Here is a 71,088-nt window from a genome sequence, read left to right on the forward strand (position 1 = left end):
GGTGGTGTTAGGCTATCTTTGACGGCAGCTGTGAATCTTTCCTTTGTAGAAGGGTTTTGTAGTTTGGAGATTTGAAGGCGCTCTCTTAGATACTTTGGCTTGCGTTGGTATTTTGGGCGCATTGAGATTTTCATTCTCGAGATTACCAGCCTATGATCAGTCCAGCACTCCAAATGGTTTAGTGACCAACACCTCTTTCAGATCTTTTCTTCTCACGATCACATAGTCGAGGGTATGCTAATGCCCTGAGCGCAGTTGGCGCCAGGTCTTGACATCTGCTCACTCTGGCGTTGAAGTCTCCAAGGAGAATAATTCGTTCCCGTTTTGGGATTTTACCTAATGTAGCAACGAGTGTTTCGTAGAAAGTGTCCTTCAAGTTGTCAGAGGAGTTCAAAGTGGGTGCGTATACTACAATGATGTTCACAAACGTGTTATTCGCTGCAGGTAAGCGTTGAGTCATTAAACGTTCTGAGATTCTGAGATACCAACTGGATTTTCGGTAAGTTTGGCGGCCAGGTCTTTTCTACTGGCAAAGCCAACGCCATGTTGTCTGATTTCGCCTTCCGGCAAGCCTTTCCAGAAAAAAGTATACGCTTGTTCTACCAAGCTACCTTCGTCCGAAAAGCGTGTCTCGCTTAAGGCAACTATTGCAATGGGTGTTCGTTGCAGTTCCTTATCGATTAGGGCAGTACGCCTCTCTGGTCGGTCAGCCTTGTGGTTGTCTAGCAAGGTTCTGACGTTCCATGCTGCAAAAGCTATGTCTTTTCATTGGTGTTTGTTCGATGATTCACTCGCTCAGGCACCCTCCCCCGGAGATCCGAATGGGAGGGTATTTTACCTCCGGATACTGTCCTGTTCGACTGATCCATCTTTTTGTAGGAGCTGAGTTAGAAGGTGTTTAAAAGCTGCACTGGTAACGCTGTCAGTGCAACTTTGGTTGCGGCTACGACTAGATTATCTTGTGGCACAGGTATCCTGAGACGACAAGGTCTGAGACGTAACTTGAGCAATGCATAGAGCCATTTCCTGCTCAAGCCAATGTTTAGGCTAGGTTATTGTGGGAAACAGAGTTATACCGCTCATGTTCGGTCGCCAGAGCCTCGTTCGTAAGAACAGGGTGCACCGAAACTTGCCATGAAAACACCACTTCATTTTCAAATACTTAATTAAGAATATTTCGAGAACTAATGCATAAAATGAAAAAACAATTACTGTGCTGAAATCAGTATAAAAATACCTTTCAAATGAGGTATCACTCACCCCATCTCCCCTATTCAAAAATTGGGGGTGAGGGTTGTAGTAGCAGGGGTTGAAGCGCTATGCGTCCGTAACCTACATCTTAAGTTTTCCCCCTCAAAACAGAAATCGACCTGTCCGAGCATTTTTATCGAAAAAATTTATTTCGTCTGTAATCTCGTCTGTTTCGTTTTCAAATGGCCACCCTGTATAGTATATTGCAATATCAGGATTTTGGCTATAATCGTTAAGTTTGACGGGGTATACAAAAACAGGATTTGATACAGACTTGAATATAAGTATTACAAATAATCGTGAAATGATTCATAAAATATTCTAAAATAATTCTGTTCTAGAGATAGTTTACATTGCATTTTCATCACTTCCTGAAAAACTTGAAAACAACGAAAAACAATTACAACATTTTCAACAATCACAAAACTGAATCGCATCAAGTGTTATATTATGTTATATTATGTATCTCCGAGTGTATCTCTTGAGTTGTTTCGGTCCTCCAAGATAATTGAACACTCTCGGAATATTTCTAATTATTTCAAACGCATTGTCGGTATTTCATGAAATACCGAGATGTAAGTCAGGATTGAAAAAGAAGCAATTCCGTGAACCTTCTACTACTTCGTTTATATTTGAGGTATCAAATCAAATCAAATCATTTATTTCGCAAGGTATCACAACAACAAATGGTAATAGCCTAATAGTCAATGTATAAGAAATAAAATTTGCAAAATATAACATATACACATAAACATATATACACACACCTAGCACACTAATGAAACGCATACAGGCAAATGCAAAATACAAGAAATTGAGGAATCATTCAATTCAGAAATTCACCGAAACCATAAATCGACTTTTCCACTAAAAATTCATAGAGAGAACTCTTAAAATTCCTGGCACTCTTAACATGGTCTGGTAGACGATTGTAAAATTTAATTCCCCAGTAGTTGAAACCCTTCCTGGTTAGATCCAATCTCTGGTACGGCACATCCAATTTATCTCGATTTCGTGTAGAATACGATTTCAAATGACAATTACCCCGAGTACGATATTCACATTTATTCTCGTGCACATACGTACAACAGGTGTAAACATACTCCGAATAAAATGTGAGTATTTTGAATCTCTTGAAATATTCTCTGCAGGAGTTTCGATTCCCAATACCTGCCATAATCCTTATTGCCCTTTTTTGTTTGAGGAAGATCTCGCCACAATGCGGACTGTCGCCCCAGATTATAATCCCGTAGGACATTCTACTGCGAAACAATGCGTGATACGCAGAAACCATAATTCTCTCATTTACGATCTTTTTCAAGCTATTTAAAACGAATAATACTGATGATAATTTTTTTACCACTACTTCAACATGTGAATTGAATCTGAAACTATCCTGTATCATTATTCCTAGGAATTTTGCTTCGTCTACATTTTCTGAATTTTTTCTTGTTGATTCTATCTTCAAGGTCTTCGTCTTTGATCTGTTGAGGTACAATCCGTTGTCAGAAAGCCAAACATCAATGCTGTTAAGGGCGTTTTCAGTTTTTGTTCTCAATGACTCTCCACCTATTCTCAAAAATGACGTATCATCAGCATAATTCCAAATATCATCACATGAAATGTTTCCGGGTAGATCGTTAAGGTATACTATAAACATAATAGGTCCTAGAAAAGAACCCTGCGGAACTCCTTTTTTGACACATCGCAGTTTAGACCGCCTTCCTCCTGAGTCCACTTACTGTTTTCTATCTTGTGGATAAGATGCTAACAATTTCAGTGGATGCCCTCTTATTCCATAGTGTTCAAATTTTTTCAATAGAATCGAATGTACCACACTATCAAATGCCCTCGACAAGTCACACAATGTAAGCTCGACCTTTTTTCCCTCATTTAATGCGTCGGATATTTTCTCAACAACGTCTATTAGAGCGGTAACAGTTGATCTGCTGCTTCTGTATCCATGCTGTTTCTCGGTTAAAATCTCATTTTTTTCCAGATATTTAATAATTCTTTTTTTAATGAGGCTCTCAAATATTTTCGACAAAACTGGTAGTACCGAAATAGGCCTATAATTGTTTGAATCTCGTCTGTCACCCTTGTTCTTAAAAATGGGAATTACCCGGGCTATCTTCTGGGATAACGGAAAAACACCTTCCTCGAAACACCTGTTGACAGCCATCGATAAGGGGTCCGCGATAACATGACTAATTTTCTTGATTATCTTAACAGATAAACCATATGCATCGACGGCTGACTTGTTCTTCATCGACTTAACTACTGCAATCAATTCATGCGATGTTGTCGGTTGTAAGAAAAATGACCCACTTTTCCTTATATTGACCTTTTTTAATCCTTCCTCGAAACCGCCCCCACTTTCTGGTACGTCACTACAATTTTTTTGTAGAAAATCACTGTAGGCCTCTGCGTCTATTCGTACCACATCCTCATCGTTCTTTTTCCTGAATGCATTTATAATTCTCCAAGCTCCCTTCTGCATATCTTCCGACAACTCAATCTTGTTTGAGTAGTAGGTTCTTCTACCTTTATCTATTTCTTCCTTGTACAGTTTCTTATATTTCTTATAAAGCCTCACATCATCTTCACTTCTTCTTTTTTCCAATCTTATTTGTATGGCGTCTAAAATATTCTTCAATTTTTCCATATCTTCGGTATACCATGGTTTATTTCTTTTTTTTTGATGTCTTTAATACTCTTCTTTCAAATGGCCAGAATTTGTTAATAACTTGCACTAACTGTGTGTGGAAAGCTTCGAAAAATTCTTCCGCTGACCTATCAGCCAGTTCCGTAATCCAGTTTTTTTGCGATAAATAGTCCACAAGCTGATCTGTATTAGACTGTGTTATGTTTCTGAAATATTTGACCTTTTCATTTTTACCTTTGCCATCTGAATAGGACTGAAATTGGATCTTCCTTGCAAGATGATCTGATACATGAGGATTAAATGTAACCTTGTATGCAACCTGATCAGGGTTGTTTGTCAGTATGTTGTCTATACAGGTTGCGCTTGATGAAGTTATTCGTGATGGTGAATTGAAAAGATACCTGAAACCGTACTCTTTAATTTCATTCAACCAATGCTTGGACATCTTTGTCTCTTCCAAGATATCTATATTGAAATCTCCAGCTATGATGATCATATAATGTGAATAAAATTGCTGTAATATTTCCAGACAGTAAGCAAATTTCTCAGAGAATTTTTCATAATTTTATTTAGGAGGCCTGTAAATGCCGACTATTATTGTTCTTGAGCTTCTGATTTTAATTGCGGTCATTTCGAAAATGCCTTCCACTGTCAACTCGTTCAGTATGGTCAACTCGTCTACTTCATAATTTTTTCTTACAACAATAGCCACCCCTCCATAACCGTTTTCTCTAGCGTAGCCTGATGCAACCTTCAGATCGCTAAAAGGTAAATGTTTGTAAAATAAGAAATGGATCGCGCCTTCACAGTAAGGCAGGTAAATAATAAACGAATTAATTCAGATGCATAACATCCGCAGATAATTAAATCAACGAATGTTACGATCTAAATCGAACTAACAAACTACCATCGCTCGAAGTATTACCAGAATTTTCATTTCGTCGACAAAGAGTAGATGCTGACCATGTTGACGAGGTCAAATAAGACCGAAACCATGGTCAGCATCTACTCTTTGTCGACGAAATGAAAATTCTGGTAATACTTCGAGCGATGGTAGTTTGTTAGTTCGATTTAGATCGTAACATTCGTTGATTTAATTATCTGCGGATGTTATGCATCTGAATTAATTCGTTTGTAAATGTTTGTATAAATCGCTTGTAATCCATGTCTCAGTAATCACTCCATAATCTATGTTGTGTCGATTAAATGTTTGCTCTATTTCCTCCGCTTTCCCTCTTATCGAAGCGCAGTTAAGGTTCAACATACATCTGGACGTTTTTTTTGCCGTTCTGAGGAACGAAAAAATTTGAACCTTCTTATTGTTATTCCTGTCGGCCAGAGTTCGAGTTTAGTGAGCTCTTCCAGTAGGGAGAAATTCGCACCAAGCTTGAAAGAAACACTGTTCGCACCTTCTCTTGCTTGAATCTCTGTTATTTCGAATGTTTCACTTGGAAATTTAGATCTGAGATATTTCTCTATTTCAGACGATGAAACACCCCTTTGGACTCTACCTATATGTAGCCAAGCTCTCCTCACTGCTCCTGCAAAACTAAGCTTTTCTGAATTTTCCACTTGTGTTGTACCAACGATTGTAGCTGTTTTCTGTTTGTTTTTTCCGTTAATTATTCCTTTGCTGAATCCATGCAGATCTGCCCGATTTGTGACGACTTCAGACTCCAGTTTTCCTTTTCTTAGTGAATTGCGCGGGATATCGGCAACGTCGTTTCTTACATTCGAAGAATGTCGGTCATTATTGGCAACACTGTCCTTTGTTTTCATCGATATATTTCTACTGTCATTTTTCAGTAATTCAATTATTGTATTCTGAGCTTGAATATGCCTCTCCTTCTCAGCAAGAATTTGACTAGACGCTTCTAATTTAGCGCTCATGACGGCCAGGTTAGATTTCAAAGATGGAATGTTGTTCTCACCTTTTAGGTTAGTACTCGTCCAACACTCGCCAGTATCCAATAGGCCATCAACATTGTCACTTTCAATATGCCTTCTCAAGTTCTCACTCACAGTTATAGAATTAGGCACTCTCTTCAATAAAATAAATAATAAATAAAATAAATAAATAAAAAATAAATAATTTCGACCAAATAGTCCTTTTTGAATTTATTCAGTTCAGCAACCAGTTCGCTCGTTTCCGCCATGTTGCCAAAAGTGTAGTCAATGTAGTCAAAAGTATCGAAAAAGAAATATCAATGCAGATCCTTTCTTTTCTTAAACATATTTGCTTACTGTAGAATTGAATGTCCTAATATCTGGGCGATCCATGGTATGAAATGAAAACACTATTCCAGAAATAAATACTGGTGCGATTTTAATTTTTACTCTAAATGTTTCGAGCTGATTCAGCTCATCTTCAGGAGTATAAATCACATAAGTGAAGCTGAAAATAACAAAAAATCTATGAAGAGAACGTAAAAACGTTCTACAATGAAAGATAAAGTACAAAATCAAGTGAAAACATTCAAAACAATATAAGTGATAAGATAGGAGGAAAAACCAACTAATGAAAGTTCAAAAAAGTTGATTACTGTTCGAAGACGATATAGGTCAATTCCAAATTCATTTACGGCTAACTCTACACGAAAAAAAGTGTTAGATTAATTGCTATATTCTAGAACTGCTTATAAGGAAATGAACAGTTTCAGTTGCCCCCGGAAAATCGTCCACACAATTTTGAACGTTTCATTGCGTTACACAGACTATCAGAATTAATAATTCAATAAAAATGGAACTCACCTCTCCTGGATCTTCTCGACTGACTTCTGCCATAAAATCAGCATTCATTTGGAAAATTTCCTCATTGAAGGCAACTAATTCATTTCAATTCAACACCTCATTCTTTGATTCAGTAGATTCCTCTGCCTGTTTATAATTATTTACAATTCGTTCTTTTTGGTAAGACGTGTTAACAATTATATCTCTAAAAGATTTTGTGTGAGATTTGGCCTTTTCAGCAAATTTCACAGCATCTTCATCAAATTTCACGACATCTCCATAAAATTTCACAGCATTTTTATCAACGTGTTGTTCCTCATTTGATTCAATCCCAGATTCACTTGATGGTGGGGAGATTGATGTGATTCGATTGCTTGTGGTGAGAAATCCTGAGGATCCATTCGATGTGATAGTTTCACTGCTGATGAAATGAAACCCTGGATGAGGGCCTGAGCAGGAATAAATTCCCGATTTCACCAGACTTTTTTTTACGATCTTCTTCTTTGGAATATCCACAAATCCATGTTTTTCTGCAACTTTTCTGGAATGTTCATGCCAGAAACTTATTTTTTCTTTCACAGTTCCCCCCTTGAGTGCATCATACTCCATGTATTTATTTCGCTCTTTCCTATAATCATATGGTTTCTCCTTTTCATGCGTAGTAAACGTAGATGAAGCCATAGTCCTTACGTAAGAGTCGAAAGTTTGTTGTAGTCTCCTGTTATCATTGTTATAACTGTCTTCTATCTCTTCACAACGAATTTAATGAAATATTCTGAAAAAATTTCATAAACATAGATATAGTTAGAAAAAGAAATGATTCGGGGACAAATTTCAACAATACTCCTCGGTAATAAGAAAAAATTTAGAACTTGTGATAGATAATCCTCATCATTGGCATCACACACACGAAAACAATCATGGCATTCCTTCAACTCATGCATTCAATTCATTATTCCCCATATTTCGAGATCTGGTATATGAAATATTGTACCCTCACCTGTTGTTCAATGATAATAACGGCTATGCTAGAGTTAAATAATAAAACTAGTAAATTAATATTGAAACATCGTAAAGAGGGTGCTTCCTTGATCGCTTACCGCAGATGTTAAATTACGAAATTTTAATAACATTTTTTCGATACACTTCTTTGATATGTTATTCATCAAAATCGAGCATCAGCTGAGAGACTATTCCCCAAGGAATTGAAAAAATTGAGGTGTCTTCTTTTTCATCAGCCCTACTATGGAGTTGCCAGATTAGACTCTTTTCACACCATCGGAGTTTTACACGATGTTTCTAGTTACATAAGTAGAGTTCCAGAATTACATCTCGGAGGAAAGAGAGCGAGCAGACTTTGCTCTGATTCGTAGATAGACGTAGATCTACGCTCTGATTGGACGGTATTGACGTAACAGATGGAAAAGATGGAAAATATGCGATTCTGGAACGAGGCAATTGATAACATAACATGGGATCTGTCATACATATTCCGGTTCCGTCCGGCACATAACTCAACTGTTTTCTTTTCCAATTAATATAACACCTAAGATAATAGCGAAGCAGATTCGGGTCATAAATGATTCAACTATAGATGGCTTTTTAGAAAATCTACCTGCAGTGGATTGGAATGACCTGTCAATCTACCAAAACACAGAAGATGTTGATTTTATGTGGGACATATTTTTCAACAAGTTGTAACGGGTTTTCCTCGGTGCACTCGAGCGCCAGCTATTCTTTAAGGGAGAATAGCAAACCTACCCTGGTAGCTACTAGCCGAAGACAAGGTTCCTTGGTGTCTGGGGTGTTAGCGACAACCAGTGAAATTCAAAATCAACGCACACAAATTATATTTGTCGACTCTTACAAGGAAACACAAATGGCACTATTACAAAATTCGTACAGTGACTCGAAATCAGTGAATTTACAGGGCAAAACGGACGGAATGAAACGGGATCCGATCTCAAAAGTTATACGGGGGTTTACGGACTTGTTCGCCAGCCAGAACCTAAGACGCACACTTAACGGACAGATATCGGACTTCAGCCACAGAGTCCCGACGGCTCACCCTTAGGCTCGTTCGGCACTCCTTGGGTATCCACACCAGCAGAATGCCTCCCTAACCGTAGGGGTGAACACAGGAACGAGGTAAAAGACGGGAACTGAGGAAAGGGTGCGCCACCCCAAAGTGTCCTCGGTACCCTCCGGGTATCCACACCAGCAGCGTACTTTAAGGACAGTAGGGGTGGAACTAAGAAAGACGGGAAATTTAAGGGAAGGGTGAGCCACCCCAAAGTGCCTTCGGCACCCCCCGGGTATCCACACCAGCAGGGTACGTTAATGACAGTAGGGGTGGAACTCAGACTCGGGTATAAGGGGGATAATAATATAATAATAATAATAAGAGAGTTTATTTGTAAACCTTATAAACTCTAAAACAAACTGTAGAGTTATCCTATGATAACTGTGTCCAGCCTATTCAACTCAAATAATATTTTTAAATACCCATATACTGAATATAAACAAAAAAAAATTATTCAAATATCCCCATTGTGTCTCCTTCAGTATTCTTTGTCTCTGTCGGTGCTTCATCGTCCTCATCGGTATTATAATGTCCCAATCGGTAATACATCCAAGTTATGTAGTCTTCGTTGTCCAAGATCTGTCGTGATCCCACTCAATGGAGTAGGTATTCATTCACACACTGAAATTTATTTAATTCGAGTTTATCATTTTATGGATCCTAGCTCGGTCTCCCTCAGCCAGCCATAATTTTATTCCTTTTTTGAATTTTGTTTCATTTCGGGTCTCCCTCAAAGTCTTCGGCACAATGGAGTAAATTCTTGGAGCAATATATGAACTACATCTCTGACCAATTCTCTTCGTAGCTCTTATTGTTTCATAATTTATTTGTTTTGCTCTAGTAGTGTATTTGTGTTCCTTTAGTCTCACTGGTATTTTATTCTGGTGAACCTTCAAAATTATTTGTTGGGCATATATCTGTCTAATGTCTAGTGCTTTAGAAATCTCGTAGATAGTGGAACTTGGAAATGTAATTTTTTTTCCATACATTATTTTTAGAATACACTTCTGAATAATGTCAACACTTTTCTTGTGCACATCAAAAACACCACCCCATCCTATTATCCCATATGACAGCTGTGATTGGACCAACGCAGAGTAAAGAATACGCATGTATTTCTCAGAACTTATTGATTTTCTTATATATCTAAATCTATATAGAATTCCTCTTAGTTTTTTTGTAAGGCAAGACATATGTTTATCCCATTTTAGATGCTGATCGATGAAAATGCCCAGATATTTTGTGGATTGCGTGGCTGGAATGTGTAATTTTATTTATCTGTAGAACTCCCAAATTTGGCTGCCCTGTTTCGTTTGAGGAGAATGTTAGGTACTTGGCCGAGTGGCCGAGTTGGTAAATCGGGAGGACCCGGAGCCAGCTCCCACGGAGATGCGGGTTCGAATCCCGCCGCGCCCATGGATGTTTGTGAATGTTTGGTATGAATGTGAAATATGAAATACGTCAAATAATGTGTACCTGACCACATAGCCAAGTAGCTGAGGTCATTAAAGAGAAAGAGAGAGAGAGATATTAAAGTAATCGGTCTATAGTTGTTCATCCGAGTTTTATCACCTCCCTTGAACACAGGTTTCACCAGTCCCATTTTAAGTATATCCGGGAAACGTCCCTTGTCGAAACAGTTGTTTATTATGTAAGCAAGGGGGATTTATATTTCTTCTTTTATGCTTTTCAATGTTTCCGCTCGTATTCCATCATAACCAGCCGATTTTCGAGATTTGAGACTGTTTATGGTCTTCTCTATTTCAACTGGGTCAGTTGGAAACAGAAAAAAGGTGTTATCTCTTCGAATATTTACTTCTTTGAAATCTTTCGGCTCGGTCAGTTTACTAGCATAGGTTTCGCCCACTTTAATGAAGTATTCATTGAAAAGTTCGCACTTTTCCTGATCATCGTCAATCATCAAATCATCACTGTTACGAATGTATCTTATATTTGTTTCGATTTTTGTATTATTAGTTAGGTTTCCGACACAATCCCATAAAGCTGTCGATTCACTTTGATTTTTTTTATACACTTCTGAAAATATCTCTGTTTAGCCTCATATATAAGTTTTCTTATGTGTTTTTTATATTCCGTGTATTCAGTTTTCAGTTTTATGTTTCCGGGCTCCTTTTTTAATTTACTGTAAATTTTTTGTTTTTTATCTATTTCATTCAATAATGAAGGAGTCATCCACTCTTTCCTAATACGTTCCTTCTTTTTTATATTAATTGTGGTTGTGTTATGCTCTATATACCCCTTCAAAGTTTGAATGAATTTCCCGGTTATTTCATTTATGTCTTGACATACATAGATATCTTGCCAAGTTTCATGCTTCAGCGAATTTTTCAATTTATTATATTCGATGTATCTCTTTGTATGATTTTTCTCATTGATTGCTTCACTCATTTGCAGAGTGGTATATAAGAATGTTGGATAGTGATCCGTTATCAATTTCTGCAGAATAATTCTATTTACAGTTGAACTTTCTGGAAGCATCCCTTTAACAAAAAAATGATCTAGGCATGTTCGGCTATCTGGACGGGTGTATTTATTAATTAGAGATGTGAAACCAAAGGAGCAGAGAATATTTTTATATTCTTCGGTATTGTAGTCATTTTCCAATAAATTGATATTCATATCACCTGTGATAATATGTTTTACACATTTCTTTTCCCTCTCCAGATAATTTAGCAATTCGTCGTTGAAGTCCGCGATGTTACAATGCGGCGATCTATACAGGGTGTGGCGTAATGAGTGGATAATATTGAGCCTGGGGATAGAGGACTCTATGGCGGTTCCGAAAAATATATTTTACGTTTAGTAAAAGTGCCTTGGTTTTCGAGATATTGGAGATTTTCGAAAATTCAAAAGAATTACACCCTTCGCCACTCGTTTTGCAGGCAAGACTCCAAATGAAGGAATTTTTTCAAACTGTTTTTTGGATAATATTCCTGGATAGATGATCTATCGAATGTAATTCATTATTTTTGAGGCGCATGAATAGTTCTTCATGAAAAAAAGATCTAACTCAACTTTTCCGTTTTGCTAATTTTTTTTCCTAAGTTCAACCTAGCGCGGTGTGAAAAATAATATGGTTACCTGAGAGCCAATGCAAGAAAAAACATGCCATTTTCATTGAGATTCCGAAATGGTATAACTCTCTGTATTCTCAGCATTTATTACAAAATAAATTCCTGTTGCAATCAGTTGAGGCCTAGTTTGATGTAGACAGTGTTTCTAAAATATTTATCAGCTAAAATCAGAAGTGCAAGCAGAATGAATCAATCGTCTATAAGAAGGTATAGAGCATTTACTGAAACTCATGGTGTCCTCTTAGAGAATCTTGTGTGATATTCAATTCAATGAAACGATACTCATTTTAAAATTGTTGATATCTATGCAATAAAGCTATGATTCATTAGAAAGTGTAGACTATAGAGCATGTATCAGAACTCATGATGGCCAATTTAAGCATCATTTGTGATTTCATTCATTCAATGAAACGATATTTCAAAATTGTTATTTTTTCTCGTTTTCTTTTATTATTGAACCCCAACGTTGTGAAGTCAATATTTTCAAGTTAATTTCAAGTTATGCATTAAATTTCAGCATTTTTGTAACAAGGTTCTTGACTCGATGTAATAAAAATTACCTGATTTTCAGCTTTTTTCTTAATTACAAAAGTGCTAAAATTCACTTCGTTACTTGAAATTCGCTTAACAACTATTAACTTTATAACTCTAGGGCTTAATGAGGAAAGAATAAGAGGGAAAAAAACCGATTTTGAAATATTGTTTAATTGAATCGAGTTTTACAAAAAGTGTTCAAAGTGTGCATCAGGAGCTGTACTAGATGCTCTACAACTTCTTATGAATAATTGCTTTATTCTGCTTGCAAGTCTCATTTCAGTTGCTAAAAATTAAAGAAAAAGGCTTACGTCAAACTCTGCCTTGACTCATTGTAATAGAAATTTACTTTGTATTTAATGCTGAAAATAGAGTGAGTTATACCATTTCAGAATCTCAGTGAAACAGGCATGTTTTCTCTTGCTTTGGCACTCAGGTAACCATATTATTTTTCACACCACGCTGGGTTGAACTTAGGAAAAAAAATAAGCAAAACGGAAAATTTGAGTTAATTCTTTTATTTAAGAAAAACTATTCATGCGCCTCGAAAATAATAATTTACATTCGATAGCGCATCTATCCAGGAATACTATCCAAAAAACAGTTTGAAAAAATTCCTTCATTTGGAGTCTTGCCTGCAAAAAGAATGGCGAATGGTGTGATTTTCTTGAATTTTCGAAAATCTCGAATATCTCGAAAACCAAGGCACTTTTACTGAACGTAAAATATATTTTTCTGAACCGCCATAGAGTCCTCTACCTGCAGGCTCCATATTATCCATTCATTACGCCACACCCTGTATATAGCTGTAATTTTGAGTGACTTTCTTCGATATTGAACATCTATTTCCAGTGCTTTTATGTTTCCTAGATTAACAGTGTGATGATTAAAATGAATATTATTTTTCACATACACAAGAGTTCCGTCATTTTTGTTGTTTTTTCCCTCATTATATATTTGCTGGTATCCGTTCAGAGTGAATACTCTGGGATCCTCTAACTGAAAAGTCTCAGTCAACACGATTATATCGAAATTAGCTGACGTATTCTGCAAAAATATTTCGAATTCGCTGAAGTTCTTTTGCATGCTACGAATATTCATTTGCATAATTTTGAATTCTTTATGTATACTCATAGAATCCGGGTCACTCATGTCTTCGATGACAACGGTATCATAATCCTCATTTTGAAAATTTCTTATAAAGCAATCCATTCCTATTTTCCGCAAATACAATTCACACATACACAATACCTACGCATATATATTTCCACTCATATAAAAAATTTGTACTTAGTTTTCGTTCATATATTTTTTTTGTTCACTTTTTTATTATTTTTTTTTAATACTGCTCAATTTCACCAACTAGAGTTGGCCACTCCTATTGGCCACAGACTTGAGCCGCAGTTTCATACCCCTAATATTTTTGTTTGGTGAGTTCTTCTTATTTATAACCTTTTTTTTATGTGTTACAGAGTGAGGGGTAGGCAATTTTATTTTATCTGTGACTTCTTTAGAGGTCGATGGATCGTCTAAAAATTCCAGTGTGTCCACAGAGCACTCAGTTGTGGGTGTAATCAGAGCGCTGTTCAGTCCACTCTCCCCCTCTGAACAGTTCAAGTCCTCCAACCCGTATACACTACCTCCAATAACGAGTTTATTTCCTTTCATGTATGACTTTTCAGTTGAGTTTGCTCTGGCCTTTTTCAAAAACGACCTTAATTTTTTATTTTCCATACGCTGTTGAGGTGTCAAATCGTTTGATATTGTTATTGCCGTGCCCTTGAGCCGCTTAACGTGTGCAAAAATGAGTTTTTTGGTCCGATATGAGACAAACTCTTTTTTGATAGGGCTATTTTCCTTATTGCCAAGACTGTAACAGTCGCTAACCTCCGATGATTCGATTCGTATGCCCAATAGACGGTTTATCTCTTCACAGATAACCTCAGCATTCAACTCAGACCCAACTTGAAGACCGAAAATCGTCAGATTTTTTTTCCTGCTCAAGCGTTCCGTTTCTTCCAGTCTGCTCCTTAACTGTGCATTCTCCTCCTCTAGAATTTCATTTCTTTTTTTTAGTGCTTGTATCTCTAAAGGTAATCTCGCCTCTGATGCGGAAATGCTAGCTTTTACCTCCTGCTTGCTATCACGGATTTCCTCTAAGAGTTTCTCAAGCGTGACCTCCCCTATTTCATCGTTCGGCATCATCAAGTTCTCTCTCCGAAATTGAAATAACTATAAGATGTATTATTTACCCAATCTGAAGTTCCAAAAGACTGAGACTGAGACTGAAGTTCCAATGATTTAAAAAAAAAACGGAGTGTCGTCTTACCTCTGGGTTCTAATTCACTCACAGCGGAACAGTTGAACGAAAAAAAAATTAACTAATGCTCTTTCTAAAAAATCCCTAAAGTAAAAGAAATGAAAAAAAAATTGGTGAATTCTCAGTAAAACCCCGAAAACGAGAGCAAGAAATTATCTCGGCGGATTCTCAAATTCGGCAATTAATTGGAAGTCAAGCGTAAGTGAAGCGTAAGGAAATTAATCGTAAGTGAATTGACCTGCGGGGGGACATCTGATTTTATACCCACAGGGGGGGTGCGGAAATCAGATGTGCCCTAACAGTCGAAATTCGGTAAAATATGCGTCGATGAAGACATCTTAATTTCGACTTATCTGTGCTAGCGAACAAAAAATTCGGTTATCTTCCAATTCAGGATGTTTTATACGGTGCGACATCGTTTTTAGGAAATGAAAACGGAATAAAAACGGTGCGGAATGTTTACAATTTCGAACGATGTCGGAATCCTGAATTGGAAATTTGAAAAGATTTCTCGGAAAATTAATTCAAAACAAAATTACTTAAAAATGAAAACTAAAATAATTAGTCTAAAATGAGGGGGTAGGTTTGAAAACTACCCTCTCGTTACAAAGTATAAGTCCACATTTGACATATCATTTCCTATTGTCACGGTCAAAGACAGAGAAAATATGTGGACACATCTTGGTCGATCGTGAGTTGGGTTGCCTGACTCCGGTTTGTCAGGCGCCGACGAAAGAAAAACTTTGTTGTCTGTCGGTCACGACAACTAATGCTAATTCGTATCATCGCCGGACGCGTCAAAATCGATCTCTCAAAAAACCTTAATAATCTTCATATAAAATCGCCAAAATCTTCGCACCATCTGTCATCTCTCTATATTGAGTAAATCAAAGTAATATTAAGCAACTTTAAGTGAAGTGCCGTGTGTCCTTCATCTATCGTGCCACGGAGCTAAGTGCAGAAGGAGAGTTGGTTCCGTGTTTCCCTTCCCTCAAGAACCCCCTTTCTGATACCGGACCAGTGGAGATTCATCTGAGTTTAGACTTCACCCAGTTGGGGTAGGTAAGAGCATTTTCACTTGTTCGGTTGCTCAATATCCATAATTCATCTGAAGTTGATCCCAAACTCATTTGCGATCAATTACATCTCCTGAAAAAATGAATTTAAAAAATTTGTTGGACTTTTTTTGTTGGTTCTCTTTGCAGACGACACTTCGGTTGTGGTTTCAGCACGGAGTGGGAGGAGCTTCGCTATGCGTGTGAAGCTATTATAGAGAAGTTCACTTGTTGGTTCCGGGCTAACAGAGTTGTTGTAAATGTGAACAAGACAGTTTGCATGTGTTTTGGTTCAAGGGGCATTCCTAATGATACGTTAGAGTTACGTTATTCCAATTTCGTGATTACTTTTTCTGACCATTGTAAATTCTTGGGTATATACATGGATAAAAGAATGAGCTGGTCCACGCATGTAGGTATGCTCTGCAGAAAGCTGAACTCTTTATTCTTTGCCATAAATAGAGTAAGGGATTCCCTGCCCCTCAGTTCACTAATTCAAGTCTATTATAACCTTGCCTATAGTCAACTTTCCTATAATATCCTAGTCTGGGGTAACTGTGTAGATTTCAACAGAGCTTCTGTTGCCCAGAAACGAATTATACGTCGAATTTTCAATCTCAGTACTCGTACATCATGTCGACCTACACTCATTGCTCACGGTTTGTTGTCATTGCCATGCATTTATATATTAAAATGTTTGGTTTATGCCAAGGAAAATATTGATAAATGGTCCAAATTATCCGATAACCATAAATATCAGACAAGAAATCAGGACATCCTGCTTGTGCCGAAGCATGGGACACGAAGGTTTGAGAACTCGCCGTCCTGTGTATTAAAATGTATAACTGTTTACCAAAAATTATAAAGTCCCTTAATTATGTACATTTCAAAAAGAAAATTAAAAATATATTGTTAAGTAAATGTTATTATTCTGTAAATGAATTTTATCAAGATTGCCCCCAAATTGTTAATGAGGGCTGAATTGTTATGTATAATGACTTGTCTCATACACCGTGGTGTCTTAGGGGATTAATAAACTATTATGACTTTAGCCTTTCGGCTTTCACACTCCTCTCCAGAGGAAAATTCACTCATCCCAGATATCTCAGATATCAAAAGGATTAAGCTCTGTTGGAGCCCTTTCCAGGTTTTCGGGCTCGTGGTGGTGGTCGGGTCCGGGTCGCTCCTCGACTCCCTGCTGTAGGTTGGATTCCTGCTCTACCCGCACTTCCTGTCGGAGCAGACAGTGTTCTTCTGCATTCCCCATGTACTTGCGTACAGTTCTCGCCGTTCCGAGCAGTACCGTCTTCTGCAAATATTTTCGTCCAACTGAAGTTTCCTCAAGTTCTCCAGTATTATTTATTATTATTACCTGTACACATTTCTCGCTACCGCCCGGAATATCTCGATCTTCACCGTCGCTCAAAAACTTTATAGGATGAAATTCTCAACAAAAATAGGAAGAGGTACATAAGTGACCATATCGCGAATTCTAAAAATAAGTCCAAAGCAGTCTGGATCCATCAAATCAACGGCCGAAAAAATAAAAGTAAAAAAGGTGAGTTGAGATCCAACGACTCCCAGAAACTTGCAGATGATTTCAGTAAGCATTTCTCCAGCGTTTCCTCTTCGTTAACACCTCCGGCTCCAAAGTATGCCCAATCGGTTTCGGTAACTGATTCTATTCCGCAGAATATAAGGTCGTTTTATCTCTTCGAAATCACAGCGGTTGAAGTTGTTAGTACTGGAAGGGGATGGCAAACAAAGGATCATTGGTTTTGATGGGATACCAATGACTGCCATCAAAAAGTCTATTTCTATAATAGCGCTACCAGTAGCTCACATTATTTATACTGCTTTCAGAGGAGGCATTTTTCCGAAATCGCTGGAGAAAGCTATCGTGAAGCCATTTCACAAAAATTCTATTGACTTTTAAAGTTTTTTCGAAAATCTGGAGTGTTTTCAAGATGTCAGCATGGATTCTTAAAGACAAAAAACACTGATACAGCAATTTTTACGCTGGTTGGGTCAATCCTGGGGATCTTGGAGGGCGGTAAAGTTGGATATAGTGATTTGTATCACCTTAAAATTAATATATAAACAAGTAATTCTTATGTACACTCGATAAATAAAACAGGCCAACACACATTTTGGTACCTGCGATTTGTTAACTGTTCCTGAGTAATTTTTGGATGCAGAATGTAAAAAAGTTCTCAGATTTTGTCTATCAGATCTAGTTTTTGAGATTTTTGAAAAAAAATTGTGTATATAATTTACGTTATAACTGTTATAATATATAATATTACTATTGACAGTTAAAAAAAACAAAGACACATGGATTTAAGTATTTATTGCAAAAACTTAATTTACATAATTACATTAGTCACTAATCACATAAAAATTTTCTTTAATATTATTTTCTAGAATGGAGTTTACTAGGGCAGTCTCGCTGAAGGCTCCAGCAGTAGTCCGCCATCATGTGGCTATCCCATCGTCCTTGATAACGATCTTCCATGGTTTTAATATCCTGATGGAATCTTTCCCCCTGTTCTTCACTACAATCACCTAAGTTTTCTGGAAAACGATCTAGGTGGCTGTGGAGGTAGTGAACTTTTATACTCATGTTACTGCCGAGAATATTAAAATTTGAAAGCATAGTTTCCACTAATTCAACATAATTCTCTGCTTTATGATTGCCAAGAAAATTTTGTACTACTTGAACAAATGAACTCCAAGCGTTAGATTCAGTCTCTTTCATTGATGTGGTGAATTGTGGATCTTTAACAATTTGATATTTGAGGACCATCAAATATACCAGCTTTTAGTTTTTCCATGCTAAAGCCAGGAAATTTACGTGATGAATACCTAAAACAATTTCCATCTCGATTTAAAGCCTTCACAAATTGCTTCATTAGGCCTAGCTTGATATGCAAGGGCGGAAGTAAGATTTTTTCTCTTGAAACCAAAGGTTCGTTGATCACGTTTTGTATTCCTTGAATCATGACATCTCTTGAAGGCCAATTTTTGTTAACCTAGTGCTCATTTTTAGCTCTGCTGTCCCAAAGGCACAAAAACAAGGATATTTTGTATAACCACTCTGCTGTCCAAGGAGGAAGTTAATCATTTTTAAATCAACACAAATTGACCACTGATGTTCTTCGTATTTAATTTTTCTCAAAACTAATGCTATTGTTTCATATTCTTCCTTCATGGTAGTAGAATGACCAATAGGAATTGAGCCATATTTGTTACCGTTATGTAAAAGAACCCATTTTAAACTACGTTTTGAACTGTCAATAAAAATAACATATATACCATTCAACCTGTAACGTGTATCTCAGAAACTAGAGCTGATAGAAAAAATCTGGTGGAATTTTTGGAATCAGCACATTAAAAACATCTAAAATCAAATGTTAGATTTCCGGCATCAATTTTTTTTTTCATTTTGTTGGCCTGTGTAATCATCAGCCGGCACGATGCCGGTGGAACATGCGTCAGTCGAACTGCATAAGGCCGGCCACTCAAGTACAGTTGTAATTGTCAGTTTCAACTGAACAGTTAAAAATGTCACTTTCAACTATGCACTGAGATGTGCACCCATGAGCAGTTCAATCCTTCACTTTGGTTCAACATAGATTCGAACAGGTCCGACGATTTGGACGTCCTCGGTTTAATTTTCGCAATTTTACCAAAAATAAAAAGGAGAAAACTTGAACAGTGGTGCAAGAAGTGGCTACAAAAACGAAATTTATCTTCACACATGAACTTATTAAGAGAGTTAGGGGAAAAACCATTAGATTTTCTCATTTATTTGCGCATGACTCAACCAGTGTACCAAAAATTACTATCGTTGGTTTCTCCTTTGATTGTGAAAAAAGGTACAGTCATGAGAACAGCAATATCTCCACATAAAATTAACTGCTTCCCTGAGATTTTTAGCCACAGGACGTTCGTATGAGTGCCTAAAATTTTCTACAAGAATATCTCCTCAAGCACTGGGAGAAATTATACCAGAAACATGTAAAGCCTTGTACACAGTTTTGATGAACCATATGTAGGTATATGCTTATTGGATAATTTACAGATATTAAGAAAAATAAGAACATTTTTCAATACAAAACTGCTTTTATTTTCACAAAGAAATCAAACTGAATCTTAAACAAAAGTATCTACTTTAAAATAGTATACAAAGTAACATGTTTCTTGCCAAAACGTCATTTATATATCATGAAACTTAGAAAAATAAGAGGATGCTGAGTTGTCCTCAGACTCCTGAGAGTAATGAATTCCACTGAGTGATGCAGGTACCCCTCTTGATGTTGACCTTGGAATATTGAACAAAGCGGATGCTGAGTTGTTCAGAGAATAGCAGGAGTGTCCACTTGTTCTGTCATGAGTTTTTCCGATAAAATGATGCCGTCTTTTCAATATGCTGGAATTATCTATAGGCGATGAGTTTGAGGAAAGATGGCATTTTCCACACTGCATCGGTGCCATGGATGGAGAACACATTGACATAATTCCACCAGCTGACTCCGGCTCTTATTATTATAATTACGAAGGAAAACACAGTATGGTTCTTTTAGCAATAGGTGACGCAAAAAAAACGATTTTTAGTGGTGGATTTTGAAACAAATGGTCGGATTCCCGATGGGGGTGTTCTTCAAAACACATCTTTTTTTGAAAAGCTGGTGAACGAGAATGTACATATCCCCCTGCCCGACGATGTTAGTAACATTTTCAAGAATGTTCCAAATGTATTCGTTGCGGACGATGCATTTCCTCTGAACGAATATCAAAGACTTTTAGGCAAGGACTGTTAGATTCTGCTGAAAAAGAGGTTTTCAACTATCGATTGTCTAGAGCAAAACACATTATCGAAAATGTCTTTGGGACACTTGCCTCGCGGTTTCGTACTTTTCAGTACTCATTTAATTTAGAACCATGCAACGTAGAGAAGATTGTAATGGGTGCTTGTGCTTTCCATAACTTTTTGATTGAATATCTACCACATTGATTGAATACCTAGCACATACGCCCCAGCAAATTGTACGTATCAAGAAAATATTTATGACGGGTCTATTATTTCTACTGGTGTCGATAGTTCTCAATCAAATATACTTCCACTTCATCATCGGGCAGGAAATATTTGTAATGACGCCAAAGCAGTCAGAAATGATTTCATGAGCTACTTCATGAATGAGGGAAAAATCCCGTGGCAAGATAAACATATTTTGAAAGACAAATACATAAATACTAAACATTAATTACATCGTATTTTTCTTACCTCTTTTTCATTTTCACTGCTGTCTAGATTAGAATATGACACTCTCTGAGTGTCTTGATCATTTTTTCGATGACTCAACTTTCCTTCTTTCTTTGCGGTAAGCAGATCTTGAACTGTTTATTTTTGACAACACAGATTTCTTGGTCGTACCAGGTTCTATTTCTTCCAATTTTTTTGCCAGTTTACTGTATGCCGCTTCTTTTTTGGCGCGATCGTGGTATTCATCAGATTTCAGATCTATATATTTTGATGAAGTCGACTATTACTTGGTTCTGTTTATAACGCGACATTGTAATGCGTACCCTTCCCGAAATAAACCGAACGGAGAACTCCACAGTCGAACTCCCTCACACTGTCAGTTCAGTTAGTGTTTTTTCATTTCAAAATATGAAGAATTTCATTTCTCTCATTTACACTGAAAAGTTGGAAAAATCGAGTTGAACTTAGACTGAAATACTCACTCACGTACAGTTTCGACTGTAAGACAGTTTTAACTGTTTTTTAACTATTCAGTTGAAACTGACATTTTCAACTATACGTGAGTGGCCGGCTTGATGCAGCAAAATGCCAATTGGATTAGACGCATATAATACAAGGGAGTGTAAGGGGGAAGGATGCGTTTTATAGCCTCTCCTCTCAAATGCCAACCTCACCTTCTCGCGGTGCACTCTGTTCTTACGAACGAGGCTCTGGCGACCGAACATGAGCGGTATATCTCTGTTTCCCACAATCACCTAGCCCAAAAATTGGCTTGAGCAGGAAATGGCTCTCTGCGTTGCTTAAGTTACGTCTCAGACCTTGTCGTCTCAGGTTACCTGTGCCACAAGATAATCTAGTCGCAACCGCAACCAAAGTTGCACTGACAGCGTTACCAGTGCAGCTTTAAAACATCTTCTAACGCAGCTCCTACAAAAAGATGGATCAGTCGAACAGGACAAAATTTGTATCCGGAGGTAAAATACCCTCCCATTCGGATCTCCGGGGTAGGGTGCCTGAGCGAGTGAATCATCGTACAACAACCAATGAAAAGCACATAGCTTTTGCAGGATGGAACGTCTGAACCTTGCTAGACAACCCCAAGGCCGACCGACCAGAGAGGCGTACTGCCTAATCGATAAGGAACTGCAACGAACATCCATTGCAATAGTTGCCTTAAGCGAGACACGCTTCTAGGGCGAAGGTCGCTTGGTAGAACATGCTTATACTTTTTTCTGGAAGGCCTTGCCAGAATGCCAAATGAGACAACATGGTGTAGGCTTTGCCATTAGAAACGATCTGGCCGCCAAACTAACCGAAAATCCAGTTGGCATCTCAGAAAGTTTAATGACTCTACGCTTTCCTGCAGCAAACAACACGTTTGTGAACATCATTGCAGTATACGGACCCACTTTGAACTCCTCTGACAACTCTTTCTCCTCTGACACTTTCTACGAATCACTCGTTGCTACATTAAGTAAAATCCTAAAACGGGAACGAATTATTCTCCTTGGAGACTTCAACGCCAGAGTGGGCAGATGTCAAGACACAGAACTATGGCCGGGAATAATAGGGAAACACGGCACAGATAGCATTAATTCGAACGGAGAACGTCTGCTGGCTCTTTGTGCAAAACACAATCTTTGTATAAAAAACACCTTCTTTATAACGAGACCCAATTCAAGGAGGACCTGGCGCCACCCGCGCTCAGGGCATTGGCATTCTCTCGACTATGTGATCGTGAGAAGAAAAGATCTCAAAGAGGTGTTGGTCGCTAAACCCAGAGCAGATCTGGAGTGCTGGACTCCAGAAGATCATAGGCTGGTAATCTCGAGAATGAAGATCTCAATGCTTCCAAAATACCAACGCAGGCCAAAGTTACTAAGAGAGCGCCTTCGAATCTCCAAACTACAAAACCCTTCTACAAAGGAAAGCTTCACAGCTGCCGTCAAAGGTAGCCTAACACCACCGGATTATGACGACGACATTGAGAGTCATTGTCTTCGCTTCAAATCATATCTTACAAATTCAGCGAAAGAAATACTGGGCACAGAACGCTCCCGAAAATCCCCAGACTGGTTCGCCGAGAAAGAAACCCATATCGCACCCCTTCTGGAGGCAAAACACAAAGCGATGAAAACAGCAATTAACAAGCCTAGCGATGTTGCAGCCCAAAAATGTTTTAATAACATAAAATCTGAGGTCCGTCAAGAAATAAGAAAAATCAAGGACAGCTGGTGGAAAGAAAAAGCCAGGGAAATACAAGCTTACGCCGATAACCATGATTACAGGCGTTTTTTCGAAGCTATCAATACTGTTTATGGTCCGAGCAGAAAAGCTAACTTTCCTATAAGAGATACTAATGGAGCTATTCTAACTGATGATAGAAAAATTCTCGAAAGATGGAAGAAGCATTACTCACAAATCTTGAATCAAAATAACGACTCGGATTTGTCCATTTTAGACCTGCTCCCCGCGTATAGTCCGATGACATCGCTTGATGAGAGAGAGAGAGACATTTATTTATGAATTGCAACACATACAATTGCTTTTACAAGTCAAACTCAGTAAGATAACTGAGATCACAAACCTAACAACGGAAATATAAACAGTATGTGAGTATATTTATTTATTTATTTATTCTGTGATAGACTTTTCGTACTCTGGCAGCTCCTTACGGTTGCTCGGGCGCCAGTGGGGCAATCAGTCAAACCCCACGTCTCTCACAGAATCCCCAAAGAGTTGGAGAGCCCGGGTAGACTTGAGTATCAGTGGAGAAGGGTATCGATGAAGACTAGGGCGGTAGCGTCTTCTAAGTGTCTGCTTTTCAACGGTCTTTAGGCGTCAGAAAGAGTACTTACCTCTTCTAACTAAACTCTTAGATGAAACTGATTTAATAAATAGACTCTCACTGGCAAAATAATTGGCAACAAAAATAAATGTTCAACTATTTATTTCTATTACAATAAACTATACACAAAAGAGAATAGACAGGTACACTAAAGCGTGGACGTCAACGGCTGTGTCTGGTCGGCGCTGGACGGCTGGCAAAATTTCACTTCAGGAAAATGGACGGTTTCGGAAATATACGGAAGTAAGTCAAGTCTCAACTAAACTAAGTGCAAGTAAACATGCACGGTTTCGGAAAAATATACGGAAGTAAGTCAAGTTTCAATTAAACTGGGTGCAAAGAAACATGCACGGTTTCGTAAAAATATACGGAAGTAAGTCAAGTTTCAATTAAACTAAGTGCAAAGAACGGTTTCGGAAAAATATACGGAAGTAAGTCAAGTTTCAATTAAACTGGGTGCAAAGAAACATGCACGGTTTCGTAAAAATATACGGAAGTAAGTCAAGTTTCAATTAAACTAATTGCAAAGAACGGTTTCGGAAAAATATACGGAAGTAAGTCAAGTTTCAATTAAACTAATTGCAAAGAACGGTTTCGGAAAAATATACGGAAGTAAGTCAAGTTTCAATTAAACTGGGTGCAAAGAAACATGCACGGTTTCGTAAAAATATTTCAACTAAGGCAAGACACAATTGAATGAAAAGTACGAACGGTTTTAAAAATAATCAACGGAATTCAGTCAGGTCGAAATTTGAAAACACCAGTTCACCGGGGTACGCCCTCTATCTCTGTCTCGGTGGTTTGCCTATGATCCGGTGTCCTTCGGTCTCTCTCTCTCTCTCGGTGACCTCAAGCTGGCTGGCTGTCAAACAGCGGCCACAGAGTCCGGCGGTGAGGGTGTTTAACGGTTATGGAATCCCAACTCTATGCTCGGCGAATCTAACCTATAACTATAATTCAAACGGTTGGAAATCGGGATGAAACGGTCAAATATTCAGGAATCGGAAAAATCAGGAGGGCCCAACGTCCTCCTGGGACCCAAATGTCACCCTACGGTAACGGAAAGCTATATACGGCAGGAAATGGTCAATCTACGGTTAATTCGGATTTTCAGCCAAGCAAAAGTCTAGAGAGAATATTATTCCATAAAGGTGCAATGAAGCGGTAATAATTTCAACAATCACTTGCCTTAGATTTTCCTTTGATTCGTAAGTACGGTTTTACTAACTTTGCACACACTCCACTCGTTCACCTCTCAACAACGATTGTCCCTTTTTTTCTCTTCACCTTCCAGGGCCGCGAAGAAATATCCCCTCTCTACTCGGAAAAACTCTCCCCCCTATGGGAAACTCACCAATCCATTGGATAAAGCAAAAATGATACGGTTATTCAATTGGCCCAGAAAAAGACAGAGGCAACGGATGAGAAGGAAAGTAGAAAAAGTTATGAGAACTTTTTCAGAGCAAACAAAAAATGGTGGAACGGAAAGAATTATTAAAATAAATGAATTCTGAAAACATAAGAGATACGGTCTTTCCTACTAACATGGACTGACCGGTGGAAAACTATGAACTAACAATTATCGGTAAGGCTCCTTTCAATCGTAACACACAACTATTGTTATCGGTACACCCCCTATGACAGTATTTCGGTTTTCTTCAAAAATATCTCGGTTATCAGGCATTATTATGCAAGTATCGGTTGAAAAATTTAATTTTTTGTGGCGGAGCAAAATCTGGTTCGTCACACCCCCCTCTGCCGTGTGCAAGAAAAATAAAACGGAGTTTTATTTTTCTTCTAACCCTCCTGGGTTTTCGGTGTAATTTGCGGTAGTAGCCTGTGAACAAACCAAAGTTGCGGGGTTATTGAACTCGGAACTATTTTCTGGTATTGTGACCTAGTTAGCGGTACTTTGATGGTGGAAACGGTTAGCGCATCCACCATTTCGGTTGGTGAAATAAAAGATATTTTTCGGAACGGTATTTATTCAACGGAAATATTCAATTCAACGGTATTAACAACGGTGCTCTTTTTTTTTTTTTTTTTGTACGGTAATAACGGTATTAATCTACTTTCACCTTTTTCGGTGGGGTCGGCAACGGTGTGGGCGGCGACGGTTTGGACGGTACCGGTATGTGCGTCGGTTCAGGCGTCGGTGCAGGCGTCGGTACAGGCGTCGGTGCCGGCGTCGGTGCAGGCGTCGGTGTGGCGGGCTTCAACCGGAGATCCGGGAGTACGGCCTCTGCCCTGCTTCCTGAGGGTCCGCTCCGGCTTGGGGTTCCTCGCTGGCTGACGGTGGTTAAGGGAGGTCTGCGGTCACGGTTGGTGGTTCGGGCACAGCAATCCCGTGATAGGACACCCACGCAGCCACACCTAGAACAAAATTTCAGCCGCTCCCCTCTGCAGTGTTCTCGTCGGTGGCCTTCGTTGCCACACCGCCAACAGCTTCGGGGGCCCAACCCCAGGTAGACGTGATATCCATCGGTACCCACGGTCCTGGTGGCTGGCGGTTCTGTGCTGGTCCCGGCGTCTCTTTTTCTTTCCGGCGGCACCTCCCAGTCTGCCGACAGGCTGAGCGTCGACCCATTACTTGCTGGAGAAGGCGGTCCGGACGGTGGGGTCGGTTCCTTAAATGTTAACGGTCGGCCCATCGAGTAACGTTTCATCCTGCGAATGTCATACGTTAATCAAACAGAAAATAACGGTTCATCGGTACCCTGTTAGGTCAATCGGTTTTTTTTTTTTTGTTAGTAACGGTTTTTTACATTTCAGACGGTCCCTCTCCAAGGGAGGACTTCAGATCCTTGATGTGAATGTGTCGGAGAATCTTACCACTGCCATCCTTGATGTCATATACCACAGGAGATACTACCTTTATAACGGTATACGGTCCGGAGTATTTCGGAGCCAACTTGGCTGCAATTCCCTCCACTGCGGAAGACAAGGGATGTTCCCTTCGGTATACTTGGTCTCCTACTCGACATCGCCAGTCCCTCCGACGTAGATTGTAGTAGTGGCTCTGCTGGGAGAAAGCTCGTGCCAATCTAGATCTGACAAACTCATAAGTTTCGGTGAAACGGTTTAATTTGTTTGCATGCAAAGCAACTTGCGGTTCGGTATCTGATTCGGTGTCTGGTTCGGTGTGTTCCTTTTCATCCCGGTTGGCTATCTCGGTTAGATACTTGGCGTTCGGTGAACGCATCTCCCTGCCAAAATTCAGGAATGCTGGGGTGTATCCGGTCGACTCCTGCCTTGCAGAGTTTATTGCGAATGTCAATTCCTTCAGATGCTCATCCCAGGTACGCTGATCCTTTTCACAGAACTGGGCTATCATTGTTTTGAGGGTACGGTTGACTCTTTCTACGGGGTTACATTGGGGAGAATATACTGGTGCTAAACGGTGTCGGATCCCAAGGTCTCGCAGACTTCCCTTGAACAATCGGCTATCATATTGTGAACCATTATCACTGATCACGGTTTTCGGGCATCCAAACTTCAGGATTACATCCTCATATAAAGCCTGGTACACACCCTTTGCGGTTGCTCTTCTCAGGGGCCTGGCCTCCACCCATTTTGAAAATCGGTCCTGCATCACAACTAAATAACAATTTCCCTTCCTCGAACGAGGAAGCGGTCCCACAATATCGGTGCTAACGGTATCCCAAGGTTCTCTTACCACATACGGATGCATCTTTCCAGGGGGCTTCTGTTGCGGAACTTTGTACCTCTGACACGTACCACATTTACGGACATATCGGGCTATTTCCTTGAACATTCCTGGCCAATAGTAATTTCGGGCTATACGGGTTATGGTTTTCGCTATCCCCAGGTGTCCAGCGGTCGGTCGGTCGTGGTTTTCCTGTAAAATATCTATTCGGTCATCCTTTGGAACGCATAGCTTCCAAGGACTGCCGAATTCAGGCTCGGTAAAATCATCAGCATCCCAAAAATGGCGGTATAATTTTCCGGACACAATACTGTAATCGGGAAACGCTGCGGGGTTCGCTCTTACCTCAGCCAATTTCTTTCGGTACCATTTACAACTTACTGTCTCCTCGGTCAGACATATAGTCTCGGTGGTCGGTAACGGATTTCTGGATAGACTGTCTGCTACACGGTTGAGGGCTCCTTTCCGGTACTTTATCTCGAAGTCGTATTGCTGTAGAAATATGCTCCATCTCGCAATTCTTCCGGTGGGAGACTTGATAGATTGCAGCCATCGCAAGCTCATGTGGTCGGTTATAACGGTAAAACGGTAGCCTTCTAGATACGGACGCAGCTTGTCAATGCTCCAAACTATTGCCAGACATTCCTTTTCTGTAACAGAGTAATTTTTCTCTGGACCTGACAAGGTCCTGCTAGCATAAGCGATTACTTTTTCCTGTCCATCAACGGTCTGTGTCAGGGCAGCTCCCAGTCCTGCATCGGATGCATCGGTTTGAAGGACGAACGGTTTTGAAAAGTCCGGACAGGCCAATACCGGTGAGTGGGTCAATTTCTGTTTCAGGGTCTCAAAAGCGGTCTGTTGGGCGGTCTCCCATTTCCAGGTTTGATTCTTCTTGAGTAATGCGGTCAACGGAGTCACAACTTTGGAGAAGTCTTCGATGAATCTTCGGTACCATGAAGCAACACCAAGGAAACTTCTCAACTCTCGTACGGATTTCGGTGCAGGCATCTCATTTATGGCTGAAATCTTATCAGGATCGGTACAAATGCCGTCCTCGGTTACTACATGTCCCAGATACTTCAATGATTTTCTTACAAACTCACATTTTTCCGGATTTAATTGCAGGTTGGCCTCCCTGAGGCGGTGGAAAACTTTCCTTAAGTTGTCAAGATGTTCGTCCAATGTTTCTCCAAGAACTACTATGTCATCCAAGTACGCAAATGCATCCGGTTCCATCTCAGGGCCAATAACTCGGTCTAAAAGACGTTGAAAGGATGCCGGTGCGGAATGCAGACCAAAAGCCATTACTTTGAACTGGAACAGCCCACGGCCAGGGACGGTAAATGCGGTGATCGGTCGACTCTCGGGGGCTAACGGTACCTGCCAATAACCCTGTTTCAAATCAATAGTGGATATATACTTGGCTTTTCTCAACTTGTCTAAAATTCCTGAAATATAAGGCAACGGATAGGCATCTTTAACGGAGACATTGTTAACCATTCGGAAATCTATACAAAATCGGGGTTTACCATCCTTTTTCTTGACAATTACTATCGGTGAACTCCACGGGGATGAAGACGGTTCTATAATGCCTTCGGCCAGCATTCGGTCGACCTCATTGTTTATTATCTCCTGCATCTTCGGATTTTGGGGACGGTAACGTTGCTTGATCGGTTCGGTGCCTGGTTTGAGTTTAATTCGGTGTTGCATCAGTGGAGTTGTTCCTCGGAGATTTTCGAACGCCTTCAATTCGGTCTGTAGAAACTCCTCCAGCCTGACTTTCTCTTCTCCACTCAGGTTCGACAAAAGCGGTCCTATCGCATGTAGTTGTCCTCGGTTCTCTGGCTCGCTGGGCCGGGCTTGGATGGACCTTCCATTCAGGAAACATTCGGCGGTTTGGAGATTAATGGAAAAGTTGTGTGTCCTCAGTATATCCATTCCCAGTACTACATTGATCGGTAAATCTGAAACTAACAACAATTTAGCTTCCATAATTTCAGACCCAATTCGGACCGGTGCGGTATATATTTCTTTAATCGGTATTGAACTTCCGTTAGCGACGGTGGTGGTAACGTCCCTAACATAATCCGGTTGTATACCCACTACCCTGCAGTAGGCGGCCACTTCACTGCTGATAAAGGACCTGGTGGCTCCGGTGTCCAACAGTGCTGGGAACTCCTTGTCTCCTATAAAAACATTAATTATCGGTCGGTAATCGGTAGGTTTTTCTTTCTCATGGACCGAGGATGGGGTTGCTTGGAACTGACGGATCCCCGGTTTCGGACAGTTCCTTAGTAGTTTAACGGACACTTACAATCCCTAGACATGACACCCCTCTTACCACATCGAGAGCAGAACAGCAGCGGTTTCGAGGTGCACTGTGCTCGGAGATGACCCTTGCCACCACATCTCCAGCACTGGGGTTCGGTTGACGGTCGGTTCGACTTTTTCGGTTCATCCTGTCGCTGGGGTATTGCGGAGCTCTGAGCTACTTTCGGTTTTTCAGACGGTTCGGTGTGGTTCGGAGTGTTCAGGTGCATTCCGATCGGTTTGACGTTCGGTGGGGAATTTCGGAAGGTAAGATGCGGTTCGTTGATGAGACTCTTTTGGATCGGTGGCGAAGCATAGTTAGCGGTTTGCCATTTGACCAATTCAAAAACTTTTCCTTTTCGGAGCAGTTCTTCTATGGTTGAAGTCGGTTGGAAGGCCAGGGCGGTTTGCAGTTCTGGCAGTAAACGTCGTCGGATGATATTCACCTGTTCTTCCTCGGTCGGTCGCTTTACGGTCAGCTTCTGAAACAGATTTTGCATTCGAGTTACATACAACAAGAGTCGCTCATCGGTTCCTTGAGTGCGTTTCTTGATTTCCTCCAAAAGGATGTCCTCGTAGTCGGGAGGAAGAAAGGCCTCTCGGAGTTGTTCCTTGAAATCGGTCCAGTCGGTGAAGGTGCCTCTCCGGGGAATGTACCAGTCTCTTGCATCCCTACGTAACAGCTCGTATTTTGACTCGAATAACTGTTCGTGGCTCACCTTTCTAGCCTCGGCAAGATACTCAGCCTTCTCCAGGAATGAGGTCACACTGGTTGACCCATCGAACGTTAGGTTCCATTTCCACACAGGAACGGTAGGAACGATGGAATGGTCGGTGGTTTTCGGCGGTTTCATCGGCGGGTATTCGGTCGTCAGTTCGGCTTCCTTGGTCGTCGGTCCTTCGCTTCTTACTTCTCTCATCCCAGCGGTATCGGTAGGAGATGAGGCAAATTAAACTCTCCTGGTTGATTCGGCAAACTCCCTCGTTAATCGCCTTGACTCAGGGGATGTTATTAGCGGTCTGTTTTCCTCACTGGTTCGGTCGGTTGGCAGTGCTTGTTCAACGGTAAATGGGAGGATGTCGGCGGGCGGTCGGTGGTATGAAGGTTGTTTCTGCAAAAAAGTACGTTCAATTTGTTCGGTTAATAATCTGCAAACTTCTTGTCGGTTTTGCTGCAGCCGGTCGTCTTGAGTGGTCGGTCGGGATATGTCACAATCTTCTCCCAAGTTCAACAAGTCTGCTTCTCCAACGGTGGTTGAGCACGGAATCAGACCTGGACCAAGTCTAGATGCGCAGTCCGGTAATTCCTGGTCAATCAGCGACGGTGTTCCGGCTGACAGGTTCTCTGGAATACCACCTAACCAGTGAGTATTCTCCAGCAATCTCATAGCCATCTTCAGAGAGTGCTCCAGCTCGGTTTTCTTGTGAAGCAGACTGACAGCTTCCGGAGATAAACTTCTCAGTCGGCCTTGAACGTGCAGTAGCCGGCTCCTAATGCGCTGCAACTCATTGTCTCTATTATTAAAATCGAACTCACATATCTCTCCCATCAAGTCGAACAACTTGGCACCACAAACCCCAATTTCCTGTGCCTGGTCAATTTCATCTCTTGGAATGAACGGTATGTCGGAATGGATGGCCCTTCTCAGTTGAGCTCTTTTCTCCTGAACGGTGTGTCCCACGGTGCAGCCTCTTGCCTCTAACTCCCACGTAAGTTCGTCACTTTTCAGTCGGTTGACATCCATTTTTACGGTACCAGAAACTCAGAAGAAAGATTTACAATATGTACTATTCGGATATATGCCAGAAACAAAGAACGGTTACCAATTTGCCAGTGAAGAGTATTTAAAGAAAACGGTACGGTTACGGTAACAGGAACTACTCACAGAACAGCAGAAGTCCCTGCTCGGGCGCCAGATGTGATAGACTTTTCGTACTCTGGCAGCTCCTTACGGTTGCTCGGGCGCCAGTGGGGCAATCAGTCAAACCCCACGTCTCTCACAGAATCCCCAAAGAGTTGGAGAGCCCGGGTAGACTTGAGTATCAGTGGAGAAGGGTATCGATGAAGACTAGGGCGGTAGCGTCTTCTAAGTGTCTGCTTTTCAACGGTCTTTAGGCGTCAGAAAGAGTACTTACCTCTTCTAACTAAACTCTTAGATGAAACTGATTTAATAAATAGACTCTCACTGGCAAAATAATTGGCAACAAAAATAAATGTTCAACTATTTATTTCTATTACAATAAACTATACACAAAAGAGAATAGACAGGTACACTAAAGCGTGGACGTCAACGGCTGTGTCTGGTCGGCGCTGGACGGCTGGCAAAATTTCACTTCAGGAAAATGGACGGTTTCGGAAATATACGGAAGTAAGTCAAGTCTCAACTAAACTAAGTGCAAGTAAACATGCACGGTTTCGGAAAAATATACGGAAGTAAGTCAAGTTTCAATTAAACTGGGTGCAAAGAAACATGCACGGTTTCGTAAAAATATACGGAAGTAAGTCAAGTTTCAATTAAACTAAGTGCAAAGAACGGTTTCGGAAAAATATACGGAAGTAAGTCAAGTTTCAATTAAACTGAGTGCAAAGAAACATGCACGGTTTCGGAAAAATATACGGAAGTAAGTCAAGTTTCAATTAAACTAATTGCAAAGAACGGTTTCGGAAAAATATACGGAAGTAAGTCAAGTTTCAATTAAACTAATTGCAAAGAACGGTTTCGGAAAAATATACGGAAGTAAGTCAAGTTTCAATTAAACTGGGTGCAAAGAAACATGCACGGTTTCGTAAAAATATTTCAACTAAGGCAAGACACAATTGAATGAAAAGTACGAACGGTTTTAAAAATAATCAACGGAATTCAGTCAGGTCGAAATTTGAAAACACCAGTTCACCGGGGTACGCCCTCTATCTCTGTCTCGGTGGTTTGCCTATGATCCGGTGTCCTTCGGTCTCTCTCTCTCTCTCGGTGACCTCAAGCTGGCTGGCTGTCAAACAGCGGCCACAGAGTCCGGCGGTGAGGGTGTTTAACGGTTATGGAATCCCAACTCTATGCTCGGCGAATCTAACCTATAACTATAATTCAAACGGTTGGAAATCGGGATGAAACGGTCAAATATTCAGGAATCGGAAAAATCAGGAGGGCCCAACGTCCTCCTGGGACCCAAATGTCACCCTACGGTAACGGAAAGCTATATACGGCAGGAAATGGTCAATCTACGGTTAATTCGGATTTTCAGCCAAGCAAAAGTCTAGAGAGAATATTATTCCATAAAGGTGCAATGAAGCGGTAATAATTTCAACAATCACTTGCCTTAGATTTTCCTTTGATTCGTAAGTACGGTTTTACTAACTTTGCACACACTCCACTCGTTCACCTCTCAACAACGATTGTCCCTTTTTTTCTCTTCACCTTCCAGGGCCGCGAAGAAATATCCCCTCTCTACTCGGAAAAACTCTCCCCCCTATGGGAAACTCACCAATCCATTGGATAAAGCAAAAATGATACGGTTATTCAATTGGCCCAGAAAAAGACAGAGGCAACGGATGAGAAGGAAAGTAGAAAAAGTTATGAGAACTTTTTCAGAGCAAACAAAAAATGGTGGAACGGAAAGAATTATTAAAATAAATGAATTCTGAAAACATAAGAGATACGGTCTTTCCTACTAACATGGACTGACCGGTGGAAAACTATGAACTAACAATTATCGGTAAGGCTCCTTTCAATCGTAACACACAACTATTGTTATCGGTACACCCCCTATGACAGTATTTCGGTTTTCTTCAAAAATATCTCGGTTATCAGGCATTATTATGCAAGTATCGGTTGAAAAATTTAATTTTTTGTGGCGGAGCAAAATCTGGTTCGTCACACCCCCCTCTGCCGTGTGCAAGAAAAATAAAACGGAGTTTTATTTTTCTTCTAACCCTCCTGGGTTTTCGGTGTAATTTGCGGTAGTAGCCTGTGAACAAACCAAAGTTGCGGGGTTATTGAACTCGGAACTATTTTCTGGTATTGTGACCTAGTTAGCGGTACTTTGATGGTGGAAACGGTTAGCGCATCCACCATTTCGGTTGGTGAAATAAAAGATATTTTTCGGAACGGTATTTATTCAACGGAAATATTCAATTCAACGGTATTAACAACGGTGCTCTTTTTTTTTTTTTTTTTTGTACGGTAATAACGGTATTAATCTACTTTCACCTTTTTCGGTGGGGTCGGCAACGGTGTGGGCGGCGACGGTTTGGACGGTACCGGTATGTGCGTCGGTTCAGGCGTCGGTGCAGGCGTCGGTACAGGCGTCGGTGCCGGCGTCGGTGCAGGCGTCGGTGTGGCGGGCTTCAACCGGAGATCCGGGAGTACGGCCTCTGCCCTGCTTCCTGAGGGTCCGCTCCGGCTTGGGGTTCCTCGCTGGCTGACGGTGGTTAAGGGAGGTCTGCGGTCACGGTTGGTGGTTCGGGCACAGCAATCCCGTGATAGGACACCCACGCAGCCACACCTAGAACAAAATTTCAGCCGCTCCCCTCTGCAGTGTTCTCGTCGGTGGCCTTCGTTGCCACACCGCCAACAGCTTCGGGGGCCCAACCCCAGGTAGACGTGATATCCATCGGTACCCACGGTCCTGGTGGCTGGCGGTTCTGTGCTGGTCCCGGCGTCTCTTTTTCTTTCCGGCGGCACCTCCCAGTCTGCCGACAGGCTGAGCGTCGACCCATTACTTGCTGGAGAAGGCGGTCCGGACGGTGGGGTCGGTTCCTTAAATGTTAACGGTCGGCCCATCGAGTAACGTTTCATCCTGCGAATGTCATACGTTAATCAAACAGAAAATAACGGTTCATCGGTACCCTGTTAGGTCAATCGGTTTTTTTTTTTTTGTTAGTAACGGTTTTTTACATTTCAGACGGTCCCTCTCCAAGGGAGGACTTCAGATCCTTGATGTGAATGTGTCGGAGAATCTTACCACTGCCATCCTTGATGTCATATACCACAGGAGATACTACCTTTATAACGGTATACGGTCCGGAGTATTTCGGAGCCAACTTGGCTGCAATTCCCTCCACTGCGGAAGACAAGGGATGTTCCCTTCGGTATACTTGGTCTCCTACTCGACATCGCCAGTCCCTCCGACGTAGATTGTAGTAGTGGCTCTGCTGGGAGAAAGCTCGTGCCAATCTAGATCTGACAAACTCATAAGTTTCGGTGAAACGGTTTAATTTGTTTGCATGCAAAGCAACTTGCGGTTCGGTATCTGATTCGGTGTCTGGTTCGGTGTGTTCCTTTTCATCCCGGTTGGCCATCTCGGTTAGATACTTGGCGTTCGGTGAACGCATCTCCCTGCCAAAATTCAGGAATGCTGGGGTGTATCCGGTCGACTCCTGCCTTGCAGAGTTTATTGCGAATGTCAATTCCTTCAGATGCTCATCCCAGGTACGCTGATCCTTTTCACAGAACTGGGCTATCATTGTTTTGAGGGTACGGTTGACTCTTTCTACGGGGTTACATTGGGGAGAATATACTGGTGCTAAACGGTGTCGGATCCCAAGGTCTCGCAGACTTCCCTTGAACAATCGGCTATCATATTGTGAACCATTATCACTGATCACGGTTTTCGGGCATCCAAACTTCAGGATTACATCCTCATATAAAGCCTGGTACACACCCTTTGCGGTTGCTCTTCTCAGGGGCCTGGCCTCCACCCATTTTGAAAATCGGTCCTGCATCACAACTAAATAACAATTTCCCTTCCTCGAACGAGGAAGCGGTCCCACAATATCGGTGCTAACGGTATCCCAAGGTTCTCTTACCACATACGGATGCATCTTTCCAGGGGGCTTCTGTTGCGGAACTTTGTACCTCTGACACGTACCACATTTACGGACATATCGGGCTATTTCCTTGAACATTCCTGGCCAATAGTAATTTCGGGCTATACGGGTTATGGTTTTCGCTATCCCCAGGTGTCCAGCGGTCGGTCGGTCGTGGTTTTCCTGTAAAATATCTATTCGGTCATCCTTTGGAACGCATAGCTTCCAAGGACTGCCGAATTCAGGCTCGGTAAAATCATCAGCATCCCAAAAATGGCGGTATAATTTTCCGGACACAATACTGTAATCGGGAAACGCTGCGGGGTTCGCTCTTACCTCAGCCAATTTCTTTCGGTACCATTTACAACTTACTGTCTCCTCGGTCAGACATATAGTCTCGGTGGTCGGTAACGGATTTCTGGATAGACTGTCTGCTACACGGTTGAGGGCTCCTTTCCGGTACTTTATCTCGAAGTCGTATTGCTGTAGAAATATGCTCCATCTCGCAATTCTTCCGGTGGGAGACTTGATAGATTGCAGCCATCGCAAGCTCATGTGGTCGGTTATAACGGTAAAACGGTAGCCTTCTAGATACGGACGCAGCTTGTCAATGCTCCAAACTATTGCCAGACATTCCTTTTCTGTAACAGAGTAATTTTTCTCTGGACCTGACAAGGTCCTGCTAGCATAAGCGATTACTTTTTCCTGTCCATCAACGGTCTGTGTCAGGGCAGCTCCCAGTCCTGCATCGGATGCATCGGTTTGAAGGACGAACGGTTTTGAAAAGTCCGGACAGGCCAATACCGGTGAGTGGGTCAATTTCTGTTTCAGGGTCTCAAAAGCGGTCTGTTGGGCGGTCTCCCATTTCCAGGTTTGATTCTTCTTGAGTAATGCGGTCAACGGAGTCACAACTTTGGAGAAGTCTTCGATGAATCTTCGGTACCATGAAGCAACACCAAGGAAACTTCTCAACTCTCGTACGGATTTCGGTGCAGGCATCTCATTTATGGCTGAAATCTTATCAGGATCGGTACAAATGCCGTCCTCGGTTACTACATGTCCCAGATACTTCAATGATTTTCTTACAAACTCACATTTTTCCGGATTTAATTGCAGGTTGGCCTCCCTGAGGCGGTGGAAAACTTTCCTTAAGTTGTCAAGATGTTCGTCCAATGTTTCTCCAAGAACTACTATGTCATCCAAGTACGCAAATGCATCCGGTTCCATCTCAGGGCCAATAACTCGGTCTAAAAGACGTTGAAAGGATGCCGGTGCGGAATGCAGACCAAAAGCCATTACTTTGAACTGGAACAGCCCACGGCCAGGGACGGTAAATGCGGTGATCGGTCGACTCTCGGGGGCTAACGGTACCTGCCAATAACCCTGTTTCAAATCAATAGTGGATATATACTTGGCTTTTCTCAACTTGTCTAAAATTCCTGAAATATAAGGCAACGGATAGGCATCTTTAACGGAGACATTGTTAACCATTCGGAAATCTATACAAAATCGGGGTTTACCATCCTTTTTCTTGACAATTACTATCGGTGAACTCCACGGGGATGAAGACGGTTCTATAATGCCTTCGGCCAGCATTCGGTCGACCTCATTGTTTATTATCTCCTGCATCTTCGGATTTTGGGGACGGTAACGTTGCTTGATCGGTTCGGTGCCTGGTTTGAGTTTAATTCGGTGTTGCATCAGTGGAGTTGTTCCTCGGAGATTTTCGAACGCCTTCAATTCGGTCTGTAGAAACTCCTCCAGCCTGACTTTCTCTTCTCCACTCAGGTTCGACAAAAGCGGTCCTATCGCATGTAGTTGTCCTCGGTTCTCTGGCTCGCTGGGCCGGGCTTGGATGGACCTTCCATTCAGGAAACATTCGGCGGTTTGGAGATTAATGGAAAAGTTGTGTGTCCTCAGTATATCCATTCCCAGTACTACATTGATCGGTAAATCTGAAACTAACAACAATTTAGCTTCCATAATTTCAGACCCAATTCGGACCGGTGCGGTATATATTTCTTTAATCGGTATTGAACTTCCGTTAGCGACGGTGGTGGTAACGTCCCTAACATAATCCGGTTGTATACCCACTACCCTGCAGTAGGCGGCCACTTCACTGCTGATAAAGGACCTGGTGGCTCCGGTGTCCAACAGTGCTGGGAACTCCTTGTCTCCTATAAAAACATTAATTATCGGTCGGTAATCGGTAGGTTTTTCTTTCTCATGGACCGAGGATGGGGTTGCTTGGAACTGACGGATCCCCGGTTTCGGACAGTTCCTTAGTAGTTTAACGGACACTTACAATCCCTAGACATGACACCCCTCTTACCACATCGAGAGCAGAACAGCAGCGGTTTCGAGGTGCACTGTGCTCGGAGATGACCCTTGCCACCACATCTCCAGCACTGGGGTTCGGTTGACGGTCGGTTCGACTTTTTCGGTTCATCCTGTCGCTGGGGTATTGCGGAGCTCTGAGCTACTTTCGGTTTTTCAGACGGTTCGGTGTGGTTCGGAGTGTTCAGGTGCATTCCGATCGGTTTGACGTTCGGTGGGGAATTTCGGAAGGTAAGATGCGGTTCGTTGATGAGACTCTTTTGGATCGGTGGCGAAGCATAGTTAGCGGTTTGCCATTTGACCAATTCAAAAACTTTTCCTTTTCGGAGCAGTTCTTCTATGGTTGAAGTCGGTTGGAAGGCCAGGGCGGTTTGCAGTTCTGGCAGTAAACGTCGTCGGATGATATTCACCTGTTCTTCCTCGGTCGGTCGCTTTACGGTCAGCTTCTGAAACAGATTTTGCATTCGAGTTACATACAACAAGAGTCGCTCATCGGTTCCTTGAGTGCGTTTCTTGATTTCCTCCAAAAGGATGTCCTCGTAGTCGGGAGGAAGAAAGGCCTCTCGGAGTTGTTCCTTGAAATCGGTCCAGTCGGTGAAGGTGCCTCTCCGGGGAATGTACCAGTCTCTTGCATCCCTACGTAACAGCTCGTATTTTGACTCGAATAACTGTTCGTGGCTCACCTTTCTAGCCTCGGCAAGATACTCAGCCTTCTCCAGGAATGAGGTCACACTGGTTGACCCATCGAACGTCAGGTTCCATTTCCACACAGGAACGGTAGGAACGATGGAATGGTCGGTGGTTTTCGGCGGTTTCATCGGCGGGTATTCGGTCGTCAGTTCGGCTTCCTTGGTCGTCGGTCCTTCGCTTCTTACTTCTCTCATCCCAGCGGTATCGGTAGGAGATGAGGCAAATTAAACTCTCCTGGTTGATTCGGCAAACTCCCTCGTTAATCGCCTTGACTCAGGGGATGTTATTAGCGGTCTGTTTTCCTCACTGGTTCGGTCGGTTGGCAGTGCTTGTTCAACGGGATTAAATGGGAGGATGTCGGCGGGCGGTCGGTGGTATGAAGGTTGTTTCTGCAAAAAAGTACGTTCAATTTGTTCGGTTAATAATCTGCAAACTTCTTGTCGGTTTTGCTGCAGCCGGTCGTCTTGAGTGGTCGGTCGGGATATGTCACAATCTTCTCCCAAGTTCAACAAGTCTGCTTCTCCAACGGTGGTTGAGCACGGAATCAGACCTGGACCAAGTCTAGATGCGCAGTCCGGTAATTCCTGGTCAATCAGCGACGGTGTTCCGGCTGACAGGTTCTCTGGAATACCACCTAACCAGTGAGTATTCTCCAGCAATCTCATAGCCATCTTCAGAGAGTGCTCCAGCTCGGTTTTCTTGTGAAGCAGACTGACAGCTTCCGGAGATAAACTTCTCAGTCGGCCTTGAACGTGCAGTAGCCGGCTCCTAATGCGCTGCAACTCATTGTCTCTATTATTAAAATCGAACTCACATATCTCTCCCATCAAGTCGAACAACTTGGCACCACAAACCCCAATTTCCTGTGCCTGGTCAATTTCATCTCTTGGAATGAACGGTATGTCGGAATGGATGGCCCTTCTCAGTTGAGCTCTTTTCTCCTGAACGGTGTGTCCCACGGTGCAGCCTCTTGCCTCTAACTCCCACGTAAGTTCGTCACTTTTCAGTCGGTTGACATCCATTTTTACGGTACCAGAAACTCAGAAGAAAGATTTACAATATGTACTATTCGGATATATGCCAGAAACAAAGAACGGTTACCAATTTGCCAGTGAAGAGTATTTAAAGAAAACGGTACGGTTACGGTAACAGGAACTACTCACAGAACAGCAGAAGTCCCTGCTCGGGCGCCAGATGTGATAGACTTTTCGTACTCTGGCAGCTCCTTACGGTTGCTCGGGCGCCAGTGGGGCAATCAGTCAAACCCCACGTCTCTCACAGAATCCCCAAAGAGTTGGAGAGCCCGGGTAGACTTGAGTATCAGTGGAGAAGGGTATCGATGAAGACTAGGGCGGTAGCGTCTTCTAAGTGTCTGCTTTTCAACGGTCTTTAGGCGTCAGAAAGAGTACTTACCTCTTCTAACTAAACTCTTAGATGAAACTGATTTAATAAATAGACTCTCACTGGCAAAATAATTGGCAACAAAAATAAATGTTCAACTATTTATTTCTATTACAATAAACTATACACAAAAGAGAATAGACAGGTACACTAAAGCGTGGACGTCAACGGCTGTGTCTGGTCGGCGCTGGACGGCTGGCAAAATTTCACTTCAGGAAAATGGACGGTTTCGGAAATATACGGAAGTAAGTCAAGTCTCAACTAAACTAAGTGCAAGTAAACATGCACGGTTTCGGAAAAATATACGGAAGTAAGTCAAGTTTCAATTAAACTGGGTGCAAAGAAACATGCACGGTTTCGTAAAAATATACGGAAGTAAGTCAAGTTTCAATTAAACTAAGTGCAAAGAACGGTTTCGGAAAAATATACGGAAGTAAGTCAAGTTTCAATTAAACTGAGTGCAAAGAAACATGCACGGTTTCGGAAAAATATACGGAAGTAAGTCAAGTTTCAATTAAACTAATTGCAAAGAACGGTTTCGGAAAAATATACGGAAGTAAGTCAAGTTTCAATTAAACTAATTGCAAAGAACGGTTTCGGAAAAATATACGGAAGTAAGTCAAGTTTCAATTAAACTGGGTGCAAAGAAACATGCACGGTTTCGTAAAAATATTTCAACTAAGGCAAGACACAATTGAATGAAAAGTACGAACGGTTTTAAAAATAATCAACGGAATTCAGTCAGGTCGAAATTTGAAAACACCAGTTCACCGGGGTACGCCCTCTATCTCTGTCTCGGTGGTTTGCCTATGATCCGGTGTCCTTCGGTCTCTCTCTCTCTCTCGGTGACCTCAAGCTGGCTGGCTGTCAAACAGCGGCCACAGAGTCCGGCGGTGAGGGTGTTTAACGGTTATGGAATCCCAACTCTATGCTCGGCGAATCTAACCTATAACTATAATTCAAACGGTTGGAAATCGGGATGAAACGGTCAAATATTCAGGAATCGGAAAAATCAGGAGGGCCCAACGTCCTCCTGGGACCCAAATGTCACCCTACGGTAACGGAAAGCTATATACGGCAGGAAATGGTCAATCTACGGTTAATTCGGATTTTCAGCCAAGCAAAAGTCTAGAGAGAATATTATTCCATAAAGGTGCAATGAAGCGGTAATAATTTCAACAATCACTTGCCTTAGATTTTCCTTTGATTCGTAAGTACGGTTTTACTAACTTTGCACACACTCCACTCGTTCACCTCTCAACAACGATTGTCCCTTTTTTTCTCTTCACCTTCCAGGGCCGCGAAGAAATATCCCCTCTCTACTCGGAAAAACTCTCCCCCCTATGGGAAACTCACCAATCCATTGGATAAAGCAAAAATGATACGGTTATTCAATTGGCCCAGAAAAAGACAGAGGCAACGGATGAGAAGGAAAGTAGAAAAAGTTATGAGAACTTTTTCAGAGCAAACAAAAAATGGTAGAACGGAAAGAATTATTAAAATAAATGAATTCTGAAAACATAAGAGATACGGTCTTTCCTACTAACATGGACTGACCGGTGGAAAACTATGAACTAACAATTATCGGTAAGGCTCCTTTCAATCGTAACACACAACTATTGTTATCGGTACACCCCCTATGACAGTATTTCGGTTTTCTTCAAAAATATCTCGGTTATCAGGCATTATTATGCAAGTATCGGTGGAAAAATTTAATTTTTTGTGGCGGAGCAAAATCTGGTTCGTCACACCCCCCTCTGCCGTGTGCAAGAAAAATAAAACGGAGTTTTATTTTTCTTCTAACCCTCCTGGGTTTTCGGTGTAATTTGCGGTAGTAGCCTGTGAACAAACCAAAGTTGCGGGGTTATTAAACTCGGAACTATTTTCTGGTATTGTGACCTAGTTAGCGGTACTTTGATGGTGGAAACGGTTAGCGCATCCACCATTTCGGTTGGTGAAATAAAAGATATTTTTCGGAACGGTATTTATTCAACGGAAATATTCAATTCAACGGTATTAACAACGGTGCTCTTTTTTTTTTTTTTTTTTTGTACGGTAATAACGGTATTAATCTACTTTCACCTTTTTCGGTGGGGTCGGCAACGGTGTGGGCGGCGACGGTTTGGACGGTACCGGTATGTGCGTCGGTTCAGGCGTCGGTGCAGGCGTCGGTACAGGCGTCGGTACAGGCGTCGGTGCAGGCGTCGGTGTGGCGGGCTTCAACCGGAGATCCGGGAGTACGGCCTCTGCCCTGCTTCCTGAGGGTCCGCTCCGGCTTGGGGTTCCTCGCTGGCTGACGGTGGTTAAGGGAGGTCTGCGGTCACGGTTGGTGGTTCGGGCACAGCAATCCCGTGATAGGACACCCACGCAGCCACACCTAGAACAAAATTTCAGCCGCTCCCCTCTGCAGTGTTCTCGTCGGTGGCCTTCGTTGCCACACCGCCAACAGCTTCGGGGGCCCAACCCCAGGTAGACGTGATATCCATCGGTACCCACGGTCCTGGTGGCTGGCGGTTCTGTGCTGGTCCCGGCGTCTCTTTTTCTTTCCGGCGGCACCTCCCAGTCTGCCGACAGGCTGAGCGTCGACCCATTACTTGCTGGAGAAGGCGGTCCGGACGGTGGGGTCGGTTCCCTAAAGGTTAACGGTCGGCCCATCGAGTAACGTTTCATCCTGCGAATGTCATACGTTAATCAAACAGAAAATAACGGTTCATCGGTACCCTGTTAGGTCAATCGGTTTTTTTTTTTTTGTTAGTAACGGTTTTTTACATTTCAGACGGTCCCTCTCCAAGGGAGGACTTCAGATCCTTGATGTGAATGTGTCGGAGAATCTTACCACTGCCATCCTTGATGTCATATACCACAGGAGATACTACCTTTATAACGGTATACGGTCCGGAGTATTTCGGAGCCAACTTGGCTGCAATTCCCTCCACTGCGGAAGACAAGGGATGTTCCCTTCGGTATACTTGGTCTCCTACTCGACATCGCCAGTCCCTCCGACGTAGATTGTAGTAGTGGCTCTGCTGGGAGAAAGCTCGTGCCAATCTAGATCTGACAAACTCATAAGTTTCGGTGAAACGGTTTAATTTGTTTGCATGCAAAGCAACTTGCGGTTCGGTATCTGATTCGGTGTCTGGTTCGGTGTGTTCCTTTTCATCCCGGTTGGCCATCTCGGTTAGATACTTGGCGTTCGGTGAACGCATCTCCCTGCCAAAATTCAGGAATGCTGGGGTGTATCCGGTCGACTCCTGCCTTGCAGAGTTTATTGCGAATGTCAATTCCTTCAGATGCTCATCCCAGGTACGCTGATCCTTTTCACAGAACTGGGCTATCATTGTTTTGAGGGTACGGTTGACTCTTTCTACGGGGTTACATTGGGGAGAATATACTGGTGCTAAACGGTGTCGGATCCCAAGGTCTCGCAGACTTCCCTTGAACAATCGGCTATCATATTGTGAACCATTATCACTGATCACGGTTTTCGGGCATCCAAACTTCAGGATTACATCCTCATATAAAGCCTGGTACACACCCTTTGCGGTTGCTCTTCTCAGGGGCCTGGCCTCCACCCATTTTGAAAATCGGTCCTGCATCACAACTAAATAACAATTTCCCTTCCTCGAACGAGGAAGCGGTCCCACAATATCGGTGCTAACGGTATCCCAAGGTTCTCTTACCACATACGGATGCATCTTTCCAGGGGGCTTCTGTTGCGGAACTTTGTACCTCTGACACGTACCACATTTACGGACATATCGGGCTATTTCCTTGAACATTCCTGGCCAATAGTAATTTCGGGCTATACGGGTTATGGTTTTCGCTATCCCCAGGTGTCCAGCGGTCGGTCGGTCGTGGTTTTCCTGTAAAATATCTATTCGGTCATCCTTTGGAACGCATAGCTTCCAAGGACTGCCGAATTCAGGCTCGGTAAAATCATCAGCATCCCAAAAATGGCGGTATAATTTTCCGGACACAATACTGTAATCGGGAAACGCTGCGGGGTTCGCTCTTACCTCAGCCAATTTCTTTCGGTACCATTTACAACTTACTGTCTCCTCGGTCAGACATATAGTCTCGGTGGTCGGTAACGGATTTCTGGATAGACTGTCTGCTACACGGTTGAGGGCTCCTTTCCGGTACTTTATCTCGAAGTCGTATTGCTGTAGAAATATGCTCCATCTCGCAATTCTTCCGGTGGGAGACTTGATAGATTGCAGCCATCGCAAGCTCATGTGGTCGGTTATAACGGTGAAACGGTAGCCTTCTAGATACGGACGCAGCTTGTCAATGCTCCAAACTATTGCCAGACATTCCTTTTCTGTAACAGAGTAATTTTTCTCTGGACCTGACAAGGTCCTGCTAGCATAAGCGATTACTTTTTCCTGTCCATCAACGGTCTGTGTCAGGGCAGCTCCCAGTCCTGCATCGGATGCATCGGTTTGAAGGACGAACGGTTTTGAAAAGTCCGGACAGGCCAATACCGGTGAGTGGGTCAATTTCTGTTTCAGGGTCTCAAAAGCGGTCTGTTGGGCGGTCTCCCATTTCCAGGTTTGATTCTTCTTGAGTAATGCGGTCAACGGAGTCACAACTTTGGAGAAGTCTTCGATGAATCTTCGGTACCATGAAGCAACACCAAGGAAACTTCTCAACTCTCGTACGGATTTCGGTGCAGGCATCTCATTTATGGCTGAAATCTTATCAGGATCGGTACAAATGCCGTCCTCGGTTACTACATGTCCCAGATACTTCAATGATTTTCTTACAAACTCACATTTTTCCGGATTTAATTGCAGGTTGGCCTCCCTGAGGCGGTGGAAAACTTTCCTTAAGTTGTCAAGATGTTCGTCCAATGTTTCTCCAAGAACTACTATGTCATCCAAGTACGCAAATGCATCCGGTTCCATCTCAGGGCCAATAACTCGGTCTAAAAGACGTTGAAAGGATGCCGGTGCGGAATGCAGACCAAAAGCCATTACTTTGAACTGGAACAGCCCACGGCCAGGGACGGTAAATGCGGTGATCGGTCGACTCTCGGGGGCTAACGGTACCTGCCAATAACCCTGTTTCAAATCAATAGTGGATATATACTTGGCTTTTCTCAACTTGTCTAAAATTCCTGAAATATAAGGCAACGGATAGGCATCTTTAACGGAGACATTGTTAACCATTCGGAAATCTATACAAAATCGGGGTTTACCATCCTTTTTCTTGACAATTACTATCGGTGAACTCCACGGGGATGAAGACGGTTCTATAATGCCTTCGGCCAGCATTCGGTCGACCTCATTGTTTATTATCTCCTGCATCTTCGGATTTTGGGGACGGTAACGTTGCTTGATCGGTTCGGTGCCTGGTTTGAGTTTAATTCGGTGTTGCATCAGTGGAGTTGTTCCTCGGAGATTTTCGAACGCCTTCAATTCGGTCTGTAGAAACTCCTCCAGCCTGACTTTCTCTTCTCCACTCAGGTTCGACAAAAGCGGTCCTATCGCATGTAGTTGTCCTCGGTTCTCTGGCTCGCTGGGCCGGGCTTGGATGGACCTTCCATTCAGGAAACATTCGGCGGTTTGGAGATTAATGGAAAAGTTGTGTGTCCTCAGTATATCCATTCCCAGTACTACATTGATCGGTAAATCTGAAACTAACAACAATTTAGCTTCCATAATTTCAGACCCAATTCGGACCGGTGCGGTATATATTTCTTTAATCGGTATTGAACTTCCGTTAGCGACGGTGGTGGTAACGTCCCTAACATAATCCGGTTGTATACCCACTACCCTGCAGTAGGCGGCCACTTCACTGCTGATAAAGGACCTGGTGGCTCCGGTGTCCAACAGTGCTGGGAACTCCTTGTCTCCTATAAAAACATTAATTATCGGTCGGTAATCGGTAGGTTTTTCTTTCTCATGGACCGAGGATGGGGTTGCTTGGAACTGACGGATCCCCGGTTTCGGACAGTTCCTTAGTAGTTTAACGGACACTTACAATCCCTAGACATGACACCCCTCTTACCACATCGAGAGCAGAACAGCAGCGGTTTCGAGGTGCACTGTGCTCGGAGATGACCCTTGCCACCACATCTCCAGCACTGGGGTTCGGTTGACGGTCGGTTCGACTTTTTCGGTTCATCCTGTCGCTGGGGTATTGCGGAGCTCTGAGCTACTTTCGGTTTTTCAGACGGTTCGGTGTGGTTCGGAGTGTTCAGGTGCATTCCGATCGGTTTGACGTTCGGTGGGGAATTTCGGAAGGTAAGATGCGGTTCGTTGATGAGACTCTTTTGGATCGGTGGCGAAGCATAGTTAGCGGTTTGCCATTTGACCAATTCAAAAACTTTTCCTTTTCGGAGCAGTTCTTCTATGGTTGAAGTCGGTTGGAAGGCCAGGGCGGTTTGCAGTTCTGGCAGTAAACGTCGTCGGATGATATTCACCTGTTCTTCCTCGGTCGGTCGCTTTACGGTCAGCTTCTGAAACAGATTTTGCATTCGAGTTACATACAACAAGAGTCGCTCATCGGTTCCTTGAGTGCGTTTCTTGATTTCCTCCAAAAGGATGTCCTCGTAGTCGGGAGGAAGAAAGGCCTCTCGGAGTTGTTCCTTGAAATCGGTCCAGTCGGTGAAGGTGCCTCTCCGGGGAATGTACCAGTCTCTTGCATCCCTACGTAACAGCTCGTATTTTGACTCGAATAACTGTTCGTGGCTCACCTTTCTAGCCTCGGCAAGATACTCAGCCTTCTCCAGGAATGAGGTCACACTGGTTGACCCATCGAACGTCAGGTTCCATTTCCACACAGGAACGGTAGGAACGATGGAATGGTCGGTGGTTTTCGGCGGTTTCATCGGCGGGTATTCGGTCGTCAGTTCGGCTTCCTTGGTCGTCGGTCCTTCGCTTCTTACTTCTCTCATCCCAGCGGTATCGGTAGGAGATGAGGCAAATTAAACTCTCCTGGTTGATTCGGCAAACTCCCTCGTTAATCGCCTTGACTCAGGGGATGTTATTAGCGGTCTGTTTTCCTCACTGGTTCGGTCGGTTGGCAGTGCTTGTTCAACGGTAAATGGGAGGATGTCGGCGGGCGGTCGGTGGTATGAAGGTTGTTTCTGCAAAAAAGTACGTTCAATTTGTTCGGTTAATAATCTGCAAACTTCTTGTCGGTTTTGCTGCAGCCGGTCGTCTTGAGTGGTCGGTCGGGATATGTCACAATCTTCTCCCAAGTTCAACAAGTCTGCTTCTCCAACGGTGGTTGAGCACGGAATCAGACCTGGACCAAGTCTAGATGCGCAGTCCGGTAATTCCTGGTCAATCAGCGACGGTGTTCCGGCTGACAGGTTCTCTGGAATACCACCTAACCAGTGAGTATTCTCCAGCAATCTCATAGCCATCTTCAGAGAGTGCTCCAGCTCGGTTTTCTTGTGAAGCAGACTGACAGCTTCCGGAGATAAACTTCTCAGTCGGCCTTGAACGTGCAGTAGCCGGCTCCTAATGCGCTGCAACTCATTGTCTCTATTATTAAAATCGAACTCACATATCTCTCCCATCAAGTCGAACAACTTGGCACCACAAACCCCAATTTCCTGTGCCTGGTCAATTTCATCTCTTGGAATGAACGGTATGTCGGAATGGATGGCCCTTCTCAGTTGAGCTCTTTTCTCCTGAACGGTGTGTCCCACGGTGCAGCCTCTTGCCTCTAACTCCCACGTAAGTTCGTCACTTTTCAGTCGGTTGACATCCATTTTTACGGTACCAGAAACTCAGAAGAAAGATTTACAATATGTACTATTCGGATATATGCCAGAAACAAAGAACGGTTACCAATTTGCCAGTGAAGAGTATTTAAAGAAAACGGTACGGTTACGGTAACAGGAACTACTCACAGAACAGCAGAAGTCCCTGCTCGGGCGCCAGATGTGATAGACTTTTCGTACTCTGGCAGCTCCTTACGGTTGCTCGGGCGCCAGTGGGGCAATCAGTCAAACCCCACGTCTCTCACAGAATCCCCAAAGAGTTGGAGAGCCCGGGTAGACTTGAGTATCAGTGGAGAAGGGTATCGATGAAGACTAGGGCGGTAGCGTCTTCTAAGTGTCTGCTTTTCAACGGTCTTTAGGCGTCAGAAAGAGTACTTACCTCTTCTAACTAAACTCTTAGATGAAACTGATTTAATAAATAGACTCTCACTGGCAAAATAATTGGCAACAAAAATAAATGTTCAACTATTTATTTCTATTACAATAAACTATACACAAAAGAGAATAGACAGGTACACTAAAGCGTGGACGTCAACGGCTGTGTCTGGTCGGCGCTGGACGGCTGGCAAAATTTCACTTCAGGAAAATGGACGGTTTCGGAAATATACGGAAGTAAGTCAAGTCTCAACTAAACTAAGTGCAAGTAAACATGCACGGTTTCGGAAAAATATACGGAAGTAAGTCAAGTTTCAATTAAACTGGGTGCAAAGAAACATGCACGGTTTCGTAAAAATATACGGAAGTAAGTCAAGTTTCAATTAAACTAAGTGCAAAGAACGGTTTCGGAAAAATATACGGAAGTAAGTCAAGTTTCAATTAAACTGAGTGCAAAGAAACATGCACGGTTTCGGAAAAATATACGGAAGTAAGTCAAGTTTCAATTAAACTAATTGCAAAGAACGGTTTCGGAAAAATATACGGAAGTAAGTCAAGTTTCAATTAAACTAATTGCAAAGAACGGTTTCGGAAAAATATACGGAAGTAAGTCAAGTTTCAATTAAACTGGGTGCAAAGAAACATGCACGGTTTCGTAAAAATATTTCAACTAAGGCAAGACACAATTGAATGAAAAGTACGAACGGTTTTAAAAATAATCAACGGAATTCAGTCAGGTCGAAATTTGAAAACACCAGTTCACCGGGGTACGCCCTCTATCTCTGTCTCGGTGGTTTGCCTATGATCCGGTGTCCTTCGGTCTCTCTCTCTCCCTCGGTGACCTCAAGCTGGCTGGCTGTCAAACAGCGGCCACAGAGTCCGGCGGTGAGGGTGTTTAACGGTTATGGAATCCCAACTCTATGCTCGGCGAATCTAACCTATAACTATAATTCAAACGGTTGGAAATCGGGATGAAACGGTCAAATATTCAGGAATCGGAAAAATCAGGAGGGCCCAACGTCCTCCTGGGACCCAAATGTCACCCTACGGTAACGGAAAGCTATATACGGCAGGAAATGGTCAATCTACGGTTAATTCGGATTTTCAGCCAAGCAAAAGTCTAGAGAGAATATTATTCCATAAAGGTGCAATGAAGCGGTAATAATTTCAACAATCACTTGCCTTAGATTTTCCTTTGATTCGTAAGTACGGTTTTACTAACTTTGCACACACTCCACTCGTTCACCTCTCAACAACGATTGTCCCTTTTTTTCTCTTCACCTTCCAGGGCCGCGAAGAAATATCCCCTCTCTACTCGGAAAAACTCTCCCCCCTATGGGAAACTCACCAATCCATTGGATAAAGCAAAAATGATACGGTTATTCAATTGGCCCAGAAAAAGACAGAGGCAACGGATGAGAAGGAAAGTAGAAAAAGTTATGAGAACTTTTTCAGAGCAAACAAAAAATGGTGGAACGGAAAGAATTATTAAAATAAATGAATTCTGAAAACATAAGAGATACGGTCTTTCCTACTAACATGGACTGACCGGTGGAAAACTATGAACTAACAATTATCGGTAAGGCTCCTTTCAATCGTAACACACAACTATTGTTATCGGTACACCCCCTATGACAGTATTTCGGTTTTCTTCAAAAATATCTCGGTTATCAGGCATTATTATGCAAGTATCGGTTGAAAAATTTAATTTTTTGTGGCGGAGCAAAATCTGGTTCGTCACAATTCATAACAAGAACATATACAGGTAAATTAATACCCAAAAACAATGTCCACTAATTAACATTGATTTACAGAAGTGCAAATACTTACATAGAAACAAAAAAAAGAACAAAATTTTGATATTCAATTGAACAATTTACATCCTTCATAACTACTTGTGATCTTTCATCAATCACGTCTAATCAATCTTTTACACGAGTAACGTAAAGCCTTAAATTCAATTAGATCGGAAAGATTCTTATAAGGTTTCCATCTTCTGTGAATTTTATTTTTGAACTTGACTAGTTTGATTAACTCGTAAGAGTAATAAGGTGGAAAAGGTTTGTTTTTGGTATAAGAAGATCGATTACATCATAAAGTATATCATAAAAAGTATCCACAACCAAGTTAACATCATCACAATCAAATAAATCAGGCCAAGGAATTCCGGAAAGAGGACGATTAATTAAATCATATTCAGCACGCTTGTAGTTGAGCCTATAAATCGAATCATTATTTTTTAGCGAATCGCAAACATCAATTTCCATAAAAAATTCCAACCTCGGGCACAACCGGTATGTCACATCTATGAACATTACTTATTAGTCCTGCGTTACACAAAATCAAGTCTAATATTCTACCACGATCGAATTGAATTGTAATAATCCCAAATATGAAAATGTGTCAATGAGTTCTTCCTGACTTCTGTTGACATTTGTAGCCTCGCAAATACCACTTATATTATTTTTAAACCAGCTTATGCCCGACAAATTGAAATCACCTAGAATGAGAACATTATGATCCCTCAATCTTAACATAACCTGACATAAATTTTACCTGAAAAGTGATGCAGCATCCGAATCAGATGGTGGAATATAAACACAACAAAGTAAAATTTTCACATTGTTTATAACAATCCTCACCCAAACATCCTCTGCGCCACTTTGAAACTCCTCGACTCGCGAAGGCTTAAGCTCACTTTTAACTGCCACAAAGACACCTCCTCCATCCCTTCGAGTGCTGGAGGCAGTAGCTCTATCTCTACGGAAGATTGAATAGTCTTCAAGGTCAACCACTTCACTGTCAAATATATTTGAGTTCAGCCATGACTCGGAGATGAATAACAAATCATGATCGTTTGAACTAACATTTAATTTGAAATTATTTAACTTCGTTCTAAGTCCGCGAACATTTTGATAATAAACATTCAAAGTTTTCACCATTAATCAGAATCCTTCTACGATGTGTGTAAATAAACAAAAAAAAGAAAAAATCCTGCACACCCCACTCAAAGACGACTCAAGTCCGCCTCTGATAAAACATGGATAATCCTCGAAGCATCGTTCCTCCGAACAAGAACATTTCCGCTCTGTGTCCATACGTATTTGTATCCTTTTTCTCTTGCCAATGTTCGAGCCTGCTTAAAAATTATTTTGTTCGCCAATGTAAGGTGCTCGCCAAGGAACACTTTTTCAGCTACGTTAGCCATGACCAAGCCAGCATGAGTGACTCCCATGGCAAGACGCTTTTTACGGTAGGCAGCAAGGAAATCATCGCGTTTATATTTTGAAGTGAATCTGACAACAATATTTTTATGTTTATCTTTAATTGTTGTCGGAACCCTAGTGACATAATCAACGGAATGAGGGTCGACCTGAACTCCCAATGAGAAGCCAATTTTATACACCACATCCACTGAATTCTCTCCAGATTTATATGAAAAATTTTGCACCTCAATATTATTTTGCCTACTATGACGCTCCATGTTATTAACTCTATCATTGAGAAGGGACACCTCCTTTTTGAGGGCAACGTTTTCTTCCTCCAATCTTGAAACAGCTGCAATCGCTTCGCCAAATCGACAAAGCTTAGCTTCAAAATCCGTAATCTTATCGGAGAAGAAGTTCACCGATCTCTTCAAATCCTTCATCTCCTCCGCGAGTCGACCAACAAGGGAGGAGAAATCGGCCGGAGCCGGCCCAGCACTGTTTAAGGCAACGGGCGCGAAGAGACGGGTCTCGCGAGGAAAATCGGTCCGGGAAAGACTTGGCCGAGACGATCGCGACGGGGACCCAACCGGCACAGATGAGTCACCGCCGGCAACCGGGGAAATTGTAAGACATCATATAAATGAGACCTTTTTAAACATGTCTATAACAGAACTATTCACAATTACATAATACAATTAAAATTTGTCAGAGCATCAATTGGTAGAAATTTAGTTATATTATAGATTATTAAATCTACATAAAGTGGGATTCACAAATTGACATGCTTGTGTACTCTTCTACCGAATAAAAGATCTTGGATAGAAGAAAGTTGAATACATGTTTCCTGAATTTTTTGGCTGGCAGACTCCTCACCCCAACAGGAAGTTTGTTGTATAGAGTGGCCGCGCAGAAGTCAGAAAATCTCTGGGACCTTTTGAGTCTCACAAAGTCCTTACTGATGGCTAGTTTATTTCGGGTGTCATAATTGTGAACCTCGGAGTGCGTTACAAAGTTCTCCAGATGTGCATGAACATATACCAGGCACTCCAGAATGTACAATGATGGAAATGTGAGCAATCGGAGATCTCCGAAGACATGCTTACAGCAGTCGCGATACCCCAGTCCACCCAAAACTCTGACTGCCCGTCTCTGCAGTCCAAATATTGTTCCAGCATGAGCGCAGCCACCCCACACCAGCACTCCGTATCTTAAATGCGTTTCTACCAGGGCGAAGTACGCAGACCTCAACACCGCAGTGGACAAGGAGAATGAAAGGACTCTCAGCGCATATATATTGCTGCTCAGTTTGGTAGCCAGTTGGTCGACATGGTCCGTCCATGTGAGCGACGCGTCAAGGAATACACCCAAAAATCTGACAGAGGTGTTCTTTTCAGATTCGCCATTGAAATTTTTCAAGCTGAAGATTCTCGGTCTTTCGTTCGTTGATGGATAATCCATTGGACTGAAACCATTCGGAGGCCCTCGACAAAGAAGTCGCCGCCATGTCCGCCAAGGATACCGTGTCAGATGATTCAGCCGCTAGGGTGGTATCGTCAACAAACATAATAGACTCAGCATTGGCCAGGAAGTCAGGAAAATCGTTAATGTCAACGATAAAAAGAATTGGTCCCAGTGTCGACCCTTGTGCCACACCCGTCCTCACCGGTCTATTTGAGGAGGAAGCACCATCGGAGATCACCACCTGAGATCTATCGTTCAAGAAAGAATAGATCAGGTTCCATGCCACGTGATTAAAGCCGTATTTTTCCAGTTTGTACACGAGCTTATTGCTAGGGACGCAGTCGAAGGCCTTCGTCACATCAATAAACGATGCCTGGTAGAATTTCTTATCTTCGAAGCAATTTGTAACGCCTTTAATCAGTTGAAGTATCGCGTCCGTAGTGTTTCTGCCTTTTCTAAAACCAAACTGACTATCAGCAAATAGGGCGTTATCTTCGAAAAATGCAATTATCTGATCCGATATAACTCTCTCCAGGATTTTTGAAAATATTGGCACCAGTGAAATTGGACGGTAATTATCGAGATCATTTTTATACCCTTTTTTATGAATTGCAAAATTTTCGGGTTTTATTAATACCAATAATGCAAAATCTTCCTACCGCCTAGACAAGTATAATGAAACCCAAACCGAACTCCAGCACCTATAAAGCTCACGGAATTTCCAAAAAACTAATTAGGTATGAGGGGACCCAGTATCTGAGTTTCAGATATAAGAAAACCGAGAATCATCAAAGTTTTCACATCCTTGTGTATTCATGATTGAGACTTCACAGGAATAGGATAATGAATGAAATAGCCTTTTTCTTGACTACAGCCGATGTTTCGTTGGTATTTTCCAACTTTTTCAAGGCTGTAAAATTTAATTAAAAAAAGTTTTAGTGGAATACAATGGTAGATGTCGAGACAACATGAAAAGGAACATACACTTAACCTACACAAACGTCTACGAATAAAATAATAATAATAATAATAATAAGTTCTTTATTTTCAACAGGTACATACCCAGTTACAGAGAATAACTAAACCTAGTATAATGAAAAGAAACCAAAAACAGTGCTAATAAAAAAAAAATATTTATATTCATCCAGCAAACAACAGACAACTTTATATATTCATATACACATATACTATATACCAACAAAAACTAGAGGAGACCTAACTTTAAGTTAACCCCATAACATATTTCTCGATAATTGACGCCAACGAGTCAACATGAATGTCACAATCTCTCGCAATTGAGTTGAAAACCGACTCCATAAACCAGACTGGGGACTGCATAAGCGAATTGGTCCTTGGCGTCCGTAGGTGAAACAACTCCACAGCACGGGACGTTGTTCTCGGAACGCGGAAACTCAAAGCGGCTAACAGAGGTGGGCAGTCAATATTGTTGTGCAGTAGTTTGTAAAGAAATTTAAGGCACAAAATCTCTCTCCTACCCTGTAGTGACATGACATTGAATCGACTCAACAATATACTCTGATCGAATCCCCTCGGTGGATAAACTTTATCCTCCTTCCAAACCAAATACTTCAAGAATCTTCTCTGAACCGCCTCGAGATGGTATTGATGGCAAAAATAAATAGGACGCCAAATCATGCTGCCATATTCTAACTTGCTACGGATAAAGGAATTGAAGAGGGTCAAGAATGTAGAGGTATTCCCGAAGTACTTGCCATTGCGAACAATGAATCCATATGTTTTTGAGGCAGATGAAACAAGCTGAGAGATATGTGGGATGAAAGAAAACGTTTTATCAAAGATCACACCAAGATCCCTCACACAATCAACACGGGGAAGGACCTGATCCCCGACGACATAATCACACCTCAATACATCCACCTTCCTTGTAAAAGTAACAACCTTACACTTTGATACATTCAAACCCAAATGATTATCCCTACACCACCTTGCAACATTGTCCAGATCGAGCTGAAGTCGGGCGCAGTCCGCCAGTGACCGAATTATATAATATAACTTCAAATCGTCAGCGAACATCAGATGCGGCAACCCTAGGTAACCCATCAGATCATTTACAAACAAAATGAACAGGAGTGGACCGAGATTAGACCCCTGGGGTATCCCAGAGGTGGGTATGAACTCAGATGACCGTACACCCTCCAGCTGGACGAACTGACGACGATTAACTAAATATGAGCGAAACAGCCTGACAAGTCTCTCAGAAAAGCCAAATCTATTGCGCAGTTTCGATAAGAGGAGCTCATGTGCAACTTTATCAAAGGCCTTCTGAAAATCTGTATATATTGCGTCGACCTGGCCAGCAGCATCAAACACCTCGCACACATATTGGGAAAACACGATCAAATTGCTTGTGCAAAATCTTTTAGCCATGAATCCATGCTGTTCAACTCTAATATGGTCCTTCACGGCTGGATAAACACTTTGGTAAACAACAATTTCGAACAGTTTAGAGAAGTTCGATAAAATAGAAATTGGTCTGTAGTTATCAACAATGGAAGGGTCTCCCCCCTTTAAAACTGGCACAACTTTGGCCAATTTCCAAGCTCTAGGAAAAGTGGCTTTGCTCAAGATAAGATTGAATATGTGGTTCAATGGGTGTGACAATACATCAATACAATCTTTCACAACAAAACTTGGTATCCCATCAGGACCAGATGTAAGTCTATTAGAGAGCTTCCTGGCAGCAACAATAACCTGATCCCGAGTTATCGAATCAATATGTATTGAATCCTGACCACCAGCATCGTCCATATCACATGCTTCACGTTCAACAACAGGATCATAGACCAAACGGAAATATTCAGCAAAGGCATTAGCGATCGATGTAGGTCCACAATAAGATTCTCCGCTATATCTCATCTCACCAGGAATTCTGGAGTTACCTTTTCTCTCACTAATGAAAGACCAGAATGAAGAAGGATCCTGCAAAATTTTATCTTCTGAGTCCTTAATGAAGCTCTGATAAGCCAAGGCAATGTCACGTTTGATGGCTTTCCTCAATTCTTTGTATCTAATTAAATAAAACTCATCTCCATGCTTCTTAAAATTAATTAGAGATTTTTCTTTCTTCAAGATGTTATCAATTATAGTTGAATTAAAGTAAGAAGGAAAACGCCTTTTTCTCTTGATCTTGAAGGGCACAGTTAGTAAAAATATATTATTCAATATGGCGTAAAACCTGTCACATGCTACATCGACATCTTGGGTCGACCCAATGACATCATCCCAAGTGGCATCCAATATCATCTGGTACATAAGCGGAAAATTAGCCTTACGGAAGTTGAACTCCCTGGTGTTCACAGAGTTCATAAAATAAATAAATAAACATATAAGTAAGACAAATGTACCTCGAAACAAGTTATACGGACTCACCAAGTCAAACAAAGCCAAATTGAAGATCTTAATATTAAGCATGGGACACTATCGTCACCAAGAGCACATAGGTACTACGAAACAAAAAAGTTAAAGATCTTTTTGAAACATTCGTTCATCGGGCATTACAAGCACCCTACAATATTTAAATTCGACTATTATATGAGCGGTTTTTAGCTTAGGCTTTATAACAATTGTATTATTTGAGAAAGTACTTTTTTTTTATTGTTATTTTTCTGAAGTGACTGAGAAAACCAAAACAACAACCTTGTCACAACTGCTCATGCTCACACCCACGCACGTAGTGTGGGCTGCTTACACGTTATCAAGGCGGATTAACATTCAATTTGTACCTGTGTAAGATATTTGCATGAATGGAGCTCAGATTTTGTGTGTCCGTTCTGTTGTTGACAGTATCATTTAATTTGATTTGAATCATTTCGCTGATGTTACGCTTCAACCAATTTTCTTCTCTGTCTAAAATTTTAACATTATCAAAATTGAAGCAGTGGTTGGTCTCAAAATGATAGGATGCCAAAGCAGTTTGTTCTCTTCTTTGTCTATTCTTTTCACCACAATCATAACAGTGTTGTCTAATTCTGTTCCTTAATAACTGTTTAGTTTGTGCAATGTAGGATTTAGAGCAGGAATTGCATGAAATCTTGTACACAACGTTGGAATTTTCAAGTGCCGGTGTTCTGTCCTTCAATTGAGAAAACAACAAAGATGTAGTCATGGTATTATATGAAGCGAATTTCGCGGAATCGGAATATGACTGGACAATTGTTTCTATCTTCAGTGAGACCACTGGAATATACGGAAATCTGAAAAACGAGTACTGAACAGGGGTTCTCGAACGTGAATCAGGCTGATATTCATTGATGATTTTAATAACTAGGTTGGATGGGTAATTATTCATTCGAAGAACCATCCTAATTTTAGCCAAATTTTCATCTCTAAACTCAAGATCACTGAGTTTGATCGATCTGAACAACAGATTCTTTATTGATGCAATTTTGTAAGATCTACTGCATTCTGAATTATAGTTTAGTATACGATTGGAACTCGTAGGCTTAGAATACCACTGTGTCTTCATAGATCCGTTGTCCTGCCTGATCACTCTAACATCTAAAAAGTTTAAAACACCATTATTTTCTTGTTCTATGGTGAACTGCAGGCGCGGGTGAAAACCATTGAACACCGATAAAAGTTCATCAGATTTATCCCTAGGGATCGCCAGAAATGAGTCATCCACGTAAATTTTGATGAAGGGAACTACAAAACTCAAACGCCTTAAACACTCCCTCACAGCCTCCTCCATGACAAGTGCAGCCAAAGCTGGACTAGCGGGATTACCCATCGCACTTCCATCCAACTGTAAATAGTATCTTCCCTGAAAAACAAAATGAATCGAGTCGTAAATGAAATTTATGATCTCCAGAAAAAACTTTTTCGCGATATCACAGTATGCAGAAATGTACGGCCAATTCCTTGCTATTATCTTTGTTGAGAGGTCTCTCGGGATTTTAGTGAAGAGAGAGACGACATCTAGTGACACCAGTATATAATCTTCAGGAATTTTCGCAGTCTTAATGAAGTTGACAAATTCATATGAGTTCTTCACACTATAATGTGATGTTGAAGTTAAGCCCGACAATATGCCATGAATGAACTTAGATAAGTTATATGTTGGTGAGTTGTTACAACTGACTATAGGTCTCAGACTCAAGCCCGGTTTATGAGTCTTACGCAATCCATACAGTTTGGGTGGAACAGAGTTGTGTCTCTTCATTTGTAGAGCCTGTCTGTCACTAATTGCACCAATTGATTTTAAATGATCAATGATTTCATTAGCCTTAGTTTCAAATCTCCTGGTAGGGTCATAGTCTATGGCTTTGTAAGTTCGCTGGTCGGAAAGCATTTCAGTTTTCAGTTAAATGCGCAATATACTCATGCTTATCCATTACCACAGTCGATTTTCCCTTATCAGATACCGAGAATAGTAACTATTTAAGTACCTACCTAGTTTAATGAAGTAATTGCTGACAGCAATAGGCCGATAGCCACTATGTTCATTTTAATTATTTTTATTTTCAAGTTATAATCCATTCAGCTCGAATTAATTTGATGCTATTGTGGATTCATTTCCCAATTTTCAATATTTGAATTTTTGCTCAGAAAAATAGAAATTTTTGTAGAAGGAGAAGAAACAGAAAAAAAAAATATTTTTTATTGATTTTTCAATGTATTTTTCATTTCTGAATGGATTTAATTAATTCAACAATCGAATCGTCTACAGTTATTGAAACTGGATCTTGAACGAATTCTTGAATTCCCTATCTTTCCGACTGTATTTTTCAAATCTATATATATATATATAGAAGTAGTAATTTATGGTCGTTTTTAAATTTAGTGAGGGGGGGAATAAGGGATCTCGACCAATATGAAAGTTGTTTATTTAATTCTCTTTATTCATTCGCCAAGCTTTCGGTATCTAATTTGCACCTTCCGCAGGGTTCCTACAAGAAATATACTCTCAAATAGACTTCTATATAATATAACATGGTCACAATTATTTTTGACTCTGATTTTACTCACTGAATTTTGAGGAAGTTCATTCATGTATTGTAAAATCCTGTTTGTATGTTTGCTTTTCTCTACTAAGTACAATTTGTTTGAAAGTAATCATTAAACAATATACAATTTTAAACTCAAAGTACACACTCAACATTCTTTGGGAAAACGGAAAATCATGTCTAAAAGTAAACGACAGACGACAAATGTCAATACGTCAGGGGTGTCCAGAAAGTTCTGTTCTTCTTCTTTCTTCTACTGGGCTATTGTACAATGGTTCCTTCTTCAGAGACAAAAGATATGTATAGATATTACTGAGATTTGAAGTATCAGTTTTCTTATTGATTGGATTGGGTTGGTCTCTTCAAGCACTGTTCTCTTTTTATAATTTCTCTCGCTATCTAAAATTTCCACATCTTCTAGATTTATCTTGTGATCTTTCTCATTTGCATGTATCGACAACGCACATCTCCGGTTGTTTAGTCTAATATCACTTCTGTGTAGTGTAATTCTATTTTTTATCAATTGGGATGTTTGTCCTACATATGTATTGTCACAGTCTATGCATTTAATCTGGTATATCACATTTGTTCCGTTTTCCCAAAGAATGTTGAGTGTGTACTTTGAGTTTAAAATTGTATATTGTTTAATGATTACTTTCAAACAAATTGTACTTAGTAGAGAAAAGAGAACATACAAACAGGATTTTACAATACATGAATGAACTTTCTCAAAATTCAGTGAGTAAAATCAGAGTCAAAAATATTTGTGACCATGTTATATTATATAGAAGTCTATTTGAGAGTATATTTCTTGTAGGAACCCTGAGGAAGGTGCAAATTAGATACCGAAAGTTGGCGAATGAATAAAGAGAATTAAATAAACAACTTTCATATTGGTCGAGATCCCCCCCCTCACTATATATATATATATATATATATATATTAGACTGATTCAAAAAAATCGACTTTCTTTTTTTTCGGGAAACACACCCCTTATTTTCTTCAGGGCACTGAAAAAATGACGTCTGTGAAAATATTAGTCAAAAATCTTATTATTTAGAGGTCGCTCATCGAGGATTTCTATTTTCCCTACTAATAGCAGGGGAAAAAAATTTATTTCTAGTTAAAAAATTCCAGTTCGCAAACCAATAGACGGATTCCATTGAGCGATATATTTTTATGTAGGGAGTTAGGTGCTCTACAAAAACTGTCTCATATAATTTTTCCATAAAACGGCTTTTCGAAAAGTTATTAGAGCTTGAAATTAAATTATTGTCGAAGTAGCTCTTTTTACTCGGATATCGGGGAGAAATTATTGGAATTTACTTTGAAAATCAGGAAATCGTTCTCGAAAGTTACAATTGATATGATTTTATTTAGATTTAAATCATTTATGACATCCCCAAATTGTCAACCTCAACAATTGTTAGGGAGTTAGTGTTTCATACTCTTCAGAATCAAATTATTTAGCATCTCTTTTTTCTCATTCACTTGGGTCAGAAAGAATGATTGGTTTTATGCCCTCTTTCAGATTAGTGTTTGATCCTGAACTCGGTACTTGTCTTCAGTTTCATCCATAATACAATTTTGTGTATTCATTATTTTTGCAAACCCAAAATGGCCGCATTCACAAAATTCTCGCTATATGATTTCATTGGAGAAGACATTATGTAGTGAAAGTAACATATAGATGATATAATCTTTCTATTGTTAATTATTGGTTTAATTGAAGAATGCAATAACTACTAAAAGAAGAATGAAGAATAAACAGTTACAGTTTCTTTTACAATTGATAAACGAACATCGTCATCGTTTTCCGGATTGCAACAAAAAAAATTGAAATTATCTATTTAGAACATATTATGTATTATAGATGTTGAATATACCAACACCAATATTATTTTTCACAACCGAATAAATGCTTCCTATATGCGACTTATTTCTAATATCATTAAACCTACCAATCCCACAAATATCGAGACATTTGTTGAAAAATTGATAGTTCACTACCTATTTTGTGACAGCGGCTATTTTGGATTTATAAAAATAATGAATACACAAAATTGTATTATGACTGAAACTGAAGACAAGTACTGGGTTTAAGAACAAACACTAATCTGAAAGAGGGCACAAAACCAATCATTCTTTCTGACCCAAGTGAATGAGAAATGATAGATGCTGAATAATTTGATTCTGAAGAGTATAAATTTCTAACTCTCTAACAATTGTTGAGGTTGACTATTTTAGGATGTCATAAATTATTTGAATCTACATAGAATCATATCAATTGTATCTTTCCAGAACTATATTCTGATTTTCAAAGTAAATTCCAATAATTTCTCCCCAATATCCGAGTAAAAACAGCTACTTCGACAAAAATTTCATTTCAAGCTCTAATAACTTTTCGAAAAGCCGTTTTATGGAAAAATTATATGAGACAGTTTTTGTAGAGCACCTAACTCCCTACATAAAAATATATCGCTCAATGAAATCCGTCCATTGGTTTGCGAACTGGAATTTTTTAACTAGAAATGCATTTTTTTTCCCTGCTATTAGTAGGGAAAATAGAAATCCTCGATGAGCGACCTCTAAATAATAAGATTTTTGACTTATATTTTCACAGACGTCATCTTTTAGTGCCCTGAAGGTAATAAGGGGTGTGTTTCTCGAAAAAAAAGAAAGTAGATTTTTTTGAATCAGTCTAATATATATATATATATATATATATAATGAGGATAAATTCAGATGCATACCAACCGACGATATGAATATCGACAAGTGTTATGATCTGAATTGAGCTAGCCAACTTGTCATCGTCAAGGCCCCCAAATGGAGTACGCTCCACCGAAGAAAAGCAGATGCTGACCATGGTTTCGGCCTCATTTGGCCTCATCAGAGCAACATAGCATTTTTCTACGGTGGAGAACGTTTGGAATTGATGGAACTTTATTCAATGTTGTCATGTTCTAGTGGGTATTATTTATTTACCCACAGCGCCATCCAACATGAAACGGTATCCGATTCAATCCCCCCCAGATAGAAACCAAGACGAAGACAATAGCATATGTCCCATATTTTCCCTAATTCAGTACGCCGGTTCGCTTTGCGAACGTCGGACGTATGATGGGAAGTCTGAGACGCGCTCGGTTCGCGACAGAGTACGATGCCGGCGGTACAATAATGAAGAATGTGATCACGCCTAAACAGGGAGGCAATGAATAAAATAATGAGGATAAATTCAGATGCATACCACCCGACGATATGAATATCGACAAGTGTTATGATCTGAATTGAGCTAGCCAATTTGTCATCGTCAAGGCCCCCAAATGGAGTACGCTCTACCGAAGAAAAGCAGATGCTGACCATGGTTTCGGCCTCATTTGGCCTCATCAGAGCAACATAGCATTTTTCTACGGTGGAGAAAGTTTGGAATTGATGGAACTTTATTCAATGTTGTCATGTTCTAGTGGGTATTATTTATTTACCCACAGCGCCATCCAACATGAAACGGTATCCGATTCAATCCCCCCCAGATAGAAACCAAGACGAAGACAATAGCATATGTCCCATATTTTCCCTAATTCAGTACGCCGGTTCGCTTTGCGAACGTCGGACGTATGATGGGAAGTCTCTCTTATCCTCATTATTTTATTCATTGCCTCCCTGTTTAGGCGTGATCACATTCTTCATTATTGTACCGCCGGCATCGTACTCTGTCGCGAACCGAGCGCGTCTCAGACTTCCCATCATACGTCCGACGTTCGCAAAGCGAACCGGCGTACTGAATTAGGGAAAATATGGGACATATGCTATTGTCTTCGTCTTGGTTTCTATCTGGGGGGGATTGAATCGGAAGAATCACCGATTCTTCGGGTAATATGAAACACCTGCCGGACGTATCGTCAAGGCACGCGTCCTTCCGCTACGGACCTTGCAAGAATTTTCTGACTATTCGGGCAGTCTGAAGAAGGACCTGCTTCTGGGCATGCGATATTATCTTATTGTCCAATCCTAGTCGCTCGGTATTCTCGATGAGATGTCTCTCCACCAGTCCATTTACAGATATAATCAATGGGAGTATACTGACAGCCTTCAACTTGTGGAGCTCCTTCAGCTGGAATGCCAGGTCTCCATATTTGCTGAGTTTCTCGGTATATGCTCTAGTGACGTTCTCGTCTGCCGGTATAGTAACATCCAACAGTATGCAAGTTCCCCCACTCTTATCAAACAGCGCCATATCCGGACGATTATGAGTCACCCCCAGGTCAGTTATCATGACAGCATCCCAGTATAACTTGTATCGGTGGTCTTCCAACAGAGTCTGAGGCTGGTATAGGTAATGCTCAACCTCATTTTGAAGCAACCCCAATCTTAATGCCATCTGTTGGTGATACAATCTAGCCATCGAGTTGTGTCTCTCGAGGTAATCTCGAGGTGCCATAATTGAGCATGAAGATGTTATATGCTGTATCGTTTCTGGAGCTTGAGAACATTTTCTACATTGGTCGGTTGGCATATCTTTCTTAGCAATATGCTTTAGGTACATTCTCGTCGGCATGACCTGGTCCTGGATTGCAATTAGTCTACCCTCTGTTTCCGGGTAGAGATATCCTACACGTAAGTAGTTCAGTGATTGCTGTTTATTAATTGCATTACTTTCCAGATGACTGGGGTACCTGCCATGTAGAGCCTTCGATCTCCATTCTTCTCTCAGCTCTTCAGTTGTTTATATGGTTGTCCTGTATTCCCGATGAGCCAGGTCAAGTGCGGAAACCTTGTCATCAGCCTCGCATATTGCCCGGGCGAGTGGTGAGTTGCATCTATAGAAATACGACCTGAGGTTCTCAATGCTCTTGTTATGCGTGTCCTCGATGTTGAGCAAACCTCTTCCTCCTTGTTGTCGTGGGAGGTAGAGTCGGATCACCGACGAATGTGGGTGGTGCATCCCACATCTAGTGAGAGCAGATCTTACCGCTCTGTCCAGTTCGCGGAGTTCAGTCACCGATCAGGTTAGCACCCCGAAAGAATATGCTATACATGGCATTGCTCATATGTTTATTGCAGTGAAGAGGGATTTAGAGTTGAGCTTCGATCTCGTTAGAAGATTCAATCTTGTGAGCAATTTTTGTTTAAAGGATTGCTTCATCTCAGAAGTTTCTATTTCTAGTGCCTGCCTGATTCCTAAATATTTGTATGTTTCGGCATTCTTCAAATTCGGTATGGTGAGATTGGACATGAGGGTAGTTTGATGTTCTATGTTCTGTATTTTTCCCCTTCTCACCTCCAGAACTGCGCACTTATCAGTTCCCAATCGCATGCCTATTGAATCACTGAATGCGGCAACTATCTCTAACATTCCTCTTAGCTCACCCTGGTTTGCAGCATATAATTTCAGGTCGTCCATATAAAGATGGTGAGTGATATTTATTTTTCTATTTTTGTCCACGACGTACCCATATTTGGTGTTATTCAATAACATGCTTAGCGGATTGAGTGCGAGGCAGAACCACACAGGGCTGAGGCTGTCACCTTGAAACATTCCGCGCCAAATATTAACTGGCTTTGACTCTTCTACTCGATCTCCCCTCCTCACAATCAGTTTTGTCTTCCAGGTCTTCATAAGACTTTTAAGAATATTGATGATATTATCAGCCACTCCATGCATCCTCAAAGCTTCCAGGAGCCACGAATGTGGAACCGAATCAAACGCTTTCTGATAGTCCGCCCACGCTATAGATATATTCCTGAGTTTTCTTCGTGCCTGCCTGGTAATGATATAATCAGAAATGAGGAGCTTCTTACACCCTTTTGTCTGCATGCGGCATCCATTCTGTTCTGGGGCCATCAGTCCATGTCTTCTGAGGTGTTTATTGATATGCCTAGTTAGGACGGCGGTGAAGAGTTTGTACACAGTTGGGAGGCAGGTGATAGGGCGATAGTTCTTAGGATTGGTGAGGTCACCCTCCTTGGCTATGAGGTAAGTTATGCCCGTAGTAAAAAACTCCGGGATTACGGAGGGATTGGAGAGGGCGTTCTGGTAGAATTCCATCAGTGGTTGATGAACAGGAGTAAAATGTTTCCACCAATAGTTCTGAATTTTATCGCCACCTGGCGATGCCCAGTTGTTTGCTTTTTTTAGAACTTCTACTATATCAGTCAACTCAATGTCTATGTTCTCCATTGCAGTTCCCTGGATCTTAGAACGCGCTTCATCCATCCAATAAGCCTTTCGGTCGTGTGTTGTTTTCTCCGACCAGATCTTAGTCCAGTATTGTTGTGCCTTCTTTACCTCTAGTTGTGCTTCCTCTGGTTTTCCTTTATGTTCTAGATTTCTGAAAAACTGCTTCTGATTGGTAAAAAACAGCTTATTGTCCGTGCATCGCTTTCCCCTCTCATTATAGCGGCGTATACGGCTTCCCAACGCTTTTATTTTTAGTATATATATATTTTAGTATATATATATATATATATATATATATATATGATGTAATCTGATTAACGGGATTGTTGGAAATGATATTTATATATATATTTTTTTTTATTTATTTTTTTTTTTATTTTTTTTTATTTTATTTTTTTTTTAAATTTCACACTTTCGTGGTTGTATCAGATTGTCCGGGCACAAGTGCCAAGGAGTCAGTCTTCCGTCAATAAGGATAGACCACCTGCCGTACGATGTTCACTGTACCCAAGATAACAGCCTTCTGCATCCAACATATTGTGTTTGGGGGTAGTTGGAGTTCCTGTAGATGTTGTACAGTTTTCTTATGGATAAGCCCATTGCGGCTGACGACTAGAGGCTTTATTTCCACTCTTTGCAGTTTCCAGATGTTCTTTATTTGCCGCGCCTCATACCTTAAGATTTTCTCTTTATATGCTTTCGCCAAATTCTGATCGAGAGGCACTGAAAAGTCAATAATAATGGCATTGTTTTTCCTCCTATTCCATACCAGCATGTCGGGTCGGTTGTGTTCCACTCCCTGGTCGGTAGTAATCGGTAAGTCCCAGTACACTTTGATGTTGTTGTTTTCCATCAGCCCCTGGGGATTGTAAGCGTGGTGTGGGGTGAAGTGCTGGATAAGTCCCTCCTTTAAGCAAAGCAGCTGGTGCACAACCTTACCCATATTATTGTGTCGGCTGAGGTATTTTGTTCCGGCTATAGCTGAGCAGCCCGATGAGAGGTGTTGGACTGATTCCTCTTCTTGATTGCAGAGTCTACATTTAGTGTTTCAACATTCTGTTTAAGTATATGTTTTGTGTATACTCTTGTTGGCACTACCTGGTCTTGTATGGCCAAAATGGTTCCTTCTGTCTGGGGGAAAAGGTATCCTTGTTTCAGGTAAGTTGTTGAATTCTGTATATCGACTTCCGGTTGATGTAGACTCGCATAAAACCGTCCATGTAGCGGTTTCGATTGCCAGATTTGTCTCCACAATTCATATGGGCTTCCTATTTCAGGTTCTGTGCTCTGGGTTTCTGAAGTTGCCCCAGGAAAACAGAGGTTAGACACCAGGCGCTGCAGAGGTAAGTTTCCGCGAGAGAAGTAATTTTTCAGTTTACGTTCTTCTCTCAGGTAAGAATGCTCTATGTTGCCCAATCCCCGCCCGCCCTCATTACGTGGTAAGTATATTCTCTCGATTGCAGATCTCGGATGCAACATGCCACTTTTTGTGAGCGCAGCCCTTATGCGTCTGTCCAATCTTTCCAGATCAGTTTTGGACCAGGAAAGTGCCCCAGCTGTGTACATAAATGTCGGTAGTGCCCAGATATTTATGGCCATTATTTTATTTTTGGCTGATAGCTGAGTGCTTAGGATTTTTCGCACCCTCTTCATCATCTCCTCCTCCACTTCGGCTTTGTTTTCTTGCTGTTCGATTTCGTAGGTTTGTTGGATACCCAGGTACTTGTATCTTTCCTCTGATCCCAATCTATAATTTGACCATCCGATAAAACAACATCCTCCCCTCGGTCCAGTCTACCTCTTGTTACATCCACCATCGCACATTTTTCTATGCCAAACCTCATGCCAATATCCTTGCTGAATTGTCTCACTAGTTCCAGTTGTCCCTCCAGGTATTTTCGACCCCTAGCGAAGAGTTTGAGGTCGTCCATAAAGAATAGGTGTGTGAGCTTATTAATTTGATCTATGGAGTAGCCATATGCCGATCTATTTAGCATAGTACTTAGCGGATTGAGAGCAAGGCAAAACCATAATGGACTCAGGCTATCTCCCTGGAATATTCCTCTTCTAATTTTTATTAGCACTTCATTTTGCAAGGTTGATGTTGAATTACCTATCTTGAGTGAGGTTCGCCATGTGGACATCAAGTTTGTAAGGAGACTTATCACCTTTGGGTGTATTTTGTAAATTTCCAACACCTCCAGGAGCCATGTGTGAGGGACACTATCGAATGCCTTCTGATAATCGATCCAAGCTATCGAGATATTCTTTTGTTTTCTTTTTGCTTGCTTGGTGATGGCATTATCTATGACGAGCAGTTCTTTACTTCCTCGTCCTCTCTTTCGGCATCCATTTTGTTCCCAGGCCATTATGTTGTTGTTCTTCAGGTGATCTTCGATTTTGTGGGCAATTATCGATGTGAGGACTTTATAAGCCGATGGAAGACAGGTAATCGGTCTGTAGTTTTCAGGACGGCCTAGGTCACCTTTTTTGGGTATCAAGAGCGTCGAGCCTTTTGTAAAGTATTCGGGGATATCAGAAGGATTTTCTATAGCATTCTGGATGAATAGGGCAAGCATTTTGTGAGTGGCTGTCAATGTCTTCCACCAGTAGTTGTGGATTCCGTCACCTCCTGGGGTCATCCAATTTTTTAATCTCTTAACAGTGGCCTTCACATCTTCCTCTGTCACAATTATCTCAGACATCTCTCCAACATTTTCCCTATCTCTTGTTTCAAGGTCTATCCATGTTGCCTTCCGGTTATGGCTTTCGTCCTTGGACCATATACTGGACCAATACTTGTTTACTTCGTCCAAGTTAGGCACGGGTGTTTGTTCATTATGTTGGTTTGTTCCCTCGAGCTGTCTGAAGAAATTTCTTTGGCTGTTATTGAAGAGGTTGTTTTCTTTGTACCTTTTCGTTCTTTTATGGTACCTCCTTAGCCTGTTTCCCAGAGCTGCTATCTTCTGCTTAAGTGACTCTACATGTATTTTTAGGTGTTGTAAGTATTCTGTGTCGCTTGGTTTGAGCTTCATTTTTCGGGCGTAGGCAAGTGCTTTTTTCTTAACTTTTCTGCTGGGATTTTGATCTTCTAGATAGGTGTGTAGAATCCCTATTTCCCTGCGGAGGGCACTTATCCGTCCCTCTATACGTTCTTCCCAGGGTGGTTTCTTATGGTCAGTTTTCCGTGTACCGGTCTTTGCTTTGTTTTTTGTTGGCTGGATGTTGTTAGCAGTGACAGCGGCGCAATACACCATGTGGCACAGTTCTTCGAAATTAGTTGACTCCTCAAACTTCTCTCTCAGAGCGTTATTAATTGCCTGCATCAATGTTGTAGCTTCCTTGTTTTGATTCAGCTTCTGTATTTTGGGCCTGTTCTCCATTTCAACTCCCCCCCATTTTTGGTTCTCCTCATGAAAGATTTCTAGGATCTCCTGTGTTATCGTCTCTGGTTGTATTGTATTGTTCCCTTTCGCCTTCTTCCCTTGTTTCCGTTCTGATTTGACCTTGTATGCTAGTCCTGTGGATGCTTCTTCTTAGGTTTTCAATTCTCTTTGCTGGGGATTTTTGTATTGCCATAGTCTTAATGCTTTCTATTTCGTCTGGCGAAAGCAGTTTTCTGGTCTTAATATTTTTCACTTGTGCAATCAGGTGCTTCCCAGTGAACCGCATTTCGGGGTACGTTTGTAACCACTTGTCTGCCAGCTTGTTGGCGTATTTCTTTGTTTGGGTCTCTCCTTGAGTGACGTGGAAATATGCACTGATAAGACATACGTTCATCTCCCGTGTCCAGTGCTGCCTTCCTCGTCTGCGGGTTTGAGCGGGATCTGTCGAGCTCGACATTTCCAAGCTCACACCCTGGATGTTCCTTGTCGAGTTGCCTGGCCTTGTGGATCCGTTTCGCAGGGGAGTGCCACTTGCTCCACTCTCCTCTGCTAGGGATCGTGTCAGTCTTCCCCCAAGCGCAATCCGAACACTGGGGGCGGTTTCCGAGGCTTCTTCCAACATGTTGAAAGCGATTTTTTTTTCACAGTGGAGGGCTGCTGACCCTAGCACTGGTCGACTCGGGTACGCGGGGACGTCACACCCCGATGGCTTACGCCACCCTGCGGTATATATATATATATATATATATATATATATATATATATATATATATATATATATATATATATATATATATATATATATATATATGTTAGCAAATGTTAATTTGACCCCCCTTAAAATATACTGATAATGTCCGACGACGAATGTCGAAGGAAGAATAAGAGTATAGAACCTATGCTCTGTGAACTCTGTGCTCCAATGTTACCTGCCCTCTCTTTTGCACAGGCCGAGCACACAATTACTTGAACTATCTGGTCGGGCGATACGCTTTGTACCTGACCCTTTGTTAGAGCACCTCCTCGTGCTAGATAACCGACCGCCATCCTACTTTGTGAATAAAAAGTATCAACCACGTGTCCTACTTATTTCTAACATCAGAAGTGGGATTAAATTTCTTCTTTCGAGAAAAGAAATTGAGGATCCTATTTTGTGAGTGAAAATCGTTTGTGTTTTGTGAGAATCTACAAGAATAAGCCAAAATGGACCAGCAAAATCTCAACAAAGCTCCCGAAGAAAGTGAAGCCATTTCGTTTAAGGAACGACACCGACCACGTGGTGACCGCATAATTATCGTTAGCCCAGTTTGACCCCGACGATACATCCTTTTCAACCAAGGAGTGGATTGAGGAAGTTGATCGAATTAAATTCGAAACAGGTACGTCTGATACTGTTGTAGTATTAAAAGCTGGGCAAGCCCTGAAAGGCCGTGCAGCCAAAATTTTTCAAAATTGGAAACCGATTGTTAGAAATTGGTCAACATTTTCTAGGAATGTAGAGATAGCGTTCCCTGAGAAAGGAACTCCGGCCACGAGGCTTAAAGCTAGCATGTTGATAAGTAGTGCAAATTTTAGTTCGTTAGTAGAGTATGCTCATGCCAAGTTGAATTCGATCAGGAAACTTTGATATCACTAATGTAGAAGTTAAGAATAGATTATTAGTGCAAGAACCTAAGAATGAAATGCAGCAGCTGAAATTGCCTTCTTCATAGGATTCCGACGCTCCATATTAGTCTCAGATAATAGTAGAAAACTAGAAAAATGAAGCAGCTACTGAAAACAGAATCAGACGAAACCTTTCATGGGAATTGTAGGAACTGTGGAAAATTTAGGCATAGAAAGTTAGATTATTGTAAAGAAACGTTGTTTTAATTCTAATCCAGAAAATTCCAGTCTTGAATGTAATTTCTGTGACATACTGAAGATTTTTATTTTGTTAAGAAAAAGAGAGAAACAAGTTCAGTCAAACTTTAGTTACCCAGTGTTCGTAACAATCAATTAAGCACATTAGATTTGAATCTAGACTTGTCAGGATTGGACGAGCGATTAGTAAAGTATTGAATAAATCGAATATTGTCAAATAACACAAATTTTCAAGCATGCCGACTAACTTAGTCGGAACATACCTAGTGAAAATAAGATACTGGCGCTTTGTTATGTTTCAGGAAAATCAAAACCAATTGCAAAAGTTTGATCTGTTTTGTACGTGAATTCTTATGAAGATTTACATAAGACAAGCGCTCTCAAGAATGTAAAATGTTCCCGTTGAGCAATCCAGGAGTATAGTATAACGCTGGCAGGTCTCGAACATCAGGTTAGGTTACCGATTGATGTTAATCAGAAAATTTCCATGAAGGTGACATCTATCGAATGAAGAAAAACTGAAGCCAACATTTATTGGACCTTTCGAAGTGCAAGCAGTCCTACCAAACGATCTATATGCCTTGAGAAGAGTAGGAGTCCAGAATAGAACCAATGAGATCTTGGCCTAAAAAAAAAGCAAATAGTGATGAGTGAGTGCTAGTTTCAATGATGCGCCATGATGAAGTGAAATATTCTCATGTCCATCAGATTTTATGTTCTATACTGTTCCTTATGAGATTCTTATTGTTATGTTATGATCCATTGTATTGTCTCATGTTCATTTTATGTTGAATGTTTTCCAAAGCACTTGAAATTCCATGATAAGTTTTCGG

General features: G+C 41.3%; 5 protein-coding genes and 1 long non-coding RNA gene across 6 annotated transcripts; 1 reads left to right on the forward strand and 5 right to left on the reverse strand.

Annotated features, from left to right (window-relative positions):
• Positions 1-5,067: 5,067 nt before the first annotated feature.
• On the reverse strand, positions 5,068-6,066 carry LOC123322209. The gene is made up of 2 exons (XM_044910089.1): positions 6,005-6,066; positions 5,068-5,969 (listed from the first exon to the last, which is right to left on the reverse strand). Exon 2 carries the CDS (start codon positions 5,804-5,806, stop codon positions 5,174-5,176), a length of 633 nt encoding a protein of 210 aa, XP_044766024.1. The 5' UTR covers positions 5,807-5,969; positions 6,005-6,066; the 3' UTR covers positions 5,068-5,173.
• A 19,844-nt stretch (positions 6,067-25,910) lies between these two features.
• Positions 25,911-26,513, reverse strand: LOC123322302 (keratinocyte proline-rich protein-like). Its single transcript, XM_044910245.1, has one exon. It carries the CDS (start codon positions 26,511-26,513, stop codon positions 25,911-25,913), a length of 603 nt encoding a protein of 200 aa, XP_044766180.1.
• Positions 26,514-34,014: 7,501 nt separating this feature from the next.
• On the reverse strand, positions 34,015-34,617 carry LOC123322303 (keratinocyte proline-rich protein-like). Its single transcript, XM_044910246.1, has one exon. It carries the CDS (start codon positions 34,615-34,617, stop codon positions 34,015-34,017), a length of 603 nt encoding a protein of 200 aa, XP_044766181.1.
• A 7,482-nt stretch (positions 34,618-42,099) lies between these two features.
• LOC123322035 (keratinocyte proline-rich protein-like) lies at positions 42,100-49,411 on the reverse strand. Its single transcript, XM_044909859.1, has 2 exons — positions 49,351-49,411; positions 42,100-42,726 (listed from the first exon to the last, which is right to left on the reverse strand). The coding sequence occupies exon 2, from the start codon at positions 42,723-42,725 to the stop codon at positions 42,123-42,125; it is 603 nt and encodes a 200-aa protein (XP_044765794.1). The 5' UTR covers position 42,726; positions 49,351-49,411; the 3' UTR covers positions 42,100-42,122.
• A 1,764-nt stretch (positions 49,412-51,175) lies between these two features.
• On the reverse strand, positions 51,176-51,817 carry LOC123322304. The gene has a single exon (XM_044910247.1). The coding sequence runs from the start codon at positions 51,815-51,817 to the stop codon at positions 51,176-51,178; it is 642 nt and encodes a 213-aa protein (XP_044766182.1).
• Positions 51,818-69,651: 17,834 nt separating this feature from the next.
• On the forward strand, positions 69,652-70,874 carry LOC123321751. The gene is made up of 2 exons (XR_006538915.1): positions 69,652-70,692; positions 70,749-70,874. It is a non-coding gene; the product is annotated as an uncharacterized LOC123321751 (long non-coding RNA).
• Positions 70,875-71,088: the final 214 nt, after the last annotated feature.

Source organism: Coccinella septempunctata, chromosome X, assembly GCF_907165205.1.
Source record: "Coccinella septempunctata chromosome X, icCocSept1.1, whole genome shotgun sequence".
NCBI classification, from domain to species: Eukaryota; Metazoa; Arthropoda; class Insecta; order Coleoptera; family Coccinellidae; genus Coccinella; species Coccinella septempunctata.

What these genes read in the sequence shown, in the direction of transcription:
- LOC123322209 (XM_044910089.1), bottom strand. Translation starts at nt 5,806, where the DNA reads ATGAGCGCTAAATTAGAAGCGTCTAGTCAAATTCTTGCTGAGAAGGAG.
- LOC123322302 (XM_044910245.1), bottom strand. Translation starts at nt 26,513, where the DNA reads ATGAAACGTTACTCGATGGGCCGACCGTTAACATTTAAGGAACCGACC.
- LOC123322303 (XM_044910246.1), bottom strand. Translation starts at nt 34,617, where the DNA reads ATGAAACGTTACTCGATGGGCCGACCGTTAACATTTAAGGAACCGACC.
- LOC123322035 (XM_044909859.1), bottom strand. Translation starts at nt 42,725, where the DNA reads ATGAAACGTTACTCGATGGGCCGACCGTTAACCTTTAGGGAACCGACC.
- LOC123322304 (XM_044910247.1), bottom strand. Translation starts at nt 51,817, where the DNA reads ATGAAGGATTTGAAGAGATCGGTGAACTTCTTCTCCGATAAGATTACG.